The sequence below is a fragment of the Cupressus sempervirens genome, chromosome 5 (assembly GCF_028749045.1).
Source record: "Cupressus sempervirens isolate cs-2001-9-10 chromosome 5, ASM2874904v1, whole genome shotgun sequence".
NCBI classification, from domain to species: domain Eukaryota; kingdom Viridiplantae; phylum Streptophyta; class Pinopsida; order Cupressales; family Cupressaceae; genus Cupressus; species Cupressus sempervirens.
In genome coordinates this window covers 19,235,107-19,307,195 of record NC_143122.1, presented here as the reverse complement: position 1 = coordinate 19,307,195, position 72,089 = coordinate 19,235,107, and the positions used below count along the sequence as shown (strand labels likewise).

The following is a 72,089-nucleotide window of genomic DNA, read 5'->3' as shown; positions in this document are numbered from 1 at the left end:
TGACAGAGACTAGGTGACATGGAAGATACTAAGCTATAGACCTAGATAAAAGGCATTAATATTGACCAAGATAGCTAGATTCTACTCATCTAAGTACTCAACATTAATGAAGATCCTAATTAATCAAGAAGAAGGTATATTAAAAAAATTTAAGACATTATTTCACACCTTGCATTCAGATTCTCCAGAGCACAAAGCAATTTAATGATTTGAGCAACCAATAGAGATTTCAAGAATGATTCAATCAAAATTCTGAATGAGTAAATAGTGTGAAGGAGTGTTGAATATCTAGAGAAGGAATAGCCTCAAACCCTATCTACTATTTTGGTAGCTTTATTAGCCACTAGAATAAGTCAAGAGGTTAGTAAGATTAAATTGGTGAAGAGTGACACCTATCCTCCACAAAAGATTCATGGTATTCTAGAGATTGCTATGAATGGAGACTCTACGGGTGTCGTATCTTCAGTACCACCAAAGGTCATTATGATCCATGATGTTAGAAGTTTCTATATGTTAAAAATTAGAGAAGTAAGAGATAATGAAGTAAGAGAAGCTTATGAGAAGTTGTGTAATGAAGGAATCTTGAAGGAAAATTTTCAAATTTTTGAAAGGAAAGGATTAACTTGTGCCCTTGAATTCCCAAAAAAAATCAAATTCAAATGGATAAAAGTTGTTTTGAGAAAAATTAATGATATGAAGTATTAGTTACAAAATGGACAAGTGGAAATCACGAGGAAAGTGATACACATGGTTATAGGTTGTCCAAATCTAGACAAGAAGAAGACCTTACAATTTTTGAGTCATGAAGAAGTTGAGGCTTGTTGGAAATAATCAAGACTAATAAGGTTACTGAGAGGGGAGGGGTGAATTAGTAACTCTAAAACTTTAATTCAATTCTGCATAATAATATTTTTACCATTCATCCATCTAATCTACTGTATGCATGAGAAGTTAAACATTTGTAACACATGAACACATAGATTTGGTGACCCAGAAACCTTCCAATTAGAAAGTAAAACTGGGGTGGGGATGATGCCCACAAAACTTCAATACTACAGTATAAAGTTGTTTGGTTAAGGCTTACAATGATCACTTATGATGATCTACCATGTTAGGATCAAGTAGGATTGCTAGATCCACCTTGTTAAAGGATTTACAAACATACAATAAAGTATGCACTCTGTTAGGAGATTTACAAAAGACTGTCAAGTCTACCTTGTTAAAGGATTTAGCAAACTAATTCACTTGTTAGGATGAAGCAGTGGATCTGATTACAACTGATTGTTGATAAGATCCTTTGTGCTTTGATCACCTGATGTGATGGATATATCTTTTCTGCATCAATGTTGACCTTGCTATATTCCTCTGTTCTTCTAGTGATTCACTTTCCCTCTTCTCAAATTATTGCAACACAACACGACTAACAATATTCAACATCTCATCATTTCAAATGATATATACCATTCAAATATTTACATAGGCAAGGTCAGCCAAACACAAGTGAACAAATATTACTGAGTCGGCCAGATGGTAGAAAACTCAGGTTCCACAAACTGACTCAGTGACCTTTTGATACTCGACATCCACTATAATACTCTGCATCATCATGCACTCGGTAAGAGTAGAGGAATGGTCCATACTAATCATTCTAAGTAGCTTGGAACTTGGTAACCATTGGTGACTCGATGAATATTGTGTCACTCGGTAAAAACTGAATCCATTGATAACCTTCTTCACTTGGTAAACACTGATTCCTTCATTTACCTTGTTTACTCGGTAATCATTGATTCTTTTTTTTACCTTGGTCACTCGGTAAACACTAAGTTCTTTGTTTACCTTGATCACTCGGTAAACACTAAGTTCTTTGTTTACCTTGATCACTCGATAAACACTAAGTTCTTCTTATGACTCGATGAGTACTGACTGCTTGGGGAAAATTGTTCTGGTCGGTAACCACTATTCTGCATGATAACCACTGTGAACTTGGTAAATACTACTGAACTTCCCATATGCTTGGTTTCCAAAGGAATGCTCGGTATCAACTATTTACCTGTGGAATTTATAAGGTAACCGCTGAATGCTCGGTGTGAACTATAGACTAGGTGATGAGCTTGGTAAGCATTTAGAATTGAATAAGTGTTGTGACTAATGACAAATATATCATAATTCCAACAATCTCCCCCTTTGGCATTAGTGACAAAAACACTTATGAGCCAAAACTTATATACAATATCTGACATATGACAACTGATTCTGTTGAATATACATGGCTTCCTTACATATGACTCCCCCATACAATATACACAAGGTATTTACATGAGTTATATGACTTTTATTTACAGTATCTCTTTTTCTTTTTTGCACATTTATCTCACCAATAACTCTTTTTGGGTATCTCTTTCTCCCCCTTTTTGACAATAATGCCAAAGAGTAAAAAAAATGTATTTACATAGAAACACCAAAATGTGAGATAAACTCTGAATGTACCTTAAGAATGAGTTGCAAAATCTTATCCCAATTCTCTTGTAGGATTTTGCATGTGGATAGAGCTATTTGAACTTCTACAAAGAGTTCAATCACATGGTTTTCAACGAAGAAATTGTTGTCATGGATCAATGTTTTTGAATGGGCAATGTGCTTCTGCATTGTGTCCATGATGGGAAGGATCATATTCTGAATATCTAACAATTTTTATCATATCCTTGACTCTTCTCTCAGCAATTCTGCTTTCTTTTCTGACAAAAACTTTATCCTAAGGTGATGAGATGAGGTTGAACTATGGTCAAGCTTCAGGTTTTATGTGCTTGCCTTCAGATCCTCGTCTATCTTATTCAATTGCTCTCTTATCTGCTTAGTATACTCGGTAACATCACAGAGCTTAGCAAAAAGAGATGTTACATTATTAAAAGAATTTTCAATATTGGTCAAAACTATGGTTAATTTAACCTATTTTATTGCTATGTGCTGAGCAATGTGCTCAAGCACCTTATTATCAAACTTCTTTTTTGCCTTCTCTATCAACTTTTCTTGACCAAAGGTATCCTCATTGAATTTATTGACTGCCTCTTCTAATTATAGCAAAATGTGTTGAGAAGTATCAACATCAACACCTATAGCCTCAATAATTATATTTTTTACTTCATCAATAATTTTAAACTGTCTATCTCTCTCATTCCTTAGTTTTTTCTGCTTTGCCTTCAGTTCTATGCATTGACTGAGCAGTCTTAGTTCATCAACTAAAGCAGTATTTGTATCTATCTTTGGAATGACAATTTTAGTATCCAAATCTACATCCTCATCAATTGTCTTGCCTGTAAGCATACGTTTTAATGGAGTCTTTGGTTTTTTTGCTATACTAACATCTTTGTCTTTGGAAATAGAGACAATGGTTGATGAGGTTGGATTGGCTATCAAAATTGGAATAGGACCAACTAAAGGAAGACTGAGACAGGGGCTAAATGTATCCAAAAATTGATATACTTCCTAGAATTGATGTGCATACTAGAATATTTACAATTGAAGAGCTTATTGGAGAAAAAATTTGTGCTAATGTAGGTGAAGTTGACAAAATTGGAGAGCAAATTGGAAAACTTACTGTACATACTGCAGGAGTAATAGATACTTCTGATGTGGTGACTGCTACAGTGGATGACTTGCTAACTGAAAAAGTTGCCTGTAGCTCGGTAGATGAAGTGGAGGTATGCAACTCAATAGATGAAGTGGTAGACACTTCCATTGATGATACCTGGAGCTGAGATGGGGTAGGTGCAGATGATATATCTGATGTAGATGTGATGAAACCTATTGAAGCTGACTCCAACCTTGATGATATCATAGTTTTAGGTGGAGAGTGAGGAAGGGATGCAATAACTGCTATTGCAATTTTCACTGGATCATCTTCCTCCTTATCTGCCTCTTCAGCTTCTTCCTCCTTGTCTTCTTCCTCTTTCTCCTTTATTAGATCCTGAAGATCTTCATTAGTTACATCCATGGAGATGGAATCATTACCTTGCTCATCATCGCTATCATCATCCTTGATTTCTACTAGCTCTACACTGGGCTTATGTAGATGATAGATGTTTTTCCACATGTTTGAAGCATCATTTACAACATGTTCAATGTCTTTAATCAAAATCAAACAAGTGTGGAATCTGATCATCATTTTACCTTCATGGTTTTTCATTTCAGCTTTTACTTCTACTCTAGTGAGACTTGGTCAGAGATCCTTCAGAGATTGTTCATAAATATCTTTTACCATTTGGATGGCTGACTCCCATCTCAGTTGCAATCTCTCCAGTAGTTCTTTTGAGATTTGAGGGGCAATCTGGTCTAGGGAGTATTTCCATTTACCCATCTTGCTGAGTACCAGTTCCTCAATCTACATTTTCTCGACATTAGTTTTAGTTTCAAATTTCAATACTTTGAAATTTGTGATGCCAGATCTTTCCTCCAATTGTTTGAGCCTTTGCTTGAATGAGGGTGCAGGCCTGACTAGTATAGGTTCCTGCTTATCTTTCCTAGTTCTTCTGGAGAATACTGTAGTTTGCTTCTTTTTAGGTTTGGTAATGATTACCTTACCTTTTTTCTTTGGTTGTTCTTCTATAGATTCTTCTCCTCCTTCTTCTTCTTCACCTTCTTCATCTTCACCTTTTCCCTCGATGAGCATAAGAGGACCGGTAGAAGTTTTCAATTTGGCTATTTTCCTCTTACCCTTACTTATGGCCTGTAGTAGCTTGATTTCAAGCTCAATTCTAGCCTTAGCTTCATCATAAGTTCCAAAAATGTGTTGCCTAGGGTCTATTGGCTCATTTACCAGTGCTTCTATAATGCCTCTAGCTTCATCAATATTTACCTCATAAGGAAGAGGTTTCACCCATGCAACTCGGGGTCTGACTACCTGAATGTATACCTTGTCACAGTCAACCATGAAGCACACATCATCTTTGTAGTCCTCAACAAGCTTAGGAGGGATTTTGAATCTGTTATTCATCCTTTCTTTGAAGTCTTCAAAATAATTATCCATAATACTATCAAAATTTTCACCCATCTCTGCTACAAACTCATTTATTTGATACAAAACTTGGAATATCTTTTCTCCATCCAACTATACCTTTTGAAGGGAAAAAATTTTGTACATAGAAAAATAAAAAAAACTAACAAAGAACCAAATTTACAAGAGTTGGTTTTTGAGGTCCTTATACTGTCCATATTTTTATTAAGTTGTTTTAGCAGCACATCTGCTAGGTCAAACTCCATGTTTTTCTTCACAACCTTATAGGCTAAATCTACAGCCTCACAAGGCACGCTATTCAATTTGTTGGAACTATACATCTTATATTAAATTAAATAAATTTTGAATCTTAACTCTACATTAGATACATTGTTAGGTTTTAATCCTCTGCCATCCCATTTAGCTAGGGTTAACTTCTGAAGTTCATCCCGACTTAGGGTTTTGGTGGTTTTTGATTTGCTTAACATTGGAAAACTCGTGATCTTATGAATCATGTTCTTTGTTATCAAGATGGGTTGCTCTAACCACAACTGAAAATTATGCACATAGCTTAAAATGTATCTTATCTATTTCATTTGGAAGTTTCTTGGTAGGTGCGGGATATGTGTCAAACCTTTGGTTTCCAGATGTTTGAATTTTGGTTTGAGGGTTCCATCCACACACAACTTGGCTAGGGCATTATCCATATCTAGTGTCCCTATTTCTTGAACAGTGCATTTGAAATGAGTACAAATGTTGTTTATAAGTAGTACCTTTGGTAGAATTTTCAATTGGGCTCCATGTGGGTTGAGTGATTCAACTATGGCAAGAATGAGCTTGAAACTAGGTGCTTTCCATTCTACTCCCTTCACAAGAATTTCAGAGCCTCTCTTTACCTTGCTACTATTGGTGCTTATGGATGCCATTGCTGCTCAGTGAGTGAATGATTTCATTAAACAAATTCTTCGCTGGAAAATCACTTCAAATCACTTGAACTCACTTTCGCACTCTTGGAAACTTCTTCACTCTGTATATTCCAAATTTGCAGTGAAAAAGGAGATCAAATTTTGCCTTTTTGATGAAAAATCTGCCATTAATTCTCGGGTACGAAGGTAGCTAAGATGACCCAGGGTTTGTTAGATAGTCATCGAATTACTCGGTAAACCTTGTAATTTGGTAAACAAACAAAAACTTTCACATTATCAACCTAGCTCGATTAAGTTTGAAACCAACCTTGCTCGGTAGATGCACCATAGTGAACTATGTCTTGTATCTGAAATACTCATTTGTCATTTGCACTTCTACATTTTGGAGCTGCTTAGGATATTGCTTGAAGATGCAGTCCCTGATCCCCTTTTGATGAGTCTAATTAGAAATGGTGGAGTCACCCATTTCTTGAGTGACATAGCCATTATTTGAATTTTTTTGCTCGGTAGATTTTGGAATCCACTGTTGTCTCATCTATTTTTGAATGTTGTCAGCTCTGGCTTTCTTTTCATCTTCAATTCTTCCTATATTCATGCAATTCTTGGATATATGACCAAGTTTGATACATATATAACATCTTATAGTAGTATCTTTCTTCCTTAGGTGATGCCTTGCACAGTTTATTCCAATGTGTCCATATTCTCCATAATAGTGACATCTACACCAAGTATTGTAGTCCCAACCAAATATTGCTTTGATAACCTATTCTATTGGATTGAATTCTTTGAATCTACATTTAGATGCCTAGTGACCTTGTTTCTTGCATTTGTGACATTTGCCTTCAAACTTTGGTTTTTCTTTGCATTCATTTGCTTTGTGACCATGTTGATTGCAATTGTAGCATTTGTCATTGAATTTTCCTTTACCATTGCTCCAACATTTGTTAGATGTATGACCTAACTTACCATAGTGATTGAAAGTAGGTTTTTGATTCTTTTGGGTACCCTGTTTGGAAGATTCACCTTCTTCATTGTATCCAAGGCCTGCTTTACCTTTTTGTCTATGAAGATTCTGCTCATTTTGCAGATTCAATTGATCCATATCTGCTTGAGATTTTATCATCCTTTTATTGACTTTTTTTTCAATATTTAAGACATTTTCCAAACTTTCATTGATTTGTCTTTTAGATCTCAGATCACTTTGTAAGCTTGCATTGATTTTTCTTTCAGTGATTAAATCATTTCTCAAACTTTCATTCTTTGATCTTAGATTCATAATTTCTTCATTTTCATTAGATAGTTGTCCTATAAGATCTTCATGTTGAAGGGATAGAATATTTCTTACCTCTAAGTCTTCATTTGACTTGTTTCTCTATTCCAAAACTTTACATAGCCCGATGGATTGGATTTCTTGTTCTCTTTTGAGCTTTCTTACTTCTTCTTGTAGAGAACCATTCTTTGCTAGGAGTTCCTTGATTTATTCATTAGCTTCATTTGAACTACTTGATGGTAAAAGGTCTTCAATCCTTTCTTCAATATACTGATGATCATTCATTTGTCTTGCAAGTTCCTTCCTTCCTTTTAGAGATTGAGAAAGATGCTCCTTTGCTTCTTTGAGTTGAGTCATGGCCATTTCCAGATCTATCTTTTCATTCTCAATAGATTTGTCAAGTCTGAATACCTCCATTGTCCTTGATCTTTGCTCAAGTTGTCAAACTTTATCCTAAGAACCACGAAGCTTTGATACCAATTGTTAGAAATAATCAAGACTAACAAGGGTACTAAGAGGGGAGGGGTGAATCAGTAACTCTAAAACTTTAATTCAATTCTACATAATAATATTTTTACCATTCATCCATCTAATCTACTATATGCATGAGAAGATAAACATTTGTAACACATGAACACACAGATTTGGTGACCCGAAAACCTTCCAATTAGAAAGTAAAAAAGGGGTGGGGATGATGCCCATGAAACTTCAATACTGCAGTATAAAGTTGGCCAGTTAAGGCTTACAATGATCACTTCTCATGATCTGCCCTATTAGGAGCAAGTAGGATTGCTAGATCCACCTTGTTAAAGGATTTACAAACATACAATAAAGTATGCACTCTGTTAGGAGATTTACAAAAGACTGTCAAGTCTACCTTGTTAAAGGATTTAGCAAACTGATTCACCTGTTAGGATGAAGCAGTGGATCTGATTACAACTTATTGCTGATAAGATCCTTTGTGCTCTGACCACCTGATGTGATGGATATATCTTTTCTGCATCAATGTTGACCTTGATATATTCCTCAATTCTGCTAGTGATTCACTTTCCTTCTTCTCAAATTATTGCAACACAACACAACCAACGATATTCAAAATCTCATCATTTCAAATGATATATACCATTCCAATATTTATGCAGGCAAGGTCAGCCAAACACAAGTGAACAAATATTACTGAGTCGGCCAGATGGTAGAAAACTTGGGTTCCACAAATTGACTCAGTGACCTTCTGATACTCTGCATCCACTATAATACTCTGCCTCATCATGCACTCGGTAAGAGTAGAGGCATGGTCCATACTAATCATTCTAAGTATCTTGGAACTTGGTAACCATTGGTGACTTGGTGAATATTGTGTCACTCGGTAAAAATTGAATCCATTGATAACCTTCTTCACTTGGTAAACACTGATTCCTTCATTTACCTTGTTTACTCAGTAATCACTAATTCCTTTGTTTACCTTGGTCACTCAGTAAACACTAATTTCTTTGTTTACCTTGATCACTTGGTAAACACTAAGTTCTTTGTTTACCTTGATCACTCGATAAACACTAAGTTCTTCTAATGACTCGATGAGTACTGACTGCTTGGGGAACACTGTTTTGCTCGGTAACCACTATTCTACACGGTAACCATTGTGAACTTGGTAAATACTATTGAACTGCCCATATTCTCAATTTCCAAAGGAATGCTTGGTATTAACTGTTTACTTACAGAATTTATAAGGTAACTGTTGAATGCTCGGTGTGAACTGTAGACTAGGTGATGAGCTTGGTAAGCATTCAGAATCGAATAAGTGTTGTGAATAATGACAAATATATCATAATTCCAACAGAGGCTAACACTAAAATTGAGTGGAATGGACATGGTCTATTCATTACAAACATTTTTGATCTATTAATTGAGTTTTTAGTGAGAATAATTGCTCACAAATTCTATCAATCTGATTTAGGAGCATCCTATGGTTTTTAGCAATCCTGCATGTTGGATGTATTTTGGCTAGGACTTGTGGACTTAGTCACCAAATAATGTTGCTACATCATTAATGGGTATAGTTGTCGTTGAGGAGATTAGTCATTGAAGGGGGCCTAGTTGTTGTTGGAGCTCAACATGTATTAGTTTCTTGACACCTGTTGTGCTTGGCATACATTGTTGCTTGAAATTCACTATGCTCAGCATGCACTGGGAGGTCAAAAATGCATGTAGTTTGGTTGATGCTTGACTTAGTTTCCCTAAAACTCAGTCTAGTCTTTGTTCTTGTAGGTGCCAAGTTTTCCATGAGATAATTATTGGTATTTAGTTCTTGTTGTATCCAACTTTGGGTATTCAATTTGTATTGTAAGTAACTTATGGCTCAACATATATTTAATGTAAGTGTTTTAGTTTAATTTGTAATGAATTGGGCTAACTTGTGGCTTAGTTGGGTATAAGTAGGGGGCCTTGTGGAGTCTTTTAGTCATTATGGATCCATCTTGAATAAGAGGATGCAAACTTTGAAGGGCTAGTAGTTGTGGCTTGGAAAACTAGGAGATTTCTCAGTGGGCTTGCAAGCATGGGTTAAATTTTATTAGGGTTATCTTCCATAGTGTAGATCTAGACTAGTTGGGATAATTTTTCAGTTGGTTCTTGTGGGATCTTGTAGAACTAGTTGGAATTATTTAGAATAACTAAGAGGGGTGGGGTTAAATTAGTTATCTAAGGTCCATATGTATAAATAAAAATTTTTGCACCTTATTGAACCCATATCCATAAAACATATTCATCATGCATACATCCATTAGATCATACACTCACTTAAACTTTGGAGGTTACTATCAAATCAAATTTGTAGGAATATAAACATGAAACATAATAGATTCAATAACAATGTGGAAACCCAATTTGGAAAAAACCACCAATAACATGCTATTCATTCTCACCCTTTTGAAGTAATGCGCTATGAAAGGCCAACCCTATTAAAGGTTACAATACACACTATTAAATGTTAGTTAGCTAGAGGATTCAAATGACCCTATTAGGAGTGAGCCTTTTTAGAGTACTTCAGATAATTCACTTAGAATATAATCCATTTAACAGATTTACAAATGACTATTAGGTCAACTTTAATAAAAAGGATTTATCCTAGACTGGTACAATGATTAGAAAGTAATCGTAAGGCTTGATCTAATAACAACTTACAATACACTTGTAGATTACAGATCTTTCTTTTAGTCCTCCATTTTGCTTAGCTTTCACACACTTCAACTCTAATAGCTTGTTCATTCTTCAAGCATTCATAATCCTAATCCTTCTTTCTTTGCCTACCAATAACAGTCTCTTCTATTTAGTCTTTGATGAACCAATACCTTAGACCTCTTGTTGAGCTTAGGTTATCCAACATTGATCAACCTTGCTTCTCACCAAACATTTCAGTAAATAGAAAATTAGGATCTTTTTTCATTCATCCTCTATCATCCATTTTATTATTATGTAGGATTAGAAAGGATTCAATGAATCTACCCACCTTTTCATTTTAGTCCCTTCTATAAAATTGTCATTCAATCGTCTTTGAATTCACCTCAAAATAGTTTACCATGAATTCTGTATCACCAACTCATCATAGTTATATTTCAAATTCTTCACAAAATCCAAGAAAATAAAATAGTTGACTTAGATTCATCAAACACATGATTTAACATGAATACTGGCACTCAACAACAATATGCTATCAGTAGGCTTCCATATTGTTCTTCCATGAAAATAAAATAGTCAGCTCAGATTCATTAAATCCATAATTTAACATGAATACTAGCACTTAGCATCAATATGCTATCAGTAGGCTTCCATACTGATCTTCCACTCATCATCAACTAGATCACTTGGAAACACTAAAGTTTATTGATGCTCGACATCAACTAAACTTAACTTGGCTTACATTGTATCACTCAACATACACTAAAATTTTAATTTTTCTTGGCTCCAACTCATTTTTTTCTTAGCTTTCACTAACTTTTCTTGACACCTACTATCCACTCAGTAAATCTTGGTAGAATCAATTCTTCTTACTTGTTCTTATAGGCTTTGTTAGTATATCCAACCTTTGCAATGTTAAGTAGATAAATAATGTACTATATCATCACTGTCTTAATTTATCTATGTACTCCATTTTTTGCTTACCATAACTCAACCTTTTCGCTAGGTTCTTTTATTATCTCATTTGATCAAATCCTCCACATCAATCAAATAAATGATAGTACTCAAATCATATAAGTAGTTGTCTTACCAAAAAGTAATATGTTTGACATCAGTGAAAAATAATGATTGAAACACATTTTCATACTTGTATTAATCTATTTTCAACAATCTCCCTCTTTGGCATTGATGGAAAACTAGTACAATTAGCAATAATACCAAAAATTAATTAATTCTTTGTATTGAAATATCTCCTTCTATTAGCTTTCATCTTCAATATAAGTTACAAAATTATGTTATAATCAAGACAATCAACTCATCCTTATGACTCTCCTTTCTAACTTTCTCTTTATTTAGGTATTATTCTCTATCCTTATTGTTGGAATAATCAAAATGGGAAGAATACTTGAGAAGGGGGGGGGGGGGGGGGGGGGGGGTTGTTGAAACTTCATGCATGTAAACATATCAAACAACCATAAAGTAAATACATGCATCATGACACATAACACCAAATTTGGTAACCCAAAAACCCTCCAAAATGAGAAGGTAAAATTGGGGTGGGGATGATACCCACAAAATCACTGCAACAATAATGTTTGAGCACTTCTGATGATCTTCCCTATGAAAGGATTTAAACTATATCAATAATGACCTATTTAAAGGATTTACAAACACTTTACATGAAGTGTCACCCTTTCAAAGGATTTTATCACCTTTTCAAAGGACCTAAAACCTAGCTATTAAGCTAACCTATCAACATAGGATTTTTTTTCTAATACAATTTCTAGAGAGTATTAGATAAATAAACCTAATAGCTTACCATCCTTGATTGCTACATTTTGGCACTTGATCCTCTTAGATATAATATCTATTGTATGCCCTTGCTCTACTCTAATCAACTAAATATGTAATGTTGATCTATTCCTATAAGTCTTTTCACACTTCCCTTTGAATTTTTCTATAGTTTATCCATACACTACTCCCTTCCATGCATACAATAGGGTTTCTTCCTCCTTTTAAAGATTTTGAAGACTTAGGGTTAGGTATGAATCTATGATCCATATTAAATCTTTAATTCTCACTCATTCCTTGCACTTTTCTTATTGGTTGCATACCTTCTCCATTTTTCTTATTGGCTACATGTTGATTGCATAGGAAATATAAAATATTTGATCTTATCTTTTTATCCTTTTGTGATTCATTCAAAAATAATTTACATCTAAGTTTGCGAAGGTACAAACTCATATGCTAATTCTATGTTACTTGGCACATATTGGATTACTGATGCTCAACACATATATGATTCTAGTTTTCTCATCAGCTATAACACTTTGACTTGCTCAGCATCAACTGTAACTCAATAGCTATATATTACTCAACTCATATGGTTCACTTAGCACCCAAAGTCACTCGACACCTGTATCATGCTTAGCACATGAAGTCACTCAGCACCTATTGGAACTCTGTCTCAGCACATACTATGGCTCGACATATATAGTGTACTCAACTTCTATGTGAAAATTGGTTAAGTGTTTTGACACTCAATTGTCAAAACCATTCTAAGACTAACACATATATCTTCCTTAGCACTATCTCCCTCTTACTAGGTATATGTATGTCTTTTAACCATCAAGTGCACTATCTCCCTCTAAGTAAATATTCCATTTTTTTAAAAAAAATATTTCTCCCTTTCTATATAATATTTCCCTCTTTGACAACAATGTCAAATACTTGTCATCTTAATATGTAGATATGAACATTTTCAATTTCTCCCTTTTTCACCTAGCTTGTGACTGATCTATAACTCCATCTCTTTGATTACTTTAGTCAACTCCTAAAGTAACATCCACTACATCAAAGTGTAACATATGCCAATTATCTCAATTGATGTAGGGCATTTCTCATGATTCTTAATTAGCCTTGGATAGGGGTATCACCCCTAGTTTACCTCTTAGATACTCATGGGCATCCTTAGGTAATGCATTTGTGAAGATATTAGCTATTTTCTCTTTTGTATTCACATATTCCATCTTCACCTCTTTATCTTGAACTAACTCTCTCAAGTAATGGTACTTGATTGCAATGTGCTTTGTCTTTTTATGCATCACAAGGTTTTTTAATATATTTATAACACTTGTATTATCACAATAAAGTATCATAGGTTCATTGATTTCCTCCTTTATAACTTTGAGTAGATGTTTGATCCATACAATGCTTGTTCAATTTACTACAACAATAACATATTCACCTTTAGGAATAGACTAAGATATGTAGTTTTGTTTCTTGCTAGTCCATGTAACCAACCTTTTCATAAAAAAAATGTTCCTCCACTAGCACTCTTTATGTCATCAAATTTTCTAGCTCAATCAGCATCAGTGTAGGCTATCAACTCAATTTTCTCATTTTTCTTGTATTATAAACTATAGTCTTGTGTTCCTTTCAAATATCTCATTATTCTCTTAACAATCATCAAATTATTCTCCCTAGGATTAGTAGAGAATATTGCAACTATTCCAATAGATAATACAATATCAAGCCTACTATGTACTACATAGTGCAATTTTTCAATCATAGACCTATACATTGTTTGATTAACCTTAGCCAAAACAACATTCTTTGACAATTTTTTCTCTATTACCATAGTTGTGCTTACTAGCTTGGAATATTCTAATCCAAAAAAATTTAGTATCTCTTTTATATGTTTTGACTAAGTGATGTATATACCATATTTCATCTAATGTACATGTAAACCCACAAAGAATTTTATCTGTCCAAACATAAACATCTTAAATTATTTGTTCATTTCATTTGCAAAAGCTTTACATAAAGTATCATGAGCTCCAAATATGATATCATCAACAAAAATTTCAGATAGTAAAAAACCTTTTCCTTTCTCTATCTTCAAGTATAGATTTTTTTTATCATCAGTCCTCTCAAATCCAATCTTCACAAGATAATTGTGAAGCCTTTCATACCATGCTACCAATGCTTGCTTCAAATCATATAAAGATTTGTGTGGTTTACATACCGTGTTTTTGTTGTTACCATCAAAAAATCCTTTTAGTTGTTCTATATAAACCTCTTCTTTCAATATGCCATTCAAAAATGTAGATTTAACATCTATTTGATAAACTTTGAAACATTTGTATGTAGAGTAAACAAGTAGAGTTCTTAATCCTTCCAATCTTGCAATAGGAGTAAATGTTTATCCATATTTTATCCCTTCTTCTTATTCATACCCCTTACAAACTAATCCTAAGTTATTCCTTGTGGATTCACCATTTTCATCTAACTTGTTTCTATATACCCACTTGGTGCCAATCAATTTTTTTTCTTGTATCTAGGAACTAGAGTCCATGTCTTGTTTTTCTCAATCTGTTCAATCTCTTCTTTCATGGCTTTACTCAAGTCCACATCTTTTGAGGTATTTTTAATTATTTTATGTTCATACATGCTAAGAAAACATGTATCATTTATCAAAATATTTATTTTCATTGGTCTTGCATTTTTATCTCCAATAATTTGTGTAGCAAGGTGATATCTCTTGACATACTTTGACAATCTTGGTTCTACTATATTTTCCTCATTTGATCTCTCAAATTTTGAATCACTATATACTTAAAGCTGTCATGTAATTAAACATCTCTTTTATACACATTAATCTCATAATAAAAATGTTTTTGACCTTCATTCTATAATTCAACACCTAATTGTAGCTTTGTTCCTAAATGCAACTCAAAATTCATTGTATGTGACTCAACAGTCAATGAAAATTGCTATTAATTTCCAACTTGATTTACATCATCTTCATCAATAGGCATACCTTAATAAAATTATATAAATGGTTTTTATTCCTTTGGTTCCTTCATAGGGTTAGCCTCATGTACTTCTATATATTCATCAAATTTCACATTTGCACTTTCCACAACTTTGTTAGTGTTAGTATTTAAACACTTATAAGCTTTAATTCTTGTGGAATAGCCATGAAATATACCTAGTTCACTTTTTGAATCTAATTTACCATTCCTAAAATCTTTGAGAATATAGAACTTGCTTCCAAATATTTTAAAATATTTTACATTAGGTGAGTATCCATAACATAGTTCAAAAGGTGTTGAATGAGTATCTTTCTTGACTCAAACAAAGTTCAAGGTATAGATAGTTGTACTTAGAGCCTCTCTCTAGTATTTAAAAGAAATGTTTCTTCTCCATCGTGAGTGTCCTAGCATAGTCCATTATAGATTTGTTCCTCCTTTCACCAATTCCATTTTGTGGAGGGGTTCTAAGAGAAAATGTCTATCTCTTGAGTCCTCTATCATTACAAAACATCTCAAATTCATTTGATGTAAATTCTTGTCCTCTATAAAATCTTAAACATTTCATACTTTTATTTGTTTCCTTCTCTACTCTTGCTATGTACCACTTAAACATTTGAAATGCATAAGATTTCTATTTCAAAAACATAATTGTGATCATTCTCGAATAGTCATCAAAAAATAGCATAATGTACTTATCACCTTTGTAGCTTTGCACATCAATTGGTCCACACAAGTTAGTATGAACAATATCCAAAATTCCTTTAGACGTGTGAATCTACTCTTAAAACTAGACTTTCTCATTTTCCTTAACTGACATTGCTTACCAAATTATATTGTCAAGTTCCTTCAACTTAGGAAAACCTCTTCCTCTTCTCATGTTAATGATACTAATTAAGTTATCAAAATTAACATGACATAACCTCTTATATCATAACCACACATCATCAAATTCTACAACTAGACAACCAGAACCATCCATATCAAGATAGAATAATTTACCTCTAGTTTGATCATCTTTTCCCATTAGTTTTCCATTAGTATCATATATCTTATCAATCTCATTCTCAAACTCAACCTTCCAACATAAACTATTCAATTGTGACCTACTCAAAAAATTATAGTTAGGTCCTCAACATAATAAGAATTTTCACATAATATATTTTCTGTGAGTTTGATAGAACCTTTTCCTTTTATCAAATAGGGAGCATCATTACCAAACCTTACACTATTTCAATCATAATAAATTGAGATAATGAACTTAATTTTATCTCTAGTCATGTGATGTGGACACCCACTATCAATGATCCATCTATCATTCTTGTTCACATTAGATACTAGTGCAGTTGTCTCATCCTCATCAGAATAATTATTCATTGCAACATACACCACTTCATCATCATGATCATCAAATACATCTTTGATTTCCTCTTCTATAATCTATAAGACTTCTTTCCTTTATCTTTGTAATCTTTGTTGTCCTCATCTCTTCTACTTTTGCACTTTTATCCACATCTATAGTTTTTCTTCTCTAGACATCTAGTAGAAATATGACCAACCTCATTGCAATTAAAACACATGATAAGTAGCTTAGTTTTGAATTTACTTTTACCTCTATGAAGTCTCCTTGCTAGAAGTGCTTCAAGTTGTTCTACATCCTCCTCATCAGTATCACTATCACTAGAAACATAATTTACCTTCTTCTTCTTCTTATTAGGCTCCTTAAATGACAACTTAGCTTTGAAATAAGATTCAACATTGTTAGATTTGAAGTTAGCAAAATTATATAGCTCAAAGCAAGTGAGCCTACTTACTAGGCCTTCAAGAGTCAGATTAGAACTTGGCATACATCTCACTTCTTGTATTGTAGAAACTCTAATATTATAAATGAGTAGTAGTGTTCTCACAACTTTTCTTAGTATAGTCTAATCATCTATCTTACTAGTAGATCCTCTTATAGCATTAAAAAAATCTTTTATCCTAGAGCAATATTTAGAAACATTTTCACCTTCTTTCATTCTCATATCATATAACTTACCTCTAAGACTCTTAGATTTGTCTCTCAAGACATTTGCATCACCTCTATTGATGGTGTGATGAGCATCCCACATCTTTTGTACACTATCACAACCCTTGACATCATCTAACTCAACATAACTTAGGGTAGAGACAATCTCCAACATTGTTTGGTTGTGTTCTTTCTTCTTTTTTAGATCTTCAATAATTAGGAATCTAGTAGGATCAACATGCTCAATAGTAATGGTAGATTGTGCATGGTCTCCAAGACCTCCTAGGTGTAGCTTCATTAGACTTTTCCATGCAAGAAATTTATCTTCATTAAGCTTGGTACCTTTTTTTTTGACCTCATGATCTTTTTCTTCTAGTAACTTCAAAATAGTCCTCTTAAGCAGATGGCTCTGATAAAAATTATTGGAATTCTTTAGAATAACTAAGAGGGAGGAGGATGAATTACTTATCCAAGGTCTAGATGTACTAATAAAAATTTTCACAGCTTAGTGAACCCATATCCATTAAACATATTCATCATGCATGCATTCATTAGATCATACACTCACTTAAACTTTGTAGGTTACTATCAAATCAACTTTACCAAAATGTAAACATAAAACATAATAAATTCAATAACACATTTGACACAATTATTTTACATGGAAACCCAATTTTGGAAAATCCACTAGTAACATGTTACTCATTCTCACTCTTTTGAAGTAATGCCCTATGAAAGGTCAACCATGTTAAAGGTTACAATACACACTATTAAATGTGACCTAGTTGGAGGATTTCAATCATCCTATTAGGAGTGAGCCTTATTAGATGACTTTAGACCATTCACTTGGAATGTCACCTAGTTAATGAAATTACAAATGACTATTAGGTCAATCTTAATACAAAGTATTTCCCCTAGATTGGTACAAGGACTATAAAGTAACAAGAAGGCTTGATCTGATAACAACTTACAACACTCTTGCAGATTATAAATCTTGGTTTTAGTCCTCCATTTTACTTGGCTTTCACAAACTTTAGGTCTGATAGCTTGTTCACCCTTCAAGAATTCATACTCTCAAGCCTTCTTGGTTTTCTTTCCAATAGTATTATATTCTATTTGGTCTCTAATGAAAAAATACCTTTGACCTCTTGTCTAACTTAGGTTCTCCAACATTGATCAAACTTGCTTCTGACCAACCATTTCTATAAATATAAAATTAAAATCTTTTATCCTTCATCCTCTATTGTCCACTTTATGGTTAGGTAGGATTAGGTAGGATTTAGTGATTCTACCCACCTTTTCATTTTAGTTCCTTCTAGAAAATTCTCCTTCAATCCTCTTTGAATTCACCTCAAAATGGTTTACCATGAATTCTATGCTACCAACTCATCATCATTATCTTTCACATGCTTCACAAAATTCAAGAAAACAAAATAGTCAACTTCGATTCATCACATCCATGATTTAATATGAATACTAGCACTTGGCATCAATATGTTGTCACTAGCTTCCATACTATTCTTTCACTCATCATCAACTAGATCCCTTGGAAAACACTAAAGTTTACTAGTGCTCAGCATAAAGTAAACTTTACTTAGCTTACACTATATCACTTGACATACATTGAAATTTTAACTTTCCTTGGTTCCTACTAATTTTTTTCTCATCTTGGACTAACTTTTCTTGGCACCTACTATCCACTCAGTCAAACTTGGTAGACTCAATTTTTCTAGGCTTTCTTAGTGTATCCAACCTTTGAAACATTAAGTAGATAATCAATACACTATATCATCATTGTCTTAACTAATCTTTGTACTCCCTTTCTACATACCATAACTCATTCTTTTCTCTAGGTGATTTTATTATCCCATTTGATCAAATCCTACTCATCATTCAAATAAATGATAATACTCAAAAAATCTAAGTAGTTGTCTTTCTAGGAAGTAGTAGGTTTAACATCATTGATAAAATAATGATTGAAACACATTCTCATACTTATATCAATCTATTTTCAATAGAACTATTATGTATTTTTATTATATTTTGACCCTAATTTAGAAGGCCTTATAGTCGAGCATATTGCATGTAATCAAATATTTTATGAATAAAGAGTTGTGATTTAGTATGAGATGTTGCATTTTTGTTGTGTTTCCACTATGTGGTTAATTATTGGGGGCTAGGACATCTTCTTTAGGAATTCTCTTGCCTTGCACTAGATCACAATTTGGCTATGAATCAAGCATGAAAGATTGTGATGAAAGACCATGAGTATGATCTTGCCAAGCTACATAAGTTATAGCTTGTAGAGAATCTATCATAGATAAGAAAAGTGAAGAATTCAATGTGTAAGTTTGGATCTATAATTGTTTATATTTTCTTTTATATCCATAATTATTTTTAGGGTATTGGAAATGTTGTATGAGAGAAAGACAAACTAGTGACAAGGAAAATCAATGAGTATATTACTCAATTAGGAGAAAACTTTGAAAATGCAATGAATACTTATTTTGATGAATTAAAGAAAAGAATGAAAAGGAGAATGAGAATTCCAGGAGAATTGGTCACAAAATATTACAGTGAAATATTTTTTTCTTATTGACATAGATAATACTTTTGTACAAGTAGTTAAGCTAAGGAAGGCGTGATTATAAAGTTTTGAAAATGAGATAGAATATGATGTTGTAAGTGCAAACAATGATGCACTACTCAAAGAGGAGATATATGTCAAGGTTGAATCTTTTGGAAGATATGAGGAAGCCAAAGAAAGGATAACTATGAACATCAAGGTAGCTTCCAAGGAAAATAAAAGGAAGAAAATTATTAAAGACCTAGAAGCTAAGATAAGCACCCTAGACAAGGGAAAATAAACACTAGAATTCATGCAAGGTCTTGTTGAAGATGAAGAACAAGAAAATGGTGATGAGTAAGATGAAGTAGAAGAAGGTGACTAGGGTAAAGCTCTAGCTATTGTCATGCCATTGAGCAAGAAGACTCTAGGAATAAAGAAGAATTAGACATTGACAACTCCACGACCAAATAAGCCAAGTACTAGGGTAGGTGCTAATGTCAAGAAAATTGTAAAGAAGAGAGTAGAAAAGTATACTAGGCCCAATGTACAACCAAAACCAAAAGAAGGAGATTGGTCAAAGGACTGGCTCAGAGAAAACACAATTCTATTGATGAGATATGTTCAAACATAAAGAGTTCTCTAGAATTATCTAATTTTAAATATGTGAAATATGATACACTAGATAATGATGAAAAGAATAGAATTGAGGAGGCTATGATAGAAATAGTGTCAAATTTCAAGCTAGCTCCTAGTGAAATAGAGAGAATGATATGCAAAAATCTATATGAGAAACTAAAAGAAAGATGGGAACATGAAAAGAAGGTAGAAAAAATGATAAGGACTAACCCATTAGTCAAAGTTATGCCTAACTTATCCCAATAGAAAAAAGACACATTTTTGGAGTAGCATAGGAATAGATTTGTTACTATTAGAAATAATGAAATTGAAATAAACTAAAATGAAGAACAATAAATTAATCCAAGAGAATTTGCAATGAAAATAGTTACCATACTTTACATGATCTTTCTAAGATCAACACGAGAGGAGACAAAGATTTTGAAAGGGGAAAGCAAAGAAAACCCCTTGTGAATTATATGAATGAGGCAAATGCCTAAAGAATGATGAGAGAGAGGGAATGAGCTAATGTGGAGCCAAAGGCTCATTACATGAACAACATATTGGTTATGTGTTCTAGAGAATGAGAGAGAAGCATCTCTTATAAAGAGATGAGAAGAGGAGTTATTTGTAACTCCCTTGTGAATAATTGCCACATTCATAAGTGTGTGCATAACAAGTGTCATAATCCTCTTAAGGAAGAATAAACTATTTTCCTTAATAAAAGAATTACAAAAAAGACTTGTCCTCACATGTGGACTAGATGACAAACAACATAAGGGATACCTTGGTTTATCCCATTTAATAAATACAACCAAGTAAAGATTACAAATTCTAACACCCCCCTTTAATCTTTACTTGGGGAAATTACATCAAAGGGCATTAAACCCAAATTTTTACAATGAAATTCTAAGTAGCAGCAACTTGATCTTCAAAAATTTCTTCATTTATGCAAGAGGTCTCTTATGTTTGTAGGTAGATCTTCGTAGAGCCAAGAGAGAAGTGGATAGGTTATTTGAATGTACTCCAAATAATATTGTCTTGTATGTGCCTAGATGGATTACCTAAAAAACATAGACACAAGAAACAAGATAACTATCCACAAGAAGTATTTCATCTTATATGCAAATTAGAAATGCTTTTGAATAAGGATAATAAAACTCTCATAGAGAAACAATGAGGAAAATAAAATATGTTACCACAAAACAATGGAGATAACCTGATATCAAGATGAAGTATATGCTCAGAATATTATCAAAAAGTTTGATCAGTAATCTCATGAAAGATATATTATACTAATGTACTAATGACCATAGACAAGACAAATTAATGATACTTGCATCAACATTGCATCAATCATGTGGATATAGAAAGTCCATTTAATGAATCATCCCACTGCAAGTTAATAGGTGATCAATCCATAATATGCATGACTCATGATCTAAGCAATAAAGTATGCAGATCATTATCGCATTAATATATGAAAGCAAAGTAAAAGGAGAGAAATGCTGATCAAATTAGTATAGTCATGATTTTTTTAGGATACTCAAAGGAATGGATTATGAGGATTTAACAACATATTGCCTTCAAATTGGATCAAATCATCTGAATTTGGAGGAAAAAACACCAATAATAACATCCTCTTCATTGAGGAACAAAATGGAACAACATGGAGGAAAAACTCCATAAACTTCAACCTTTCAAAGTAGAGCATATAGAATCAAATGGAGGGAAATTCCATATAAATATCAATCTTTCAAAGTGGAACCAATAGAACCAAATGGAGGGAAACTCCATATAAATATCAATCTTCCATAGTGGAACCAATAGAACCAAATGGAGGGAAACTCCATATAAATATCAATCTTTCAAAGTGGAACCAATAGAACCAAATGGAGGGAAACTCCATATAAAATGAGTGCACACCAATATAGGATGGAGAGATACTCCATGGGATAGATAAGGAACCATGTATCAGTTATACTGAGGGGAGCTACATAGCTATCCTTGAAAAATTGGCTCCCTATGCAAGTCAAAAAAATATCATATAAATCATGTAGATCAATGGTATAAAACCATAAAGTGCCAACATGGGCATAGAATGATGCTATAAAAGAATAAAAGTGCAACTAAGTGCATGTCAAAATATCACAATGAAGGAAAATGTGTAAGATAACTCATAATCCATTTAAGATAAATGCATGTATCCAAGGAAGATCAATGGAAAAATAAAAAAAGTATGGATATCAGGTAGAAAACTCCATTGAGGGTGAACATGGGTACTTAAATGATTTAATATTTGAAGTATTGAACATATTTATTCGACACAAGAATATCCTTATTGATCATTACAATCACAATAGTTTGTAAATTTATCAAGGCATATATGTGTGCACCCATATATACTTGAATAAATATACTGAAAATATCATGATGTGAAATCACACAACTAGAATCATATAAAACAAGATCATTTAAACATAGTCATTATCAAGGCAATAAACAAGGACGACTCAAAAATTGTAAACAATTCTAATTGATAAAGAGTTATGTCAATAGGTTTCAAGAAGATAAATTATATGTATGCTTGATAAAAGGATATAAGAGTATAAAATCATGGACTAAAGAAATCATCTCATTAAGTTTCCATATCATTCCACTTCTAAGATTATAAAAGTTTAAAAAAATAATAAAAAATATAAATGATTTGGCAAAAAATATTATAATATTTTTTCAAATACTAAAAAAATAGAGAATTACTTCAATAAATTATATTTTTAAATTCAGGAAAAAAGAAAACTTATTTGAGAAATTTAAGCTTTTTATAAGCCAAGTAAAAGTCTGCTTGATTCCAAGATTTAGATAAGGAAGAGTATTTTAAAAAGTTATGATTACATGCAAGATGATGCAAAGCCACACCTTGGAAAACTCAGGAGGAATTAGTTAGTCAATTGAGTTGCTTCAAGGGGCATCTACAACTTTCAGGATCACACACTAAAATCAGATTCAATTAAACAAAACTTTGAAAATAAATTCTCCAAAAAAATTTCTTGCTACCTCCGGATAGACTTGCACTCAGACATGAATAACTTTCAAACCAGAAAAGCTTTACTCAATCTAACCATTGATATTTGGCCTAACTAGGTTTCAAACAACATATAATTTTTTTAGAGAAATCCAACGGTTCAAACCTGACTTTTGAACCAGACAATATTTTCTCAATCCAACTATTAATATTTTGTGTAACTAGGTTTCAAACAACATATAAAAATTTGAGAGAAATCCAATAGTTCAAACTTGAGATATTCACTCCGCATCAGAGTACATTTTTCTGCAAAACATTGCTTCTTGCTGTCTCTAGATAGGCCTGCACTCAAACATGAATAACTATTGAACCAGATCTAAACTCTTCAATATCTCTCATGAAGATGGGCATAATTAGGCCTATAATAACATATCCAAAGCTCATGAAAATCCAACGGTGCATTTAGGAGATATTACCCATGCACTGAGACTAATTTTTTGCAAACATACCAAATTCAACCCAAAACTAAAACTTTTTTAATCTTCTGCAAACTATCAACTTGTTTCCAGTGAGAAGATAAGAAAAATCCGTTCAAAACTCAAACCATTGAAAACTTGCACAAAGACAAAATAAATAAAAACATTCCATATCTCTCCAAATTTGATTCCCCTGCTACATAGCCGACTGGCTCTCATTTTAAAACTGACTTTCTTTTTCTAATTAAAGGATGTGAAACGTTTTCTTCTTATTTTAGAAAAGAAGAATGTCTTCTATCCAAAAAAAGGATAAGAATCTGAAACATTTTTTCTACCAATATTAGACAGACGTTTTCTAAGTCAGGAATATTCCAAAAACTGCCTACCACCTATTATTGGATTCTAAAAATCATTAAACACTCCACCTACGAACTAAAAAAAACTATTCTAATTTAAGATCCACACACCTAGTCCTAGGTGGCTATATCTGGAGAGCTTATCGAACTGCTACTCTAGGTATGCCACCACATGTAGGACATTATTATAGACTTCAAAAAATAAAAGCATTTAAAACATAACATTAAATTTCTTATTACATTTTCAACAATGTTGCCTCCTATAGCGTTTCTCTTCTCTGCCACTGTAGCATACTCCCCTGTAGAATGAATCTCAAGTCCTCTTGAGATGATGTGTTGTAGAAATGAATCTCATTTTTCTTTTGAACTTTCCAATTTCTTTGAACTAGGATGAGCATATCTACAAGAAAAACAAAGATAATATCCAACTTCTCCACCTTGTAGCTTTGATTCTTTAATGCTATAAATGTCACAGAAAATTCTCCAGCATGATTCATTATACATGAAATCTGCATCCCTACATAAACATTATTAGAAGAAAACATATCATCAGTATTAAGATTATTTGAGTTCTCTATTTGAATATGAGCTTCCTTATACACCATGTAATGTGCATCATATCTATCTTCATCAATAGTAACCATAAACTTATCTGCTTCTTGACTATCAACCAATTTCACATCTTGAATCTTAAGAATCGTATTTATCTCTTCTTCCTTTATTAAAAATTTATCATCATCTTGATCTTCTATAGTAATCTCACTTTCAAATATTTCTTTCTTATTACAACTTTTCTCAAGAACAATAATAGTATTGCACTCTTTCCTTTCTTCTTCAAGCTGAGTTTTTGTACTACCGCCATGCCTTTTCCATTCTCCCACAATGGCTACAAATTTTTCCCATAAATCAAATTCTTCTTTAGAATTTGCTGTTACACATTCCTTAGCTTCATCTTCATGCCATTCCTCTTGACATTTTTCTTCATTATGCATATTTAAGGCTTCATCAGTTGCCTCCAAAATCTTTTTTGTAGGAGTACCTTCCAACATTGTACTCTTCTCTATTTTCAAAGGACATGTTACTATTCCAACCACAGATTGTTTGCATTCAAATCCAATAGGGCTTGTCTTGTTACTGCTCTCATCAAGAGATACTTGCTGCACTTCTTGTTGCTGCACTTTGTGTTCTTGTTGCACTTCTTTCAACTTAGCTTTATTCTCTTTCAACTTAGCGTCATTCTCCTCAAGTCTCCTTCTCAAATTGTTTATCTCCTCTTCTATCTTGCTTAGCTCTTCTCTTTGTTTTTTCCTTTCTTCTTTCTCTCTTTTCTTCTTTTCCTCTATCTCCTTCTGTTTAGAATCCTTTCTCTGCCGATACCTTCTAAAAAGATACAATAAAGCTGCTTCTTCTTGTCCCATCATTCCTCAGCTAGGTTATTTTCTTCTTATCTAGTCTCCAGGACTTCTTCTCAGACTATTTCTCTCAATCTTTCACAATCACACAAACATATACACAACTAATTTTTTCCAAACCTTTTGCTGAGCTCTGATACCAAAAATGATGCAGAGCCACACCTTCGAAAACTCAGGAGAAATCAGTCACTCAACTGAGTTGCTTCAAGTGGCATTTACAATTTTTAGGATCACACACTAAAATCAGATTCAATTAAACAAAACTTTGAAAATAAATTCTCCAAAATTTCTTCTTGCTACCTCCGGATAGACCTGCACTCAGACATGAATAACTTTTGAAATAGAAAAGATTTACTCAACCCAACCATTGATATTTGGCGTAACTAGGTTTCAAACAACATATAATTTTTTTAGAGAAATCCAACTGTTCAAACGAGAGATATTGACCACGCATCAGAGTACAATTTTTTGCAAAACATTGCTTTTTGCTGTCTCTAGATAGACCCGTGAACAAACATGTATAACTTTTGAACCAGACAATATTTTCTCTATCCATCCATTGATATTTTGCATAACTAGGTTTCAAACAACATATAAAAATTTGAGAAAAATCCAACGGTTCAAACTTGAGATACTGACTCCGCATCAGAGTACATTTTTCTACAAAACATTGCTTCTTGTTGTCTCTAGATAGGCCTAGACTCAGACATGAATAACTCTTGAACCAGATCTAAAATCTTCAATCTCTCTAGTGAAGATGGCTGTAATTAGGCCTATAATAACATATCCAAAACTCATGAAAATCCAACAGTGCATTTAGGAGATATTACCCATGCATTGAGACTAATTTTCTGCAAACATACCGAATTCGACCCAAAACTAAAACTTTTTTAATCTTCTGCAAACTATCAACTTGTTTCCAGTGAGAAGATAAGAAAAATCCATTCAAAACTCAGACCATCGAAAACTTGCACAAAGAAAAAATAAAAAAAAACATTCCATATCTCTCCAAATTCGATTCCCCTGCTACATAGCCGACTGGCTCTCATTTTAAAACTGACTTTCTTTTCCTAATTAAAGGATGTGAAATGTTTTCTTCTTATTTTAGAAAAGAAGAATGTCTTCTATCCAAAAAAAGGATAAGAATCTGAAACGTTTTTTCTACCAATATTAGACAGTCATTTTCTAAGTCAGGAATATTCCAAAAATTGCCTACTACCTATTATTGGATTCTAAAAATTATTAAACACTCCACCTACGAACTAAAAAAAACTATTCTAATTTAAGATCCACACACCTGGTCCTAGGTGGCTATATCTAGAGAGCTTATCGAACTGCTACTCTAGGTATGCCACCACATGTAGGATGTTATTATAGACTTCAAAAACTAAAAGCATTTAAAACATAACATTAAATTTCCTATTACATTTTCAACAATGTTGCCTCCTATAGAGTTTCTCTTCTCTGCCACTGCAGCACAAGAAGGATTAATCTCATGTAAAAAGGCTTAATTTATTATAAAAAATAAGTATTTGAAAAAGAATCATATTAGAAAAAGGAGCTTTACTTTTTTGTTTTTAAACTAAATGTTTTAGGATTTTTTAAAGTTTTCTTTTAAAATGAACTTCTTTCTAAAGAAAAGGAAAAATCACATGCTCAAGACATTTAATTAAAAAATCATTTATTTAAGAGGAAATGATGAATATAATATCAATGCAAATATTTTTAGCAAGGCACAAAAAGAAGGAAAGAATGTGAGATATGAAAAAATTTTGAATTAAAAAGGAATGAGAGTAGAAGGAGGAGAAAAACAAGGAGGATTATTCTTAAAAAGAAACGCTTCTAAAAAGAATAATAACTCAAATATTGCAGTAGTAGGGAAGGTTGCAGCTAAGATAAATAATGGATGGCTGCCACAACAAATAACAAATTTGATAAAAATAGAACAAAATAGAGGCAAATGTAAATAAAATGTAGAGAGTGAATGAACAATAAATGGTGTCTAAAAAAACTTCATTATGATTTTAAATGATAAGTATACTGAAAATTTCAAATAAATTTGAGGTAAGAAGTAATGATAATTTTGTTAAAAAGTTAAAATGATTGTTTGACATGAAGAAAAAGAAGTTTTAATTAAGAAAGAAGTATGAAAATGACTAATTGATAAATACCCAACATTAGTAAGAATATTCTGAAAAGTTGTACACATGATAATTATAACACTCACTAGAGAATATTATGAAAAACTGATTTGAATAGAGATGTTATTAAAAAATATCACAGACTATTTTGCCATGTATGTTACAAAGATATCATATCTGGTGAATAGTGTAGCTAAAATAAATGCTACAAGTGACAGATGAGATGTTACAATAAATGATGGCTCTGAACACATAGAGGAAAAAAAAATGCAACGATGATTTTAGAAATGATACAATTCCAATAAATGATGTGAAAGGAATAATATATATTGCTTGTTTCAAAAGTGAACAAATGTTTTGACCAAAGATTTAACAAAGCATTTATGGAGACAACACCATGGCTGAAAACTAAGAACACGTGTTCAAAGATGCAATAAAATGCTCATGATATGAATGTGAATGCTGATAACATATGATAATCCAAGCTTCATGGTCTCATCTTAATCATAGAGGTAATGCAATATGTACATGAGCGGCAATTATGAAGGAAGTTCAATGAAGATCAAATGAACTAGTTGAGGAAGATAAGAGCAGCTAGTGAAATTTGTGTTTGAAACTTTCAATGGGAATGAACTTTCAACTGAACAAAGAGCACATATCCGATTGTGATATTGATGTTGGAAAATACTACATGAAATGTAACAAGATTAAGAACACTAAATTATAAATAAAAATGGCTCTGGTGGCACAAAACAAGAGTGATGATGCAAAGAGAATATATCAGTTAAATGAATTTACATTGAACAACAAAATAAAAATAAAATATTAAAATTGTAAGAGAGTAATAAAAAGGTGACCAAAAATAGTAGGAGAATATTTTTTAAATGGTTCTAAAAAATTATGCCAGTATGAGCAGACACAGAGGGAATCATCGGTGCCAAAAAAGCTTCACTAAAGACCAAGCTATAACCTAAACACAAAGATGAGCTCCCAAAGAGTGCCACAAATTGATAAGCCATGCGGTTCCCTATCCCTATTTAGATGAAACTACGGGCAAAGAAGAAAGCTAGGGCAATGAGCCAAGGGATCTGATCCCCAAATGCCGAAAAAAATGATTGCAAAAGCTTAGGGTTTTCATCAACACGGCCACTCCAAACCCCATTAGGGCCATAGCGATGAGCGACAAAGAAGAATTGTCATCATCAATTTTGGGAGGCAATAGAACACCCATGGAAGATTTGTGGAACACAAGAGGTCCTTCTTCAAAATATCCTTTCATTATCAAATTTCCTTTAAGACATTGGGGTATTTTGAGCTCTTTAATGGTGATTTTAGTAATGAGAGGGCCACAAGCGGCATCTTCCTCCATGTCCAGGTAGAGAAAAATGATTTGGGCCAAGGTGGAAGCTGCTTGAAAAACCCCGAGCATAGGAATCCTAGCCATTGCTGCTATAGAATGTCTGCATTGACAGTTGCCCTACCTTCGACAGAAAAAAGACATTCAAGGCCTCCTGTTGGGCCTAGGTTCGAGCCACACTAAATGTGAGAGAGTAGAAGGATCCCTTTTTCACTTCCACTTTTTGGCTTATGCGTGCCTCGTGTAGGAGAGAAATATTTTATTTTACAATACTTCTCATGGGATGTGGCTATAGATATTGCAATAACTATAGAATATGCATATGTAATTTGAAGAAAGGCTTTAGAAACTTTCATCCAAACACATTTGGGCAGATGTTGTAACCTAAAATGTTCTAGTAAGATATGCACACAACATGTGAAAGCATAAAAATGGGGTATTATGAGATTGGAACCAAGGATAGGTTATATTTTTTTTTGACAATACATAAACTTGATATGAAGGATTAAATTAGTATAAGTGGGATAGAAAGCCTGACATAATAAAAAAGAAGCAAGTTTACTATATCATATGCTAAATCACAAAATTTTCAGGTGCAAGCTCTCCATAAAGATTCAATTAATTCTTAAGATGATTCAAGAGAAAATCTTAGATCTAATTTAATTTGGAAGTAAATTGTTAAAAAATAGATAATCAGGTTTTAGAATAATAAATAAAGAATCAGTTAAACATTAAATGAATATAAATGTAAGATAGATTAGAATTATAGTAGAAAAAGTTGACAACTAAAAAATAGATTTGAAAAAAAAATGTTAGGATTTTAAAAACCAGCAACCAAAAATAAATTAGATTCAAAAAATTGTAAGAAAATGAAATATAAAGTCATCGAATAAAAATCATTAGAACCAAGCTACATCTCTCTAGCGGCAAGCCATCCAAAGAGGATTAGTATGCAAAAAACTAATACATTTAAATATAAAACATGCAACACAAAAGGTTAGAATGAACTATAAAATGATTAGCCTTTCTTTCAAGAGTATCTCCAATGATATGGTAACCTTCAAAAACAAACTGAAACAAAGATTATATAGCTCTGATACCATGTCAGAAATAATAAAATTGAAATGAACTAAAATGAAGAACAATAAATTAATCCAAGAGAGTTTTTAATGAAAATAGTTACCATACTTTACATGAGATTTCTAAGATCAACACAAGAGAGGAGACAAAGATTTTGAAACGGGAAAGCAAAGAAAACCCCTTGTGAATTATATGAATGAGTCAAATGCCTAAAGAATTATGAGAGAGAGGGAACAAGCTAATGTGGAGCCAAAGGCTCATTACATGAACTACATATAGGTTATGTGTTCTAGAGAATGAGAGAGAAGCATCTCTTATAAAGAGATGAGAAGAGGAGTTATTTGTAACTTCCTTGTGAATGATTGCCACATTCATAAGTGTGTGCATAACAAGTGTCATAATCCTCTTAAGGAGGAATAAACTATTTTCCTTAATAAAGGAATTACTAAAAATACTTGTCCTCACATGTGGACTAGAGGACAAACAACATAAGGGATACCTTGGTTTATCCCATTTAAAAAATACAACCAAGGAAAGATTAAAAATTTTAATAGTTACAAAATATAGAACATTTTTTATAGTGATAAATAAGGAGGACGTTGTATGAAAATATAATGATTTTTCATGGAAGAGCATTTTTTGACTAACTACAAAGAAGATAAATCGTAAACATTGATGATTGGTACATAGTAGTGGAAAAAGCTTAGGTGTTCCAATTTTGCAAGGTAGCATGTCCCCTATACATGCCAACACCCCTAACACTCTAGAAGTCAAGAAGTCAAGGCTTATAAACAAAGAGAAAGATAGTGAAGATAGAGAAACAAATACAAATGATAAGATTATTTAAGCACCTCATATTGAGGAAGATAAAGAATCAAATAAAGTTGAACATAGTGTAAATATTGTTGTCTTGAGAAAAGATGCACAAGCAAGAGACAATCGTAACAAATCTTCACCAACTCACATGATAGTGTCAAGAAACAAGACTCCTACACCTATCAAAAAGGGGAAAGAAATAAAAGATGTTTCACTAGATATTGAGGTTAGTTTGGATGAGATCATTGAGATACAAAAATTGGATCTAGCTAGTCTCACATTGGAGAAAGCTATTTTGTTGCAAGAATTTTTGGCAAAGAAGAAGAGGCAAGAAGAACTCAGGAGGGAGCACAAACATAAAGAGGTATTATATGATGTAAAGAATATTCTCATTAATGCTTTTGAGATTTTGAATTTTGAATAAGATGCACCAATCATAAACTAGCTTGTAAATATAATTGATTAATTGATGGCTAGAGATATGGAATCAAATGTGAAGTTAATAAATTGGTTGACAAGAAGATTTGAAACCAAGATTGTTGAAAAAACTTATGTAACTATTATTGAATACAAAGTGTTGAAAATAGATTGATACAAGTATGATAAATGTGTTTCAATCATTATTTTGTCACTGATGTTAAACAAATGAATTGCTAGTAAGATAACTGATTATATGACTTAAGTACTATCATTTGTTTTATTAATGAAGAGGTTTTGATCAAATGAGGTAACAATAGCACTTAGAGGAAAGGTTGAGTTATGATATGTAAAGGAGTATAAGAATTATTTAAGATAGTGATATTATAATGCATTGATAATATACTTAAGGTTTCAAAGTTTGGTTACACTAACTAAGGTTAGAAAAACAAGTTAAACAAAGTTTTTCTACCAAGCTTGATAGAGTGAATAGTAGGTGCCAAGAAAAGTTAGTGCAAGTTGAGTAAAAATTTAGTTGGAGCTGAGCAAAGTCAATTTCAGTGTAAGTTGAGTGAAAGAGTGTAAGCCGAGTAAAATTTAGTTGATGTCAATCACTAATAAACTTTAGTTTGTGTTGAGTGTTTTGATAATGGATGCCAAGAAATACAATATGCATTAAGCATCAAAAGCCAAATAATTTTTAGTTTAAGCATTATGAGAAAGATCAAGAATTTGATGAATCTGAGCTAACAAGTTTATTTTCTTAGATTGTGTGAATCATGTGGAATATATGATTGATGAGCTGGTGGCATAAAATTCAAGATAAACCATTTTGAGGTGAAGTTAAAGAGGATTGAAGGTGAAGTTTCTAGAAGGGAATGAAATAAAATGATGGTTTGATTCATTGAATCCTACCTAATCTAACCTAACCCTAAAATATAAAATGGAGGACGAATGGAAAAATTGATGTGCAAGAACCTAAGGAAGACAAGGAGTCTGGGTATTTTCTTTATTCAGTGACCTAAGAGAAGAGTCTACATTTTCAAGGAAATAAAGAAGGCTTAAGGCTATGGATGTTTGAAGGGGTAACAAGCTATCATAGTTGAAGTGTGTGAAAGCCAAGAAGGATGGAGGATTGAAATGGAGATCTATAATCTGCAAGTGAAGTTGTATGTTATTATTACATCAAACCTTACTCTTACTCTCTAATAATTGTATCAGTCCAAGGTAAATCCTTTATGTTGGGACTCAAAATTGAAGGCCTAATTTTGAGTACCATCTTAAAAAATCAAGCCCTATAAACACTTTTTAATGCATGTGTACACAATTGTCCATTTAAGGCCTAAGAGATGTTTAATGTTTCTAACACATTTCATTTAGCACATCCACTCATCCCATGAAGATAAATTGTTATTCTGAGTAATTCTGTAAAGTTCCATTTTGAGCAATGTCCAAATTTGCATTTTTTCCTAAGTGTCAAACAATGATAGGAAGCCTTGTTTGTATTCAAATATCTCACACTTAATAATGTTTCATGACTCACTGCTTTGTGAGTGTTTAATATCCATATCATAGAACCTTTTTTAAAGATTTTGAGTCATTTTGATATGTTTTGACTAGGTCTTGAATCCTCAAGGTTGGTTATTTATTGTTGTCATGCTGATGTAAATTGTTCAGAATTCTAGGAGGACCCATTTGATCAGTTATAACTTTGACCCAGTTGACTAAAATGAGAAAATTCCTTTTTTATTGCATTCCTAGAGACTTCTTATGTTTTGATTTTGAGATTATGGAAAATCTGTTATGTGATTCCAAATGTAATTTGTAAAGTTTTACGAGTGTCATAAAGTGTAGATTGATCGATACCCCTATTCATGATGTCATAACTCAAAATCCATGATAAGTGAGATCAAATAATTTATGCCATTATGTTCTACTATAAAAGATCTTTAAGTGTGCCAATTTGCAAGTCTTGATGAATCTTTCTATACACTTTCCTAGGTTCATTCTATTTGCAAATAATACCTTTCTACTAGTGTTTCTAGTTTATGCAAATTCAAGTATCCCACTTTGGTCGCTCACAAAATTTGCCAACTTATTCATCATGAGCCCAAATCTTGAATTTATACTCTCCTCATGACATTGAACCAATGCCCTAATTTTTTTCTACTGAAGTATTATTTTCCCTTATTTTCAAAGCCAAATCTGAACATGATTTATTATTTTTTCATGTGTTTTGTTGCATGTAGTTTTGAGAAGGCAACTTTGACAGTCAATATCTTTTGACTAATAATTTTTTATGAGACAAGATTTGACATGGTGCAAGAATTTAGAAAAAAAGAAGTAGTATATTTGATTTTAGAGCCTGTTCAGGTGCTTTGCTTAGTTTTTAAGGCCAACCAAAGGACCCCTTGGCATGAAAGTTATAGTTTGCAGATAAAGGGTAAAGCAAATTAAAGGTTGAATCATTATTGCAAATTGATTCCAATCAGTGAAATAACTTCATTGGAGCAATTCATGGTTTTAGGTGTTTGAGTTCAATTTTTTTTTTTAGTTGGACTCACTTTGGGGCTTGACTAATCTAATTAGGTTATTGAAATATGGAACAGACTAAATGTGTATTTAAGAAGTCAATGTGGTTATGATTGATTATATATCCTAGTGTGTACAATTTTTCTTTTTTCTTAGGCTTGGATTCTTGTACATTTCTCATCCAGCTAATCCAAAAGACCAATTGATTGATTAGAGGGACTCTATGTCAAGAGGTAAAGTTAGCGAATGAAGAAATTCAAGTAAAATGGCCAAACAATTTCTTAATGGAGGAAATACAGAGTTGTTTTGGTATGGCAAATAAAAAATATTTAAAATATTGATATGCCATTTCACTACATAAAAAGGAATAATCAAGATTTCTCCATTTTTTAAGGATGGAATCATTTGATTCCTTATTTCTCCTTAAATAAGATCCTGCAGGCAAGTAATAGAGATTACTAATAGCTCATACAATCAATCTATCAAGGAGAACTATCAATGATAGAAGTATCCTATTGGAAGAAGTCACTAAGTAGAATATTCTCACATGAATTTTCCCTTTCCACTTGCTTTTCCACTTGTCCAACTATAATGTGTTAGGATAAACCATGGACAGAAATAAAAAACTACATGCAAATATAACCAATAATAGAAAATAATAGAACACATAGAAATGAACACAAGGCACCAAGATTTAACGTGGTTCACCCAATCCCTGGGCTACGTCCACCAAATAGTAAGTCCGATCTTATTACAATCTAGTGATTACAACCTAATTACAATCCGTAATCCCTTACAGCTCAATACCGCCGCAAGAACTAATTTTGTATCACAACATATGAAAAAATACCCAACCCTAAGCCCTTTTATACAAGTATTAAACCACTTTAGGGTTATAACATGTCAGCCATATGTTGGCCATAATATGTCGGCTACCATGTCGGCTACTACCCCAAAAAAAAATTTTGGGCTGATGCCCTGAACCCCACTATTTATGAAGTATGTACAGTACTTTCCTGATCAGTCACCACAATCTAACAATCTCCCACTTGGGGACTGATCAGGCTCCACACTAAACAAAAATCTCCCACTTGGAGATTGATCCTGTAGCAATACCACTACCACATGGGGCTCCCACTGGATCAAACCATCCTGGACTCTACTATTCTTTTATTCATGTTCAGTCCAAAAGACCAACCGAAGCTGGAGAGGAGTTCAGCTTCTCCCTTGTTACAACCTTTGTCAACATATCTGCTAGATTGTCATTGGTATGTATCTTCTCCAACTTTAACTGTCCATCCTCCAAAACTGACCGAATGAAATGGTACCGCAACTGTATATGTTTGGTCTTAGAATGCAGAGCTGAATTCTTAGCAAGATGAATGGCACTCTGACTATCTGTGAACAAATAATTATCCTTCTGAGGATGCCCCAATTCTTCCAAGAAGAACTGAAGCCATATCATCTCTTTATCTGCCTCTGTAGCAGCAACATACTCTACCTCTGTAGTGGAGAGAGCATTAATCTTTTGTAACCTAGAAACCCAGCTCACGGCTACCCCACCAACAGTAAAGACATAACCTATAGTACTCTGCCTGGTATCAATATCCCCAGCCAAATCTGAGTCAACATAGCCCTATAAATAAATAGTAGAGCCCCCAAAGTGTAAACACTTATTGGATGTTCCTCTCAAATATCTGAGAATCCACTTGACAGCATTCCAATGCTCAAATCCTGGATGACTCATATACCTACTAACGACTCCCACTGCATGTGAAATATCTGGCCTAGTGCATACCATAACATACATCAAACTTCCTACAACTGAAGCATAGGGTACCTTGGACATCTTATCCTCCTCTTCTTGTGTCTTGGGACACATCTCCTTAGTCAATTTCAAATGACCAGGTAAAGGTGTGCTGACAGCTTTAGCATTCTCCATAGAGAAACGTTGCAACACCTTCTCAACATAATCAGCTTGAGATAGCATCAATGTTCTGTTCTTCCTATCTCTGCAAATCTTCATACCAAGGATTTGTTTTGCTGCCCCTAAATCCTTCATAGCAAATGCATGTGCTAATTGGCGTTTCAGCCCCTTAATATGATCCATGTTAGACCCAGCTACAAGCATATCATCAACATATAAACATAAAATAATGTAGCTATCATCATCCAACCTCTTAAAATAAACATAGTAATCTGAATGACACCTATTATATCCATGCTCATGCATAAAATTGTCAAATTTTAGATACCATTGCCGAGGTGCTTGCTTCAAGCCATATAAACTTTTCTTCAATTTGCACACTAAGTTCTCCTTACCTTTGACCTCAAAACCCTGTGGCTGAGCCATATATATTTATTCATCCAAATCACCATGAAGAAAGGCTATTTTAACATCCATCTGCTGTAAATGCAAATCTTCAGTAGCCACAAGACTTAAAACAGTACGAATAGAAGTCATTTTAACAACAGGAGAAAATATCTCATCAAAATCAATTCCCTTTTTCTGTGCAAATCCTTTTACAACTAACCTGGCCTTAAATCTTTTCTTACCTCCTTCCTCTTCTTTCAACCTGTAAACCCATTTATTCTGTAAAGCCTTTTTACCTGCAGGCAACTTGCACAAATTCCATGTCTTATTTTTCAGCAAAGAGTCCATTTCATCTTTCATTGCAGACTCCCACTGAATCTTAGTATCCACCTGCACAACTTCATCATAACTTTCAGGTTCACCAGCATCAGTAAGTAAAATAGAATACAAAGAGGGAGAAAACCTTTGTGGAGGTCTAATTTGCCTTGTTGACCGTCTAACATTCACTGGTGCGTGTGGTATTTGTTGTTGTAGTTGTTACACATCATGAGGAATGGTTGGAACATCAGCTTTTGGAGTATCATCCAGCACTACATAATCATCTTCTTTCTTCTCATGTTGCTGCAACAAATCTTTGTACAACACTTTCTCATTAAATATGACATCCCGACTTCTAAGAATTTTAAGATTTTCAAAATCCCAAAGCCTATAACCAAATTCATTAATGCCATATCCAACAAAGACACATTTCTTTGATTTAGCTTCTAGCTTGGTTCTATTTTTAGAGTCTATATGAGCAAAAGCTTCACAACCGAAGGTCTTGAGAAAAGAATAACTCACCTTCTTACCAGTCCATGCTTCTTCTGGAATACCACAGCCCAAAGGAGTAGAGGGACCTCTATTAATCAAATATACTATAGTATTGACAGCCTCCACCCACATGTGTAAGGGCAACCCAGCATGCAACCTCATGCTCCTTGCATGCTCCATTATAGTCCTATTCATGCATTTAGCCACTCCATTTTCCTGTGGAGTCCTTGGAACAGTTTTTTGTCTACAAATACCATTAGTAGAGCAATAATCTTCAAATTCATGACTGCAATACTCACCACCATTATTAGATCTGAGACATTTTAATTTCTTACCAGTCTCATTTTCAACCAAGCATTTCCATTACTTAAAAGTTTGAAATACATCAGATTTCTATCTAAGGAAATAAACCCATAATTTTCTAGTTACGTCATCAATAAATGTAACATAATAATGAGAGCCACCAAGGGAAGATACCTGAGCCGGTCCCCATACATCTGTATGCATAAGCTCTAATTTCTCCTTTTTGTTTTCCTTCCCAGTCTTTACAAAACTCACTCTCTTTTGTTTTCCATACACACAACTTTCATAGAAATCCATATTCACACATTTCAGACCTGGTAAAACTTTCTTTGAATGAAGTACTTTCATACCTTTCTCACTCATGTGCCCAAGTCTATTGTGCCACAACGCTTTATCAGAATCTACAACAGCTACTTGTTCTCCCTGCTCAACTGCAGTAATTGTTCCTGAATACTCATTTTTCTCTGAAACAATCAAAGTAGAAGGAACAATATGACCTGTACAAAGATATAAGGTGCCTACTTTCACACCTTTTGCTACTACAAGGGAACCTTTTGAAACCTTCCAATTTTTATCATTAAAAGTAACTACACAACCCTCATCACCGAGTTGCCCTGCTAAAATTAAATTTCTACTTAGTTTTGGAACATGTCTTACCCCATGTAGTAGCCAATGATTCCCATTCTTCAACTTAATCTTAATTTTTCCCTTTCCAACAATTTGACAGGGTTCATTATCCCCCAAATAAACAAGCCCAAAATCCCCTTGGACATAATCAATGAAATAACCTCTATGAGGTGTAGCATGAAATGAAGCACCAAAATCTAAAACCCATGAATCATCAACACTCTCTAAAGATAGAAGCAAAGCATCCTCTTCGGATTTGTTACTTACCACATTTGCCTCCTTGTCTCCATCTAATTTATCTCCTTCGTTTTTCTTTCAATTCTAGCAATCTTTCTTTTTGTGCCCTGATTTCCCACAGTACCAGCAATCATTTGGTCCTCTCGATTGAGACCTCCTCCCCTTTGACTTTCCTCTTGATTTCCCACGATTGCCAAAGTTACTTCTTCTTTCAGTCATTCTTCCCTTGCTTTGTGCATTTAAAGTACTTCTTGATGTAGATCCACGTGAGGATTTTCTACGAGTTTCCTCACTTAAAATAACACCGATCACATCATCATATTTTAGGGTACTAGATCCAGGAATAGAATTACTCACCGCCATTACCAAGCCATTCCAGCTTTCAGACAAAGAACACAAAATAAAGAGAGCTCTAATTTCTTCATCAAAATTGATACCCACAGAAGATAATTGACTAGTAATAGTATTAAACTCGTTTAAATGATCTACAACAAATCCACCTTCTGCCATTTTCATATTAAATAAACGCGTCATGAGAAATACCTTATTTGAAGCGGAGGGCTTTTCATACAATGTCGCTAGGGTTTTCATCAAATCTTTTGTCGTCTTTGCTTTTGTAATATTAAATGCCACCGATGGTGCTAAGCATAACTGAATGCTTCTGAGTGCCTTTCTGTCCAAAAGATCCCATTCAGCCTCTGACATAGTTCCCTAATTGTTGGCTTTTCCTTCCAATGGCTTCCATAAATCCTTCTGATATAAATAGTCTTCCATTTGCATCTTCCATAACTGGAAGTTCTGCCCATTAAACCTATCAACCCTCAACTTACCCTCATATGCCATCGCTCCCACTCAACTGTAAGACTCCCACTTAACCATGAGACTTTCCTGCAGAGGATAACTGAAAGACAACCTTGCTCTGATACCACTTGTTAGGATAAACCACAGACAGAAATAAAAAACTACATGCAAATATAACCAATAACAGAAAATAATAGAACACACAGAAATGAACACAAGGCACCAAGATTTAATGTGGTTCACCCAATCCCTTGGCTAAGTCCACCAAACAGCAAGTCCAATCTTATTACAATCCAGTGATTACAACCTAATTACAATCCGTAATCCCTTATAGCTCAATACTGCCGCAAGAACCAATTTCGTATCACAACATATGAAAAAATACCCAACCCTAAGCCCTTTTATACAAGTATTAAATTGCTTTAGGGTTATAACATGTCAGCCATATGCCGGTCATAATATGTCGGCTACCATGTCGGCTACTGCCCAAAAAAAAAAAATTGGGCCGATGCCCCGAACCCCACTATTTATGAAGTATGTACAGTACTTTCCTGATCAGTCACCATAATCTAACATAATGCATGGTAGGAAAGTTGTGACCCAACCTACACAAATTACATATGATTAACAAAAATAATAATGGTTTCCATTAGATAAGTAGAATAAAGAAACACAATAGAATACATGTGTTGACCAGAAGAAGATGTTGTAGGGATGCTTGCAATGCATGAGATCTTGGAAGTTTGAGAGTGAAAATAAAATTTCCCAACCACCAGTGATGGAGAAGATTATATTGTGAAATGTAGAGTACTAGGAAACTATGATTCTTGAATTCCACATAAAAATTGTGGCACTCAATGGTGAAGTGAAATTGCTTGTGCTCAAAACCCTCCAAAAGGTGCAAAGACTTATAAAACTTGATGGTGTCACTAAGTGAATGAAGATTACTATAGGATGTGAATAAAACAAAGAAGATTATGCATGTGAAAAGGGTAAAAAATGAATAGGGGGAAGGCCACAACAAGAGGTTTGGTGGAAAGACTTAATAGAGAAGTCCACATGTAGCAGAGTCATCGAGCATAAGAGTATCCATGGCCACATGAGATTATGAATCATAAGATTCATTGGAAGTGACTTTCAAATTATAGGAAATCTATAGATGTTGCAAACTTGTCTCTATTTTAATGTAGGGGAGACTCACTATCCATTGCAATTTTGAATATCTTGGCTATTGAAGATTCTCTTTACTATTACATGATGGAGTGTTGAACTCTAAAATTAAGGGTCATTTTTTTTGTCCAATTGTTGTAGAAGATATCTAAATGTAGCTTTGAGAAAAAATGTATGAGAGTTGTAGGCTTTAGTTTATTGTTTTTAAACTTGTCTAATGGTAAATTTTAAACGTCTTCCACAATTTCCAAAGGAAGGATTCATATTAGCCATGGATGCCTTTTTGACCCTCTTTACTATGAATGTCAATCTGGGAAAGGAGATATTTGCTAGATATGGGGACATATCTATGTCTATGGGTGGGTTTTCAATTACTTAAACATGTGTAGGAGGTGTTACACATGATTCCATTGAGTGGCCTTATGATTGAAATGGCCATGTGCATAATGAAGATGCAACTTGAAAAGCCTAGACACTAGGTAAGCCCTCCACATAGGCAGTCTAAGAAAAATGGCTTAAAGAATAGACATTCAAGTGCATCAGACAATGTTTTATGGAGAAGAAATGGATTAGCTTTCTTAGTCCCACATTGCCCTTGTTAATGTAATTTCTAATGTTTTAATACCAAACCACACATATCTTAAAATCTCTTGAAGACATAGGTTTTTGAAAAGCCACAAAGCTTGTATGTTGGGCTTGTTTGAATTGGAAAAATGAGATATATTTTGACCAACATGTGCCAAAGAGGATGATGTGGATGATTGACATGGATAGTTATGTCAGTGGTAACATGGAAATATAGAAAACTAAAATGTGACATGTGGTGCTAGCTGGACTGAGTTGGATGAATCTAACAGTGACACATCATAGAGGTTTCTAGACCTGACATGTTTCTCAAGGCAATGACATGGCAGAAAGTGACATGTGTCATCGTGTCACTATGTCATGATGACATGGCACCTTGCTGACATGTCATGTGACATAGAAACTTATGATGTAGCATGTTGACATGGTGAGTTATAGGGTGATGATATGGAAATACAAACTAGGTAATGATGTGTCAAAAGGTGTTATGTGTCATGACATCACTATGCCACGATGATATGGCACCTTGATAAGGATAGTGACATAGAGACTGATGATGTGGCCACCATGTGGTAGGAGGGGGACCAATGAGGTAGTGACATGTGGCACCCAGGTGGTGGGTGTTAGATGACAAAGCAAAATCCAATGAATCAGAGAGTGATACATATCATAGCTTGATCAAACTAGTTTGACTCAAATTTAAAATAGGAGGGAAAAGGGCACAGGCATGAAAATTTTTTAATAGTGTTTTTTCTCAAAAGTATGCGCAAGATTTGTTTTATATAAATTTTATTATATCCTATAGTTCAAGCTTTTGAAAAGTCAAATATATGCCAAAATACAATTTGAGGCTATAACATGAGCCTATTTTTCTTTTCAAGATTCTAAGCATTCCTAGTAAGCAAGTATTGCAGTATTATATATTGCCAGAATTAGGAGAACATGAACTTTTCGTTTCTAGAGTTCATTTTCACATAGGAGGCTACTAATTTGAGTCATGTAAGGATATTTCTCACTTTTTAGTTTCCAATTTTATTCAATTGGGGTAGTTTAGATTCGATTTCTAGTGAAATGGTGAATTGAGTGAATGTAAAAGTAGTAAAAATGTAGTTATGGGAAAAATTTGTCACAGCTAGATCAGTTGAATCAAGGTATTATCAGCATCTCATAATGCATTTTAGATATTTTAGTAGTAGAAAGATGTTCATCATTGAGGAAGAGATATTTCAGTTTTGTTATAAAATAATGATGAAAATCAAGTCAGATTTCATGAGTAAAAAGATGAGAGAGGCTTTACAATTGTAGGGAATGAGGATTAAAGTGGACACATGCCACTTCTAGATTAGATCTAGGATTCCATTCTTTTTCTATATCTTTCTCTTTCTCATCCATTGTAAAGGTTGGTTTTGGCTTTTCTGTGAGACGACATTGTTGGATCTAGAGCTATGATACCATCGTCATTCTACATCAATTTCCCTTGTAATGAATAGCAAGAAATGAGAATGTGGATATTTCTAATCTATTAGGTAGTTTTAAATTTCAATCTCATGCATATTATTGTATTTTGTTCAAAGAAATGAATGAAAATGCAGCAACAAGTTAATCTTTATTTTGATATCTTGTCTCCCATTCATGTTGTTTGTGATTTTTTGTGTTTTGTAAATAAAGATTATGAAACTTAGTTGCAATATATTGGTTGTATATGTTGATTTATTTTTCTTATGACTCAAGGAGTCATGTAAATTCTTGATTTATCATCATATGATTGTAAATCTCATGAAGTGATAGGTTGAATGTGAGGTTCAAAAAGATGCAGATGTCTAATTCACAAGCTGAATAGATAGATCATGAAGTCTTGATGTATGGGATATGTCAATGACTTTTAGGGATGTGTGTTAGAGGTTTGTGTGGTTACCCAATAGATAAGGTACTGATCATCTATAGGATTAGAGTGTTATGTTGTTCATATCATGATCTTTCTAAAAATCAACATCATTATCAAATATCTTTCCATTTAAAGTTGAAGAACCAAAATGTGATACCCTCACTTAGCTTAGCAATTTCTTTGGTCATGTTATCAGCTATTCCATGTATGAGATCTTTGTACAAGTGTTAGATGATTAAGGGTTTTTATTTTCTTTGTTAAATTCAAGTGTATGTTTTAGCACTAGTACCATATAAATGAACCTAAGGTCCACCTGCCTAGGTCTTGCAAAGTTTAAAGTAGAAGAAGGGTCTAGCCTTATAGTTGGCCCGATTTCTAAAAGGGTATGTTGAAGATGGGAAGTAGCTGCCCTAAGATGTATCTTGTTCTCATTGAAATAATTTGAAACCATTAAGTTTCAAAACACCAACACATTGGATCATGGTTGACCTAATAGTCATTTCTAAATTCTTTAACTGGGTGACATTCAAAGTGAATGATCTAAAGTCCTCTAACATGGATCACACCTAACATAGTCATTAAAATTCTTTAACTAGGTCACATTTAATAGTGTGCATTGTAATGATTCATATCCCCCCTCCAATTATTCTAAATAATTCCAACAAATCGTATTAGAGCCATCTACTTAAGAGGACTAGTTTGATAATACTAGAAGCACAAAGATCAAGATGTCAAAAAGACATGTACCCAAGCTTAATAGAGATAAATTTCTTGCATGGAAAGGTCTGATGAAGCTACACCTAGGAGGTCTTGGAAATCATGTACAATATACCATCATTGTTGAGCATATTTATCCTGTTGGATCCCTAACTGCTAAAGATCTAAACAAGAAGAAAGAAAACAACTAGACAATGTTGGAGATTGCCTCTACCCTAAGCTAAGCTAAGTTTGATGATATCAAGGGTTGTGATAGTGCAAAGAACATATGGGATGCTCTATACACTATCTATGGAGGAGAAAAAAATGTTGCAAGGGCCAAAGCTAAAAGTCTTAGAGGTAGGTTTGATGATATGAGAATGCAAGAAGGTGAGAATATTGCTTAATATTTCTCTAGGATAAAAGATGTTGTTAATGAAATAAGAAGAGCTATTGGTAAAATAGATGATGATACTATACTAAGAAAAGTTTTACAAACAATGTTGTCCATCTATGCTATTAGAGTTTCTATAATACAAGAATTCAGATGTATAATAGGGAATGATCTGACTCTTGAAGGTATGATAAGTAGATTAACTAATTTTGAGTTATCTAATTTTGATAATTACAAATCTAAAAAAATTGAATCTTCTTTCAAAGCTAAGTTTTCATTGAATGAATTTGATGAGAAAAAGAAGAAGCAAAAGACAAAATATGTGTCTAGCAATAGTGATATAGATGAGGAAGATGTAGATAAACTTGAAGCACTACTAGAAAGGAGATTTCATAGAGGTAAATGTAATTTTAAAGTTTAATTACAATGAGGTTGGTCATATTATTGCTAGATGTCTAGAGAAAAAGAATTACTAATGTGGTGAAAAGTAAAAAAGTATAAGAGATGAAGACAACAAAGAATACAAAGACAAAGGCAAGAAGTATTGCTACATTATGGAAGAAGAAACAAAAGATGGATCTGAAGATCATGATGATGAAGTGGTGTATGCTACAATGAAGGATGAATTTGATGAAGATGAGGCAACTACACTAGTGTCTTATGTAAACAAGAATTATAGATGGATCATTGTTAGTGGGTGTTTACATCACATGACTGGAGATAAAAGTACGTTCATTAGCATGAATTATTATGATGGAAATATGTGAGGTTTGGTAATGGTGCACCATGTCTAATAAAAGGAAAAGGTTATATCATGCTCATAGAAAATATTTTATGTGATAATTCTTATTATGTTGAAGGAATTAAGTATAACTTATTGAGTGTGTCACAACTAAATAATTTGGGATGTAATTTTGAGTTTGAGAACAAAATTACTAAGATATATGATACTAATGGAAAGTTGATTGGAAAAGGTGATCAAACTAGAGGTAATCTATTCTACCTTGATATAGAGGATGCTCCTTGTTTAGTTATAGAATTTGATGACATGTGGCTATGGCACAAGAGGTTATGTCATGTTAATTTTTATAACTTGGTTAGTATCAATAACATAAAAGGATTCAGACATTTGCCTAAGTTAAAAATGCCTAACAATATAATTTGAAAAGAATGTCAGTTAGGAAAAATGACAAAGTCAAGTTTTAAGAGTAAGACTCATACCTCTAAAGGAATACTAGAGATTTTTCATATTGACTTGTATGGACCAATTGAAGTGCAAAGCTACAAAGCTGATAAGTACATTATGCTACTTATTGATGATTATTCTAAAGTGATGATAGTTATTCTTCTCAAATAGAAATTTGATGCTTTCCAAATATTTAAGTCATACTTAGCAAGACTTGAGAAAGAAACAAGTAAAAATCTAAAATTTTTGAGATGTGACAGAGGAGGAGAATTTACATCAAATGAGTTTGAGATGTTCTATAATGACAAAGGAATCAAAAGATAGATACTTTCTCCTAGAATCCCTCCAGAAAATGGAATTGCTAAAAGGAGGAATGGGTCTATAATGGATTGTGCTAGGAAACTCATGATGGAGAAAACTATTGCTTTGAAATAATGGAGAGAATATTTTAGTACATTTGTTTATACCTTGAACCATGTACAAGTCAAGACAAGTACTCATTCAACACCTTTTGAACTATGTTATGGACACTCACCAAACGTAAAATATTTTAAGGTATTTGGAAGCAAGTGTTATATTCTTAAAGATTTTAGGAATGGTAAACTAGATCCAAAAAGTTGAAGAATGTATATTTCTTGGTTATTCCACAAGAATTAAAGCTTATAAGTGTTTAAATACTAATAATTAAAAAGTTGTGGAAACTACAAATGTGAAATTTGATGAATATATAGAAGTGTATGAGGTTGAACCTATGAAGGAACTAGAAGAATACAAATTATTTGTATACTTTTATGAAGGTATGCCTATTGATGAAGATGTTGTAAATCATGTTCCAAATCAAAAGCAAGTTTTAGTGACTATCTAGTCACATACTATGAATGTCGAGTTGCATTCAAGAACCAAGCTACATTCAACTACCAAGTTATAGAACGAAGTTGAGGCACATTCTAATTCTTAAATTAGTGTACATGAAAGAGGTGTTGAACTACATGAAAGAGATGTATATAGTGATTCATAAGTTAAGAGACGAAGTGAAAAATACATAATAGAACCAAGATTGTCTAAATATGTCAAGAAACACAATCCTACTACACAAATCATTGGTGATAAGGATGCTAGACCAATAACAAGGAACAAATTGAGAAATGATACATGTTTATTGAGCATGCAAGAACAAAAAGTAGTGAAAGATGTGAAAGATGCCTTAGAAAATGTGGAGTGGAGTAAATCCATTGAATAAGAGATTGAACAAATTAAGAAAAATAAGACATGGACTTTAGTTCTTAGACCAGAAGAAAAAAATGTGATAGGTACCAAGTGGGTATATAGAAACAAGTTAGGTGAAAATGGTGAAGTCATAAGGAACAAGAAAATATTAGTTTGTAAAGGATATGCATAAGAAGAAGGGATTGACTATGGAGAAACATTTTCTCCTGTTGCAAGATTGGAAGGACCGAGAACTATGCTTTCTTACTTTGCATACAAAGGTTTCAAATTTTATCAAATGGATGTTAAGTCTATATTTTTGAAGGATATTTTGAAGGAAGAGGTTTATATGGAATAGTCTCAAGGATTTTGATGATAACAACAAAAACATGGTCTGTAGATTACACAAATCTCTTTATGGTTTGAAGAAAGCATGAAGAGAATGGTATGAGAGACTTCATAATCATCTTGTAAAGATTGGATTTGAGGGGATTAGTGATAGCAACAATTTGTACTTGAAGAGAAAGAAAGGAAAAGGTATTTTTTTATTTAAATTTTTTGTTGATGACATCATTTTTGGAAGTCAAGATACTTTATGTAATGCTTTTGCAAAAGAAATGAAATAAGAATTTGAGATGTCTATGTTTGGAGAGATCAAGTTCTTTGTGGGTTCGCAAGTACATCAAATGAAATATGGTGTATACATCACCCAGTCAAGATATTGTAAGGAGATACTATTTTTTTTTGGATTGGAAGATTCCAAGCTAGTAAGTACACCTATCGTGATAGGAAATAAATTGTCAAAGAATGATGATTTAGTTAAGGTTCTTGCTAGTCCTAGAGAGAATCAGCTGATATTGCATTATCTATATGGATAGTTGCAAGATTCTTTGCTAGTCCTAGAGAGAATCAATTGATGACAATAAAGATAATAACTAGATATCTAAAAGGAATAGAGGAGTATGGTCTATATTATGGGAAAAATGAGAAATTTGAGTTGAGAGCCTATACTGATGTTGATTTGGCTGGAAATATTGATGATAGGAAAAGCAGTAGTAGAGGGGCATTTTTCTTAGGAAAAAGAATGGTTAGATGTACTAACAAGAAACAAAATTGATTTCTCAATCTATTGTTGAAGTTGAATATGTTGCCGCTATGGTGAACTATACAAACATTGTATGAATCAAACAACTACTCAAAGATATGAAGGAGGAAATCACTACACCTATGATACTTTATTATGATAATACAAGTGTGATAAATATATCAAAGAATCCTATGATGCATACAAATACTAAGCACATTGCAATCAAGTATCATTACTTGAGAGAATTAGTTCAAGATAAAGAGGTGAAGATGGAACATGTCAACAAAAGAGAACAAATTGTTGATATCTTCCCAAAATCATTACCTAAGGATACTCATGAGTATCTAAGAGGTAAGCTAGGGGTGATACCCCTAACAAAGGCTATTTAAGGAACATGATGAGTGCCCTACATCAAATAATTTGATTGAAATATATTACACATTGATGTAGTGGATCTTACTTTAGGAGCTACCTAAAGAAATCAAAGAGCTAGAACTGCAAATTAGTCACAAGTAAGGATATAGAGGGAGAAACTGAAAATATTCATATTTACATATTAAGATGACATGTCTTTGGAATTTTTGTCAAAGAGGGAGATATAAAGGGATAACTAAACAAAAAGAAAGATAAAGGAATTGAACTATTTAGAAGGAAAAAATGCACAAGTGTATCTACTGATTACATCTACCTAGTAAGAGGAAGTAATCAAGAGGGAGTTATAAGGGTGAGTTGACCATCTATTGATCAAAATGGAATTTTGTAACCTTTTCAAAGGATTAAAGTTTCTAATAGAGGGAAAGATTTTAATACAAGGAATTATTTTCTTTTTGGTATTCTGGTTGGTCATACTGATTGAGTTTGGTTAATATGATTTGTCATCAATGTCAAAGAGGGAGATTATTGAAAATAGATTGATACAATTATGATAAATGTGTGTCAATCATTTTTTGTTTGTAATGTCAAACCTACTAATTTCTAGTAAGACAATTGCTTATATGATTTAAGTACTATCATTTGCTTGATTGATAAAGAGGATTTGATCCAATGAGGTAACAATAGGACCTAGAGGAAAGGTTGAGTTATGATATGTAAAGGAGTATAAGAATTATTTAGGACAGTGATATTATAGTGCATTGATAATCTACTTAAGGTTGTAAAGTTTGGTGACACTAAGTAAGGTTAGAAGAACAATTTAAGAAAAGTTTGTCTACCAAACTTGACCAAGTGGATAGTAGGTGCTTGGAAAAGTTAGTGCAAGTAGAGCAAAAAATTAGTTGGAGCTAAGGAAAGTCAATTTTAGTGTAATCCAAGTGAAATAGTGTAAGCCAACTAAAGTTTAGTTGATGCTAAGCACTAGTAAACTTTATTTCATGCTAAGTGTTTTGGTAGTGGATGTCAAGAAACATAGTATGTGTCAAGCATCAAAAGCCAATTAATGTCGAGTGTTAGCATTATGAGAAAGATCAAGAATTTGATGAATCTAAGCCAACAACTTTTTTTTTTTTATTATGTAAACTATGTGGAAGATAATATTGATGAGCTAGTGGTACAAAATTCAAGATAAACTATTTTAAGGTGAATTCAAAGAGTATTGAAGGAGAAGTTTCTAGAAGGGAATGCAATGAAATGAGGGCTAGATTCATTGAATCCTACCTAATCTAACCTAACCATAAAGTGGACGATGGAGGATGAATGGAAAAATATCTTAATTCTTTATTTATAGAGATGGCTAGTTAGAAGCAAAAGTTGAAGTGCAATATCCTAAGGAAGATAAGGAGTCTAGGGTATTTTATTAATTTAGTGATGTAAGAGAAGAATCTACATTGGTAAGAAAAGAAATAAAGCTTAAGGGTAAGGATTCTTGAAGGGTGAACAAGCTATTAGAGTTGAAGTATGTGAAAGCCAAGTAGAATGGAGGATTGAAACAAAGATCTATAATTTGCAAATTAAGTTATAAGTTGTTATCAGATGAAGCTTTATTGTTACTCTGTAATCATTGTATCAATCTATGGTAAATCCTTTGGATTAAGGTTGACCCAATAGTCATTTATAAATCCTTTAACTGGGTGACATTCCAAGTGAATGATCTAAAGTACTCTAACAAGGCTCACTCCTAATAGGGTCATTGAAATCCTTTAACTGGGTCACATTTAACAATGTGCATTGTAACCTTTAATAGAATTTTCCTTTCATAGGGAATCACTTTAGAAGAGTGAGAATAGGTAGCAAGTTACTGGTGTTTTTTTCCAAATTGGTTTTCCATGTTAAATCATTCTATCAAATATATTATTGAATATGTTATGTTTCATGTTTACATTTCTACAAATTAATTTGATAGAAACATACAAGTTTAAGTGATACCTAATGGATTCCTGTATGATAAAAATATTTTATGGGTTCACTAAGCTGTGAAATTTTTAATTGTACATCTAGACCTTGGATAACTCATTCTTTCCCCATCGTAGTTATTCTAGAGAATTCCAATAGAAAGTTTTGTTACAATAGAAAGCATAATTTATGATTGAGTTAATATAAAAGGCACAACATTTATACACAATTTTGTTAGATGTGAAAACATTTAAACATGTTTTTCAAGCATAAATAAATAAGACTCAAGCTAAGATGAAGGTATCCAAAACAACTATCTTGGATTCAGTAGGATCAAGCATTAATCATTATAATAATCTAATGAATGCTCAAGGTACATTAGCTGAGCTTCAAGTAGCTGACAACAAGATGGGATCAAATTCAATCTCTATTTAAACAATGTTGATACCTCAGTTAGAGGTCATGCAGAGGGAATTGAAAACAACCTAGGATCTTATCATAAATAATCATAATCTTTTAGTGGTTGATAGTTTAGTTGATTTAGCTACATGATTACAGTTCTATAATAATGCTTTAAACATAGAAAAAATCACATGGGATCATACATTGTCCATAATTACCATGGTTCAAAAGGAATTCATTGAAACATATGGATTAATTCCACCCATTCAACCCCAATAGTGGTGACATATGGTGTTCAAAAAAAAGGCAAAATGAGATATGTGTAGAAGGAAAGAGATGTGAAGATGGGAAAAGAGAATTAAAGATAAAAAGAGTAATGTAATATGAACAAGATACAAAAGAAAGTGAATTATACATATTTAACTAAATGTGAAATGGTTATGTTATTAATTTTTGTATTGTTTTTACATTATTTATAAGTCATACAAATTAAGGGGGAGAAGTTATTATCATATTGTATTGTAACGATGTAAATATGACAAAGTATTTTTTCTAGTAATGTCAAAGGGGGAGATTTTTGGTATCTCTAACTATTGTTGTCTATTAGTGTCAATCACTTAGGCACTTATAAGGTAGAGTCAGATGGTCACCACTATGATCAAGCTACACTATATAAGTTGAGTCATGTACATAAGTAAGTATGCACCTAGCACTATATGAGTCGAGTAAGTTTTTGGTCATAGAGTATTTTTTCATATGAACCAAATTCATAAGTGACCAAGAAAGTCATCATCGACTGAGCAAGTTTTTTGAGAATACATATTACAAGTTACTTAGTATATACCAATCACGATGATGTCAAGAATTGTGAAATAGTAAAGGTTGAGCTACACAAAGTTTACATGAAAGTTAGGAATAGAATAGAGTTTTAGAAAAAATAATTATCAGGCTGACTTGGAAGGGATATTTAATAATTTTAGAGGTTTTTACACAACATTTACATGTTTTGGATCACAAATCCCTAACTTGTGTGTTTGGAAATCAAGATGAAGAGGTAAAACATACAATCATCTAGAAAACTCTTTATGGAAATCTTTATATAGAGATGATCCTAACCTAGATCATATACTAGTAGAGAAGGAGATGAAAGGAGTTTATGTGTGAACATGAACCTATTGATAGAAAAGGATTGGGATCATATTAGAAGTCATTGAAGGGTTTTGTTGTCATGTAATAGACTGAGTGACCTAGTCATTGAAGTGAAGTGAAAGGGAAAGACAAGCATATCAGATTAGAGGAGAGGATTAGTTAGCAAGGAGAAGAATCAAAATTAGTTTTAAAAGTGAACTAAGAGTTAGGTACTAAATTATTTATAATAGAATTGAATCAAGGTAAATCTCTTAACAAAGTGGTCTTAACAAATCTTTATAAATCTCTTGATAAATTCCTTCTTTTGTTGTAAGTGTTAAATCCTCTAACAAGGTGAGACCTAGAAGTCTCTTTAGCTTTTAACAGTGCAAACCCCTCATAGGGTAGATCATATTTTATGGTCAAACATTATAATCTTAATTGGTTAGCTTTATTACTATATTAGCAAAGATTTGTGGGTGTCATCCCCATGTAATGCCCCGTTCAGAGATACTTGGAACAAGGATAAATACAAGCCAAATATTTTTTTAAAAAAATAAGCATGGATGTACATGACACTTAAGATACAAGGATCACAAAGATCAAAATAGAAGCCTTATTCAAAATCCTGAAAACTAATGAATCTCCAAACTCCACTACCAAATTGACACACTCAAATAAAGAAACAAAGACATAAGATGACAATAGGACAAAGATCTCATATTTGTCAAAGCATGCAAAATTAAGCAAACCCAAAGGGTGCTTTAAAAATAAAATTTCACTTTCTAAAATCTAGTGTAGATGCTCCATGTTTTTTATGTGAGAATAGTAGTTGAAAATTTTTTGCATGAGGAAGTACAACATGCCACACAAGAAATTTCCTTTCATGCAAGGAAATGCACCAAATAGTGTGAGGAAGTACTTGGCATAGTAGCCAAAATACCCATAACTAGTATGGAGTTTTGCATGAGGAAGTACCAATAAATGTGTGAGAAAACATAGCACACCATGAAAACTTTTGCACTCTAGCATGAGAAAGTGCAATTTCGTGCGAGGATCCAAAATAGGAAGCTAGAAAACATTAAGGTGAAAAGCAAGGAAATGGATTTCCTCCACACCAGGGAGTACTAGATCCACAATCAAGGCAAGGAAACTTGAACATTATAACTACAAGATGGAAACTACATCTAACCTTATAAAACATAGTAGTAAGAGAACATACTTAAAACAATATCGCAATATATATAAGAAACATTGCAATATATAGAAGAAATGTTGCAATGTAAAAGAATAATAAAACTCATGCATGGTTCCACCCAACCATAATAACATCATGAGACCTTGAAGGTCCTAGCCATCCCCCAAACATAACATCCCAAACTACCAACCAAATTGTCCTAGCCATACTGAGCATAACCCTCATCCTAAAAATAGGGAAAACATTTATACAAGATCAACTAGGAAGAGCCAATAAATAGAAACAAAGGAGAACACTAGTTCTTAGCCTCCTAATATACTAGTACCATAAGCATAACTAGAAACTAAGCTTGAATAAGAAAATGGGAGAGCCCTACCTGATAGCAAAAGGGGATAAAATAGGAAACAACACAATAAAATAAATAACCCATAGCAGTTGCCAAAAATTGTGACGCAAGGTATCCCTGAGCAAGATCCAACAAGACTAACCTCACAAAGATCTCATGCCCATAGCTCTCACAACAAACATAAATGTAATCCTCTAGAAGAGATTTTTGGAAAATGCTCTCAAATTTCCAATTCCCAAAAGTGATGGAATTAGTTTTCTCTTTCAGTACTTATTCACTTTTTGAGTGAAAATTTGATTAAGGTAAATAGCCAGTTAAACTAGCTAGACTCTATATCGACCCAAACAAAAATAGGCTATTCTTAGTAATAGGAATTCATCTATGGCAAAGCTGCCAAAAATTAAAAATAATTAAAATAAATTCCAAAACCCAAAATCACAAAAATTTCCTTAACAACTTTCATGATAATGTGAACCTCTAAATGCTTAGACATGTTCACAAGTTTAGTCACATAATGAAAAGTAGTTTGGATTTTATAATCACCAAAAGGTTTAATTTAAAAAATTAAACAAGAATACATCAACCATGTAGGGATAACAATGGAAAATATGAACAATTGAATCACCAACTCCATGTGCCACTATCAGGAATATAAATCTTGTGCACTAGAACACACGATCAAGTGCAATTGCATAAAATAACATAGTCAAAGCAATAAACACATTAAATCACCTAATTTAACAATTCATTCAATTTATTAAAATAATCCATTTACATCACTCACATTGGCATAGAGCATAATGAACCAATAATGAAGTAAATCACCATAGCATAAATTGACATACAACCAAATCAAAGATATGTCCAAAATACTAGATAACAGATATCTTCATTGACCTACTATCATCTCAAAATGGAATCAACACACAAATATGATAAAAAAAATATCATAGTAGTATAACATCTATGATACTAAAATCAAAGTATAATATCTAACACTCAAGTCATCTAAAAATTAGAATAACATGAGTATTAAGTATCTCATGGATCAAAATATAACAAGGTTCAGACTACAAACATGAGAGGTACTACACCCCACCCCAATTTTACCTTCACCTTGGAGGGTTTTAGGGTAAAAAATATTGTGTCATGTGTTTTACTTTAATATATGTGATTGATTAGACTTATATTTTACAATAGATTTACATTACTAGTTTTACATGCACAAGTTATTGATAGATGTGGATGAATCTATAAAAAGTGAAAAGTGTTTAAGATTCGTATTCAATCCCCCTTCCCCCCAATATCTAGTTCATCTTATTTATTCCTCCATTGTTCAATAATGGATTCCACCTAATAGAGGGCACAACATTTATTAGAGTCTTAACTTGAATGAATGAAGGCACATATTGAAAATTTGGAAGCATTTCACATACCTTATATTTAGATTTAAAATCCAAGAGAAATATGAGAAAATAGTGAAGTTATTTCTAAGGTGATCAAAAGTGAATTTAAAATTGAAGTGTGATTGAGTATTGATCCTCAATTTGTGCCAAGTTGTTTAGAAAGAAAAATATCAAAACCCTAACCTGAAAATTGCATCATCATCATCATCATCATTAGTGGAAAAGAACCAAGGAGAAGAGGTAAGAAATGTTCAATTGTTGAAGATTGACACTTGTGCTCCACCTAAATACCATGATATTCCTAAAATTTTATTAGTTGTGTGTAGAGTCACCTTAACTCTTTCCTAGGACCTCCTTCAAACCTCCTTATCTATCTTTGTTCGAAGTCCTTTCCTCAAAATTTATTTATTCACCACTCCTTGAAGTAGTTGGTCAAAGTCGCAAGCTTCTGCGATTGTGGTCCCCTTCCTTTGAACCGCTTTGAACTACTTTGAACATTGGTTCAAAGTAGTTCAAATTAGTTCAACCGAAGATTTTCATACTAATGTTTTTTTTTCTTTGGCAAGAAATTTTTTTATGTGGTGGCTTTCATTGAAGCACTTTGAACCACTTTGAATCTCAGTTCAAAGCGGTTCAAAGTGGTTCTTGATTAGAACGATTGGCGATAATTTATTTCTAAAATATAGCGCCCTGCCTTTTCACAATCAATTGAGGCTTGTGTTAGATACCAAAAATCAAAAGATTTTTCTCTTTTTCCAAGGAGGAGTCCATCATCATTAGAAGTCGGAGACAAAATCTTAGACTTGAAGAATGATCATATATTGTACGAAATCAATCATTGTTAATTATGTGAAAAGAGAAATCATTAAATGAAAATCTCATGCAGCAATGCTTCGAACGTGCCAAGGTTGATGTGAGGTGATATGTCATCATGCCTATTAATTATCCAATACTTCCACATGTAAACCTTTCCTTCAATAAAACCATTTAGTAGCTTTGTAAATCACTTTGCAAAAAGTTGATTTCAAAGAGAAGGAGTTGTTAAGGAAGATAGAAGAAGTTGTTTGGTTTTCAGCGGAAAGCAGGTGAGAATTTAGAAATCTTTGTTTTGTTCTGCAAATCTATTGTTTTCAAAGGATTGTCTGCCATAGGTTTTACTTGTTTGGTTTAAAATGAAGTCAATCTTGCACTTTTTTGGCAATGCTTCCAGCCTCGAATGTAAGAGACCAGTGATTTGTGATACAAACGTAGAACGGGTGAATGTAGAAAAGCTACAAATGAGTTTTCTTGAGAAGACCAAAGAGGTTAAGGGATGCATGGAAGTGTTAACAAGTGGGTTAATTGAAGCCGCTGCCTTTCCTCCTGCTTTTGTGAGCCCTGAGCTTCTGCAACTTTGCATTGACCATTACAATGTAAGGAGTAGAAGCATAATAAGTGATAATGGAAACTCAATACTTTCCATCTCAAGAGAAACCATTTCATCTATTTTACAATTAACAGCAAATACCTTTGCCAAATTTTCACCCACTCAAGCTTTGGCCGAATACCAGGAAACCCCTAGCATTTTTCAAAACACCCTTGCTAGGAAATGGACCGAAGTTAACTATCGAGGTGGGTCTAGGCTGCCCAAAGTCATTACGAAGGATTACATGAAACCTCATATACATGAACTGGTTGTATTATTGCATAGGGTGAAGGGTTCAGCTGATGTATATTTGTTTATAGAATGGATGTATAGATATATTGAGATTATCTTGAAGGTTGAGTAGTGGATGGATTGGGTGAAGATCATTTCCAATCCCTTGAGGAACCAACTCAAAAGGGCCAAAGAATCTCGCCAGGATTTCTATATGCCCTTGTATTTGACTTATTGTATTGCTTGTACATGTGATCTCACTACCCCTTCCACATGGGGTATGGAACGAAGAGATAATCGTCTTCCAGTATTGTCCTTTGTTGCAGAAAAATAGAGTTTTAGAGGATTTTTGTAAGGTGCATGATGTGTTGTATGGAAGCATTTATTTGAATTTAAAGGGTGTTTAGATGCCATGACTTTCTTCTGAGTCATAGAAACTAGTTCAATAGTATGGGAGTCACTTCATTCAATTTCCTAGGTTCACATACTTAAGAGTTGGAGGGTTTGAAGATGAACCTCTGAAGTTACCCCGATATGCCCTCGATTGTTTCATTTTAGCCGAATTATGTAGACAACTTTTCTCGGTCATCAAAGATAATCTTCCTCAGAAGAATTGGGAAATGGCTTTCCCTATCACATTGGGCTCCTTAGTCTGTACTAGTATGAATAATGCTTCCATCATCATAAACAATTTTCTGGGATTCAATCTTGGTTTCTACCACAGTAGGAGAAATTTTGATAGTAAGGGATATGCAGCTCTAACCCTTGGCCTTGAAGTAAATCCTTCAGATACTCCTCATCTAGAAGATCTATGGAGAGATTATGGAGATGAAGAAGAAGTCTTGAGGAAAGACCATTCTAGATTAACCTTACAAAAAATCAATTCTTTTAGATTGAAGTTGAAAACACAAGGAATTATTAAAGACTATTCATCCCTAATCGAGCCTGGTTGGGAAGAGTCAAATGAGGCAAAGTTCCTAGTGGTGGACTGGAGCAAGGAGGAGGAAGATGATGTTAATTTGAGAGCTAGATCTATATTAACCTATACAGATGACTGGTTAGAGAGGAAAAGGAGAGGAAATATCAATGATTCTTCTCCTAAGGTGATTTCTTGCCCTGGACCACTTCAATCTGACATTCCATTTTCTCATATTGTAGGTGACGCACCGATTCCAGATAAGAAACTGAGATCCCCTCCCCATTCGCAAGCTATAGCTCCTAGGATGAGATCCCAATCCAAGTTCAAAGCCTCAAAGCAACCTAATATTCAGAAACAAAAAATGAAATCTTAGGGGCAAGATTCAGACGATAAATTTATTTCCCCTGACGAAGCAGATGGCGAGGTTCAATTTATTGAAGCCGCGAGAGTAGATCAACCTAAATTCTTAACTTCAACTAGAGACACGCAGGTAATGTCAACCACCCCTACTATTCCTTTGTGGTTGTCAAATTCAATCAACAAGAAGCGGAGTCTACAGTCGGTATCCACACCAGTAAAGGACATAGTCACTAGATACGTGGCTAGAGGTTCTAAGAAAAAGAAAGTAAAAATGGATGCTTGTCTCACAAAGACCCGATAACGAAAAAAATCACAGCAGAGGTGGCCACTTATAATCAAAAGAAAGAATCTAGGGAGATCGATGATGAACGGTTCAAAGTTACTTCTTTTGAACTAGGTGCTATAAATAAGAATACTGGCAATGATTTCTTTAAGTTCTCTGCTGACCACATCCTCACACAATCAGAGAAAGATTCCAAGGAGAAGAAAGAACTAAAAGAAATGGTGGTGACAATGGCCGCATACATCGATTCACTGATCAACCTAGGGGTTGCTCCCATAATCTAGGTATCACAGCCTTTTGACCCAAACTCTGTTGAGAGCTAACAATTGATTAAATAGATGTAGAGGGGAAAACTGCTAACTGATGCCATGACTAACTAGACGAATAACATTGTAAACTAGGGAAATAAATTTATCTTTGAAGTTTCTAGCATCTACTCTAAAGGTGAAATACTTCTAGGGGAGATTCAAACCTTGATCCCAGTATGGGAAACAAAATTAGCACATTGCCAAGCTGTGGTTCTCCAGGTCTGAGAGGTTGAAAATTTTGGGGTCCTCAAATTCTTGAATGAAAATCCTATGAAGGTCGTGGACCCCTACATACTTTTTATTCTAAAAAATAATATGAATTGGAAGGAGTCCATTTACAAAGAGACCATCAAAGAAAGATAGTACATCGAAAGTAAGATCACAGGAATGCACGAGAAACTGGTAAAGGAGATGAAGATTGTTAACCCTACAGGCATCTTACAATTCAAGGTAGGAAATATGGACACTGAAGCATTAATCAAGAGTTTCACCAAGGAGTAGAATAGATCAAAGACAAAGAATCACTGAAGGCTAATGATTTCACCTCCTTGGCAAGCATCAAATCCATGTTGTGACTTAATGAGAACTTGATGCCATGTCAGAACCTGAAGGTGAAGGAGTATAGATGGCAGAAAGATGCATGTAGAGCCTAGGTGATGAGCTTGAAAAATCCATACTCCCATGCCACGTAGGAATTGATATCCACATTTTGGAGTTGGAAGCTACTATGTCAAACTATTGGAGGGGAGGAGAAAACTGACGCAGATATTGGGAACTGAACGGTTGTCTATTGGCACCCTTTCTTTTTGATAACTGCTTTCTAGTTTAATAACAGTTTCTTGTATTAATCCAATAGGGCTAGGTTTTAATGGAGGCCCTTCGGATTTGAAAAACTATAAATTTTGGGGCATTGAACGGTTTTTTTATGAGCGGGGGAGCAAATAGGAGATAGGAGATAGAGGTTAGATAGTAGTATTTCATATAGATTTGATTTTGATAACAGTATTTGGGAATAATATATGAATATTTTGGCTTTCAACGACTTGGTGCATTGAAGTTTGAATATACATATATGAAGAATTTTGGATTATGCTTTGAAACTTTGTGTTTAGAGTGTTGAATTATTATTACTTTGTGAATGTGATTTGGCCATTTGAAAGTCCCAGTTTGCTGTTACTTGATTGTAAGTTCTCTTAAATTTTCATTCTTTGTTGGTGATACATGTTGAGATTTTAACAGAAATTCATTGTTTGAAGTGGGTTTTCTTTTTCGTATCAATTGAATCTGTTAATCTTTAAGTAGCTTTGATAATTACCTCACTACCTAGGAGTAGTTGAGAGACCCTTATGCACTTTTGGAAAAAGTGTGAAAATGGTTTCAAATTTATTTTAAATTTAATAAGGGAGCTCTACCTTTAGAAAATTTAGAGAGGAAGTGTAAAGTAAAATATAAATGCTTCCTCAACTATAGTGAGTGATTTTGTTCTTTGTGATATTTGGGTATAGAGCAAATTTGATAAACTATTTAAAAGAACAAATCTGTTCACTAACAAATTTTTGGTGACTTCGCTAGGGAGAGTCCTTTTTGAAAGAGCCTTAACCTTTAGATGTAATGTGTAACAATGGTTCTTCCACATAATGAGGTCTTCCTTGTATTACAACCTAACCTTCGATTTGATGATACTCAAGAAGACATAATTTCATACTTAGCTGCAACTGCTTGGTGAGTACATAGGAATGGTCAACAATACCAACAAATATTAGTGGTTCTTGAAAGAGAAGAAGAAAGAGCTGAATTGTTGAGAGGAGTGCCAAAAGTTCAAGTAGTAGCTATTGTGGATAGATTGGCCCAGGCACTTGCAAGGCCTTGAACCTATAAGTAAGATAGAACTGGCTACTCGTAGATACACGAGAGGAGAAAGAGAAAAAGGAATTCTTGATGAAAACTTTGAGCCATTGAAGAACCTAAAATTCTTGCCAGACTTTAACGACCCTAAAAAGAAGTAGACCAGATCTCAAAGCAGGCCTAACTCTCCACCCAAACCATCTCCTTTCTCACCTTTAGTACAATCTTTGCTTCCATTGAATACTCTTGTTCCAGCCTACTTATCAATCCAACCCCTGCAAGTTATTCCACCTAACATGGCCGCTAATCAACCTTAGGGATAGAACATAGGTCCATTAAATTTAGGTGTGAATCCCACAACACTTCCTAAAGGTGCTATTGAGGTTTTATCCAAGTTTAGTGGAGATGGAAAGGTTTCAACAGATGATCATTTGAGTGCTTTTCACTCTACTTGTGCTGTCATAAGTGTCCCCACATAGGAAGTTGCTATGAGATTATTTGTGTGGATCTTGATCGATGCCATTGCTGATTGGTTTAATCATTTGCCTCATCAGTCCATTACTAGCTGGGATGATATGAAGAATGCTTTTGAAAATAGATTTAAAACCCTTGAAAATGAATGTTCTTTGCTCTCTCAACTCAGACAAATGAAGAAAGATATGCATGAACCCATGAGAGAGTTTGTGACTAAATCTAATAGACTGGTCCAAAGAATTCCTACAACATCTAGGCCCAATGCAAAAAATCAGAAATCATTCTTTATTAATGTCATCCCAGTGGATATAATTTTTCACCTTATTAAGGATGCATGTGTTGATTTAGATGTTGCTCAAAGGTTGGCTATTCAATTGGAAGATCCATTCATTAATGCTGGTAAGTGGAAAAGAGATGTACATACCCCCAGGACTGCTTCATCTTCTTCCCCCACAGACCCAATTTTGTAGAAGTTGATGAATGATATATCAATGATGAAGAGACAGCAGAACAAGATCCATAACCCATATCAGACCCCTTACCAGGACATTCATAGATGGCAACAGCTTCAACATTTTGGTAAAACACCCCTATTAACTGCTCCTCAAACAAGACTACAAATTGAAGAAGCTCAAAAGGAAACAATGTGTTCATTTCATATGACTTCAGATCATGATGAACAAGAATGCCCTGATTGGCTAAATTGTATCCAACTAGCAAAAAATGTCATTGCAGTAGAGTGAATGACCGAAAATGAAAGTGTAGAGAGGGGAGAATTCAGTTCTTATTTTCTTGAGTATGAGTCTAATTCTGAAAGAGGAGGCAATGTTTATACAACACTTCAAGACCTTGCTTGAAACATAATGACTAGAGGCCAATGGAATCATAAATCCTATCCAGGAACTTCCCCCAATGTATCAAATTCTAAAGGTAAAGAACATATACATGTTGATACAACACAAATTATAGAACCAAAAATCTTGTCCAGAACAGAAATGAAAGCAAGTACCTCGACTTTTGATATTGTTGAATTTTGCAAAACTTCTTCCATATCAATTTCTCCAGCTGAATATCTAAAAATTAACCCAAAAGAATTGGACAAGTTGGTTCAATATGTAAAGGGAAGTTTTGCCACTAATGCACATGTTACAAATTAAGTTTCTGAGGATTCAAAAACTGTCAAAAAACCCATCTTTGTATCTAAAAGATACGCCAAAGGCACTGAAACCATTGCTAATTTTGTTCAAAAGGAAATAGAGGAGACCAAGCCCAATCCATTTTATATATCTTTGTTATTAAATGGTCAAAAACTTAGTAATTGTATCATTGACTCTGGAGCATCAGATAACATTATGCCCCAACCGGTTGCAAAAGCCCTTGGTTTGGAGCTCACAAAGACCTTTGGATGTTGCTATGCTATGAACAAGAAGCAAGTACCCCTGGTTGGTCAGGTGAAAGATGTGCAGGCTATTCTTTATGCTTGTCTTGAAAAGAGGGTAAAACTTACTATTCTAGTAGCTGATATCCCAGCCAGCTATGGAATGCTACTCAGTAGAACTTTTTGCAAAGACATGGGTGGGGAAATTAAAATGGATTGGTCAGAAGAATGTATTCCTATGGGGAAGAAGAAAATAAAGCTAGAACCTGAGCCCAAGCATAAATATATGATAGTACCTTCTAATAACCCTAAAGCATAGATATTGTATGAAGAGTGTCAGTTTGGAAATTATATTATTCTACCTGAGGAGACATGCATAGAAGAAGAGGTAAATTTAGAAGACACTTTATGGATCCTAGAATTTGATGGAAGTTGTTCAAATTTAGGCTCAGGTGCAGGTGTAGTTCTCATTTCACCTTTTGGGGAAGTTTTTCCTTTTTCGTTTAAGCTAGACTTCCATAATACCAATAATACTATAGAATATGAAGCATTGCTTCTAGGTTTGCAAGAAACCAAAGCCAAAGGAGTAAAGTGCCTCAAGGTGAAAGGTGATGCTGAACTCATTGTGAAGTAGGTGAGAAAACAATTTTCAATAAAAAATGATAGATTGAAGCATTATAGAAACTTAGTGTGGGATGAAATCGAGTCATTTGAAGCATTTTCTATTGAATTCATTCCCCGTGCTCAAAATACAAAAGCTGAATCTTTAGCTGTCTTAGCATCATTACTACTACCACATCCTAGATTCAAAAATGATACTTATAGGATTGAAATGATTTATAGACCCAGAGTTCTAGACAATGTTAATCATTGGCAGATTTTTAATGATGATGTGCAATTATAAGAATTTATAGCCTGCGCTGGCGATTTTGCTAAAACCTTCTTTGAAGGATCCGAACATTGTGGTAAGCCCATCAAGGAAGAATCAATGGAAACAAGGGAAGTGATCCAACTCTCAAGAAATAGGATTCCTAAAGGTTTGGTTTCCCTAGAACATCTTTTTGGTAGAAAAGATGATAGCACTCTAAAGAAAGATGTTGGTTCTAATGAGAAGAAGGAAGAACCTAATAAGATCAACATTGGAAATGCAAAAAACCCTAAGTGGATTTCTATAGGACGAACTTGTTCTGCAAAGGAGAAGGAGAAGTTATCTGAGCTTTTGATTCGATATCAAGATGTTTTTGCATGGGGTTACAGTGATTTAAAAAATTTCAAAAATAGTGAATTTGTGCATCATATACCACTAAAACCAGGGGCTACCACCTTCAGACAGAAACTCAAGAATTACAACCCCAAAGTTTTAGAAGCTATTTTTCGAGAAGTGGAAAAGATGTTGAAGGCTCATATAATTTACCCGATACATCATTTAACATGGGTGGAAAATATCATTCCTATAAGGAAAAAGAATGGAGAAATAAGGATTTGCGTGGATTTTAGAAATTTGAACCAAGCAAGCCTTAATGACAACTATGCACTTCCTACTATGGACCACATCTTGCAAACAGTTGCTAGGTTTGAAGTAATGTCTATTCTTGATGGCTATTCAGGATATAATCAGATCAGTGTCACATCAGAGGATCAACACAAGATAGCCTTTATTACTCCTTGGGGCACATAATTGTTATATATCTTGATGATTTGACTGTCTATTCTAAAAGAAGGAAACATCATTTGAGGGATTTGGAAAAGGTGCTGGGAAGATGCAGACAGCATGGTATATCTTTGAATCCTAAAAAGTCTATGTTCTTCATGGAAGAAGGTAAATTGCTTGGGCATATTGTTTCCAAAGAGGGTATAAAACTTGATCCAGAGAGGGTGAGAGCAATATAGAAGCTGGTTCTGCCTACCAATAGAAGTGACCTAAAATCCTTCTTTGGTCAGATCAATTTCTTGAGAAGTTTTGTACCTGAATTCTCTGAGAAGGTGAAACATATGCTAGATATGATGAGCGAAAAACATCTTTTCATATGGCAAGAGGAGGGTAAAAAGGCCTTTGAAGATATCAAAATAGCTATTGCAAGTACCCCAATGCTAGTGAGTCCTAACTTTGAAAAGGATTTCATTATTTATTGTTATGCTTCGGAACACTCTCTGTCCAGTATTCTAACTCAGTAGAATGATGAAGGAGGTGAGGCTCCCATCACCTTTATGAGTGTTCCTCTAAAGAGACATGAGTTGAATTATACTCCAACAAAAAAACATGCATTCACTATAGTAAAGGCATTCAAACAATTTAGGTATTATATACTGCATTCTCATTCTGTCATCTATGTACCTAAAATTGTAGTCAAAAGCATTTTAACCCAACAACAAGTAGGATTGAATAAATGGGCAGTTTGGGTGACTAAAGTCCAAGAATATGATCTGACTATCAAGCCTACTTCTCTGGTAAAAGGGCGCGATTTGTGCAAATCAATAGCTGAAGGTAAAGATGAATCCCCTGATAAATCTGAGGAAGCCCCTATAGTCTTATTGGTTAGCCTAACAAATTCTTGGTTCTCAGACATTGCATATTTTCTATCATATGGTGAATGCCCATCGAATATGAATCATAAAGAAAGATAGAATTTAAGGTTGAAAGCGGCAAAATATGTAATTTCAAATGGTGTTCTCTATAAGAGAGGAATCGATGGGACCTTTTTGAGATGTGTGGACACAGAACATCAAGGAAAATTGTTAAAAGAATATCATTCAGAGGCTTGCGAAGGACATTTCTCATCTACTGTTACTGCTTTTAAAATTCTCAGGAATTGTTTCTACTGGCTAGGCATGTTCAAAGATGCTTATAAATCTGTGTAAAACTGTGAAAAATGTTAGCTTTTTACTAGACGCCCTCAATTAACTGCATTGCTTCTCAGGCCTGTGGTAATTGATGAACCTTTCTGACAATGGGGTATTGATTTTATCGGACCAATAAATCCTCCATCAAGCGTCAGACATATCTACATTTTAACAGCAATAGACTATTTTACTAAATGGGTGGAAGTGTGTTAGATTGTGGTGATTGATCAGGAAAGTATTGTACATACTTCATAAATAGTGGGGTAGTCGACATGGTAGCCGACATATTATGGCCAACATATGGACGACATGTTATAACCCTAAATCGGTTTAATACTTGTATAAAAAGGGCTTAGGGTTGGGTATTTTTCATATGTGTGGTGATACGAAATTGGTTCTTGCGGCGGTATTGAGCTGTAAGGGATTATGGATTGTAATCAGGTTGTAATCACTGGATTGTAATAAGATCAAACTTGTTGTTTGGTGGACGTAGCCCAGGGATTGGGTGAACCACGTTAAATCTTGGTGCCTTGTGTTCATTTTTGTGTGTTCTATTATTTTTGTTATTGGTTATATTTGCATGTAGTTTTTTATTTCTGTCTGTGGTTTATCCTAACAAGTGGTATCAGAGCCTAGTTGTTTTTCAGTTAGCCTCTGTAGGAAAGTCTCACAGTTAAGTGGGAGTCTCACGGTTGAGTGGGAGCAATGGTAGATGATGGTAAGCTGAGGGTTGATAGGTTTAATGGGCAGAACTTCCAGTTATGGAAGATGCAAATGGAAGACTATTTATATCAGAATGATTTATGGAAGCCGTTGGAAGGAAAAGCCAAGAATCAGGGAACTATGTCAGAGGCTGAATGGGATCTTTTGGACAGAAAGGCACTCGAAAGCATTCGGTTATGCTTGGCACCATCGGTGGCATTTAATATTACAAAAGCAAAGACGACAGAAGATTTGATGAAAACCCTAGCGACACTATATGAAAAGCCCTCCGCTTCAAATAAGGTATTTCTCATGAAGCATTTATTTAATATGAAAATGGCAGAAGGTGGATCTGTTGCAGATCATTTAAATGAGTTTAATACTATTACTAGTCAATTATCTTCTGTGGGTATCAATTTTGATGAAGAAATTAGGGCTCTCTTGAGTTTGTGTTCTTTGCCTGATAGCTGGAATGGCTTGGTAATGGCGGTGAGTAATTCTGTTCCTGGATCAAGTACCCTAAAATATGATGATGTGATCAGTTTTATTTTAAGTGAGGAAACTCGTAGAAAATCCTCAAGTGGATCTACATCAGGAAGTGCTTTAAATGCACAAAGCAGGGGCAGAACGATTGAAAGAGGAAGTAACTCTGGAAATCATGGGAAATCAAGAGGAAAGTCAAAGGGGAGGAGGTCTCAATCGAGAGGACCAAATGATTGCTGGTACTGTGGGAAACCAGGGCACAAAAAGAAAGATTGCTGGACTCGAAAGAAAAATGAAGGAGATAAATCAGATGGAGACAAAGAGGCAAATGTGGTAAGTAATAAATCCGAAGAGGATGCTTTGCTTCTATCTTTAGAGAGTGTTGATGATTCATGGGTTTTAGATTCTGGTGCTTCTTTTCATGCTACACCTCACAGAGATTATTTCATTGATTATGTCCAAGGGGATTTTGAGCTTGTTTATTTGGGGGATAATGAACCGTGTCAGATTGTTGGAAAGGGAAAAATTAAGATTAAGTTGCAGAATGGGAATCATTGGCTACTACATGAGGTAAGACATGTTCCAAAGCTGAGTAGGAATTTAATTTCAGCAGGGCAACTCGGTGATGAGGGTTGTGTAATTACTTTTAATGATAAAAATTGGAAGGTTTCAAAAGGTTCCCTTGTAGTAGAAAAAGGTGTGAAAGTAGGCACCTTATATCTTTGTACAGGTCATATTGTTCCTTCTACTTTGATTGTTTCAGAGAAAAATGAATATTCAGGAACAATTACTGCAGTTGAGCAGGGAGAACAAATAGCTGCTGTAGATTCTGATACAGCGCTGTGGCACAATAGACTTGGGCACATGAGTGAGAAAGGTATGAAAGTAATTCATTCAAGGAAAGTTTTACCAGGTCTAAAATGTGTGAATATGGATTTTTGTGAAAGTTGTGTGTATGGAAAACAAAAGAGAGTGAGTTTTGTAAAGACAGGGAAGGAAAACAAAAAGGAGAAATTAGAGCTTGTGCATACAGATGTATGGGGACCGGCTCAGGTATCTTCCCTTGGTGGCTCTCATTATTATGTTACATTTATTGATGATGCAACTAGAAAAGTATGGGTTTATTTTCTTAGACAGAAATCTGATGTATTTCAAACTTTTAAGAAATGGAAATGCTTGGTTGAAAATGAGACTGGTAAGAAATTAAAATGTCTCAGATCTGATAATGATGGTGAGTATTGCAGTCATGAATTTGAAGATTATTGCTCCACTAATGGTATTCATAGACAAAAAACTATTCCAAGGACTCCACAGGAAAATGGAGTGGCTGAACGCATGAACAGGACTATAATGGAGCGCACAAGGAGCATGAGGTTGCATGCTGGGTTGCCCTTACACATGTGGGCGGAGGCTATCAATACTGCAGTATATTTGATTAATAGAGGTCCCTCTACTCCTTTGGGCTATGGTATTCTAGAGGAAGCATGGACTGGTAAGAAGGTGAGTTATTCTTTTCTCAAGACCTTCAGTTGTGAAGCTTTTGCTCATATAGACTCTGAAAATAGAACCAAGCTAGAAGCTAAATCAAAGAAATGTGTCTTTGTTGGATATGGCATTAATGAATTTGGCTATAGGCTTTGGGATTTTGAAAATCATAAAATTATAAGAAGCTGGGATGTCATATTCAATGAAAAAGTGTTGTACAAAGATCTGTTGCAGCAACATGAGAAGAAAGAAGATGATTACGTAGTGCTGGATGATACTCCAAAAGTTGATGTTCCAACCATTCCTTATGATGTGAAACAACTACAACAACAAATACCACACACACCAGTGAATGTTAGACAATCAACAAGGCCAATTAGACCTCCACAAAGGTTTTCTCCTTCTTTGTATTCTATTTTACTTACTGATGCTGGTGAACCTGAAAGTTATGATGAAGTTGTGTAGGTGGATACTAAGATTCAGTGGGAGTCTACAATGAAAGATGAAATGGACTCTTTGCTGAAAAATAAGACATGGGATTTGTGCAAGTTGCCTGCAGGTAAAAAGGCTTTACAGAATAAATGGGTTTACAGGTTGAAAGAAGAGGAAGGAGGTAAGAAACGATTTAAGGCCAGGTTAGTTGTAAAAGGATTTGCACAGAAAAAGGGAATTGATTTTGATGAGATATTTTCTCCTGTTGTTAAAATGACTTCTATTCATACTGTTTTAAGTCTTGTGGCTACTGAAGATTTGCATTTAGAGCAGATGGATGTTAAAACAGCCTTTCTTCATGGTGATTTGGATGAAGAAATATATATGGCTCAGCCATAGGGTTTTGAGGTCAAAGGTAAGGAGAACTTAGTGTGCAAATTGAAGAAAAGTTTATATGGCCTGAAGCAAGCACCTCGGCAATGGTATCTGAAATTTGACAGTTTTATGCATGAGCATGGATATAACAGGTGTCATTCAGATTACTGTGTTTATTTTAAGAGGTTGGATGATGATAGCTACATTATTTTATGTCTATATGTTGATGATATGCTTATAGCTGGGTCTAACATGCATCATATTAAGGGGCTAAAATGCCAGTTAGCACATGCATTTGCTATGAAGGATTTGGGGGCAGCAAAACAAATCCTTGGTATGAAGATTTGCAGAGATAAGAAGAACAGAACATTGATGCTATCTCAAGTTGATTATGTTGAGAAGGTGTTGCAACGTTTCTCTATGGAGAATGCTAAAGCTGTCAGCACACCTTTACCTGGTCATTTGAAATTGACTAAGGAGATGTGTCCCAAGACACAAGAAGAGGAGGATAAGATGTCCAAGGTACCCTATGCTTCAGCTGTAGGAAGTTTGATGTATGCTATGGTATGCACTAGGCCAGATATTGCACATGCAGTGGGAGTCGTTAGCAGGTATATGAGTCATCCAGGTTTTGAGCATTAGAATGCTATCAAGTGGATTCTTAGATATTTGAGAGGAACATCCAATAAGTGTTTACACTTTGGGGGCTCTACTATTGATTTACAGGGCTATGTTGACTCAAATTTGGCTGGGGATATTGATACCAGGCGGAGTACTACAGGTTATGTCTTTACTGTTGGTGGGGCAGCCGTGAACTAGGTTTCTAGGCTACAGAAGATTAATGCTCTCTCCACTATAGAGGCAGAGTATGTTGCTGCTACAAAGGTAGCCAAAGAGATGATATGGCTTCAGTTCTTCTTGGAAGAATTGGGACATCCTCAGAAGGATAATTATTTGTTCATAGATAGTCAAAGTGCCATTCATCTTGCTAAGAATTCAGCTCTGCATTCTAAGACCAAACACATACAGTTGCGGTACCATTTCATTCGGTCAGTTTTGGAGGATGGACAGTTAAAGCTAGAGAAGATACATACCAATGAAAATCCAGCAGATATGTTGACAAAGGTTGTCACAAGGGAGAATCTGAACTCCTCTTCAGCTTTAGTTGGTCTTTTAGACTAAATGTGAATAAAAGAACAGCAGAGTCCTGGGTGGTTTGATCCAGTGGGAGCCCCATGCGGTAGTTGTATTGCTACAAGATCAGTCTCCAAGTGGGAGATTGTTGTTTAGTGTGGAGCTTGATCAGTCCCCAAGTGGGAGATTGTTAGATTGTGGTGACTGATTAGGAAAGTACTGTACATACTTCATAAATAGTGGGGTTTGGGGCATCGCCCCGAAAAAAAAAAATTTGGAAGTAGCCGACATGGTAGCCGACATATTATGGTTGACATATGGATGACATGTTATAACCCTAAAGCAATTTAATACTTGTATAAAAAGGGCTTAGGGTTGGGTATTTTTCATATGTGTGGTGATACGAAATTGGTTCTTGCGGCAGTATTGAGCTGTAAGGGATTACGGATTGTAATCAGGTTGTAATCACTGGATTGTAATAAGATTGGACTTGCTATTTAGTGGACGTAGCCCAGGGATTGGGTGAACCACGTTAAATCTTGGTGCCTTGTGTTCATTTCTGTGTGTTCTATTATTTTCTGTTATTGGTTATATTTGCATGTAGTTTTTTATTTCTGTCCGTGGTTTATCCTAACAAAGTGACACCAATGAAGAAATCTAACTCCCAAGTGGTATGCAAGTTCCTGATGGAGCAGATTTTTGTCAAATTTGGCGTACCTCAGAAAATAGTTTTAGATAATGCCACTTATTTTTCATCAGAAGAGATATCTTTGTTTTTTTATGAGCATGGTGTATCCTTGGCTCATTTTTTAGATTACTTCCCATAGGGGAACGGGTAGGCAGAGTCCAGCAATAAAAATCTAGTAGCCATCATAAAAAAATTGGTGTATAATAATTCCCGAGATTGGCACAAAAGACTCTATGAAGCATTATGGGCAGATCAGATTACACCAAAAAGAGCTATTGGAATGGCTCCCTTTGAACTAGTATATGGGATTGGAGCCCAAATATCTTTACCTTTGGAGTTATCAGCTACAAAATTGCAATCGGTCATTGAGGATCAATTCTTTAAGAATTCATTGGAAAAAAGAGTCATGTATCTGCACAAATTGGAAAATGAGAGATGCAAACTGGTTGACCATATCATAGAACACCAGATGAATGTGAAACATAGCTTTGATAGAAGAGCTTGACCAAGAAATTTCCTTAAACATGATGAAGTACTCCTATGGGATAAGAGGAAAGAACCAAAAGGGGCACATGAAAAATTTGAATATCTTTGGAAAGGTCTATTCTTCATTTCAGAGATTGTTGGCCCTAATACTTTCCAATTGGGATATCCAAATGGAACAAATCTGCCTTTTACATATAATGGGAAGGATTTGAAGTTGGTCAAGTTCTGAGTTTTAATGTCCCCCACCATGTGCATAATAATTTTTTCATGTTTAGTCTTTCTTGTTTCTTCTCATTTTTTTTTCCCCTTCGCTTTGTTTAGTTTTTGTCCCATTTTGTAGAGTTCTCTATGTATTCCACATATGCAGTCCCAAGTCAGAGCCCCTGTTAGTTGTGTGTAGAGCCACCTTAACTCTTTCCAAGGACCTCCTTCAAACTCCCTTATCCATCTTTGTTTGAAGTCCTTTCCTCAACATTTATGTATTCACCGCTCCTTGAAGTATTTGGTCGAAGTCGCAAGCTTCCGCGGTTGTGGTCCCCTTCCTTTCAACCACTTTGAACCACTTTAAACCTTGATTCAAAGTAGTTCAAAGTAGTTCAACCAAAGATTTTCATACTAATATTTTTTTTTCTTTGGCAGGAATTTTTTTTATGCGGTGGCTTTCATTGAAGCACTTCGAACCACTTTGAATCTCAGTTCAAAGCAGTTCAAAGTGGTTCTTGATTAGAATGATTGGCGATAATTTATTTCTAAAATATGGTGCATTACCTTTTCACAATCAATTGATTCTCGTGTTAGATATCAAAAATCAAAAGATTTTTCTCTTTTTCCAAAGAGGAGGTCATCATCATTAGAAGTGGGAGAAAAAATCTTTGACTTGAGGAATGATCAGATATTGTATGAAATCAATCATTGTTAATTATGTGAAAAGAGAAATAATTAAATGAAAAGCTCATGCAGTGATGCTTCGAATGTGCCAAGGTTGATGTGAGGTGATATGACATCATGCCTATTAATTATCCAATACTTTTGCATGTAAACCTTTCCTTCAATAAAACCATTCAGTAGCTTTGTAAATCACTTTGCAAAAAGCTGATTTCAAAGAGAAGGAGCTATTAAGGAAGATAGAAAAAGTTGTTTGGTTTTCAGCGGAAAGTAGGTGAGAATTTAGAAATCTTTGTTTTGTTTTGCAAATCTATTATTTTCAAAGGATTGTCTGCCAGAGGTTTTTCTTGTTTGGTTGAAAATGAAGTCAGTCTTGCACCTTTTTGGCAATGCTTCCAGCCTCAAATGTAAGAGACTAGTGATCTCTGATACAAACTTAGAAGGAGTGAATGTAGAAAAGATACAAATGAGTTTTCTTGAGAATATCAAAGAGGTTAAGGGATGCATAGAAGTGTTAACAAGTGGGTTAATTGAAGCCACTGCCTTTCCTCCTGCTTTCATGAGCCTTGAGCTTCTACAACTTTGCATTGACCATTACAATGTAAGGAATAGAAGCATAATAAGTGAGAATGGAAAAACAATATTTTCCATCTCAAGAGAAACCATTTCATCTATTTTACAATTAACAGCAAATACCTTTGCCAAATTTTCACCCACTCAAGCTTTGGCCAAATACCAGAAAACCCCTAGCATTTTTCGAAACACCCTTGCTAGGAAATGGACCGAAGTTAACTATGGAGGTGGGTCTAGGCTGCCCAAAGTCATTACGAAGGATTACATGAAACCTCATATACATGACATGGTTGTATTATTGCACAGGGTCAAGGGTTCAGCTAATGTATATTTGTTTGAAGAATGGATGTATAGATATATTGAGATTATCTTGAAGGGTGAGCAGTGGATGGATTGGGCAGAGATCATTGCCAATTCCTTGAGGAACCAACTCAAAAGGGCCAAAGAATCTTGTGAGGATTTCTATATGGCCTCGTATTTGACTTATTATATTGCCTGTACATGTAATCTCACTACCCCTTCCACATGGGGTATCGAATGAAGAGATAACCGTCTTCCAGTATTATCCTTTGTTGTAGAAAGACAGAGTTTTAGAAGATTTATGTAAGGTGCATGATGTGTTTTATGGAAGCATTTATTCAACTTTAAAGGGTGTTTAGATGCCACGAATTTCTTCTGAGTCATAGAAACAAGTTCAATAGTATGGGAGTCACTT

The 72,089-nt window shown here is 34.0% G+C and overlaps 1 pseudogene; it reads right to left on the bottom strand.

Moving 5' to 3' along the window:
- Positions 1-28,842: 28,842 nt before the first annotated feature.
- LOC149554390 (protein DUF642 L-GALACTONO-1,4-LACTONE-RESPONSIVE GENE 2-like) lies at positions 28,843-60,566 on the bottom strand (annotated as a pseudogene).
- Positions 60,567-72,089: the final 11,523 nt, after the last annotated feature.